The sequence below is a fragment of the Rattus norvegicus genome, chromosome 4 (genome assembly GCF_021556685.1).
Source record: "Rattus norvegicus strain SHRSP/BbbUtx chromosome 4, alternate assembly SHRSP_T2T, whole genome shotgun sequence".
Classification (NCBI taxonomy): domain Eukaryota; kingdom Metazoa; phylum Chordata; class Mammalia; order Rodentia; family Muridae; genus Rattus; species Rattus norvegicus.
Window position 1 is genome coordinate 54,033,750 of NC_141537.1, and position 67,141 is coordinate 54,100,890.

Genomic DNA, 67,141 nt, shown 5'->3' on the forward strand with positions numbered 1-67,141 from the left:
GACACAGGCCCACAGGAACAGCTGAAGACCTGTAGAGAGGAAAAACTACATGCCCGAAAGCAGAACACTCTGTCCCCATAACTGGCTGAAAGAAAACAGGAAAACAGGTCTACAGCACTCCTGACACACAGGCTTATAGGACAGTCTAGCCACGGTCAGAAATAGCAGAACAAAGTAACACTAGAGATAATCTGATGGCGAGAGGCAAGCGCAGGAACCCAAGCAACAGAAACCAAGACTACATGGCATCATCGGAGCCCAATTCTCCCACCAAAACAAACACGGAATATCCAAACACACCAGAAAAGCAAGATCTAGTTTCAAAATCATATTTGATCATGATGCTGGAGGACTTCAAGAAAGACATAAAGAACTCCCTTAGAGAACAAGTAGAAGCTTACAGAGAGGAATCGCAAAAATCCCTGAAAGAATTCCAGGAAAACACAATCAAACAGTTGAAGGAATTAAAAATGGAAATAGAAGCAATCAAGAAAGAACACATGGAAACAACCCTGGACATAGAAAATCAGAAGAAAAGACAAGGAGCTGTAGATACAAGCTTCACCAACAGAATACAAGAGATGGAAGAGAGACTCTCGGGAGCAGAAGATTTCATAGAAATCATTGACTCAACTGTCAAAGATAATGTAAAGCAGAAAAAGCTACTGGTCCAAAATATACAGGAAATCCAGGACTCAATGAGAAGATCAAACCTAAGGATAATAGGTATAGAAGAGAGTGAAGACTCCCAGCTCAAAGGACCAGTAAATATCTTCAACAAAATCATAGAAGAAAACTTCCCTAACCTAAAAAAAGAGATACCCATAGGCAGACAAGAAGCCTACAGAACTCCAAATAGATTGGACCAGAAAAGAAACACCTCACGTCACATAATAGTCAAAACACCAAACGCACAAAATAAAGAAAGAATATTAAAAGCAGTAAGGGAAAAAGGTCAAGTAACATATAAAGGCAGACCTATCAGAATTACACAAGACTTTTCGGCAGAAACAATGAAAGCCAGAAGATCCTGGACAGATGTCATACAGACCCTAAGAGAACACAAATGCCAGCCCAGGTCACTGTATCCTGCAAAACTCTCAATTAACATAGATGGAGAAACCAAGATATTCCATGACAAAACCAAATTTACACAATATCTTTCTACAAATCCAGCACTACAAAGGATAATAAAGGGTAAAGCCCAACATAAGGAGGCAAGCTATACCCCAGAAGAAGCAAGAAACTAATCATCTTGGCAACAAAACAAAGAGAAGAAAAGCACACAAACATAACCTCATATCCAAATATGAATATAACAGGAAGCAATAATCACTATTCCTTAATATCTCTCAACATCAATGGCCTCAACTCCCCAATAAAAAGACATAGATTAACAAACTGGATACGCAATGAGGACCCTGCATTCTGCTGCCTACAGGAAACACACCTCAGAGACAAAGACAGACACTACCTCAGAGTGAAAGGCTGGAAAACAACTTTCCAAGCAAATGGTCAGAAGAAGCAAGCTGGAGTAGCCATTCTAATATCAAATAAAATCAATTTTCAATTAAAAGTCATCAAAAAAGATAAGGAAGGACACTTCATATTCATCAAAGGAAAAATCCACCAAGATGAACTCTCAATCCTCATCTTCGGTTGGTTTATATACAAGTGTGCAATTTGTAGGCTTGAAAGTAAAATGATGCTATCTGGTGCTGGATAGAGGAGCCTTATATTTTATTATGGCAGCTTGCTATTTTTGTAACATGGTGATTTGGTTGAACACAATAAAGTACAGTAGTAACTGATCTCCCCTTCTTCCTGGATGAGTGAGGAGATGATTAAATGTTGATGTCAGCATCCTTGAGCATATTCAGATGAGCTTCTGCTTCTGTTGAAAAGGATGCTGTGTTTGATTGTGGTCCGAAGCTTTGAAGCACTACTTGGCATCTCCTTCCTTGGAGGTCTCACTGTTTAAACATAACAAATTTGATAGCTTGTTGGTAAGGTGAGGTCCAGCTTGTCTCCACTAGGTCATCTTCATGTGAATCCGGTGGTTATACGGTTTTGTTCTAGGGATATTTCATTTTTTTAATAATGGTTTTAGCTGACATTCATGGAGAGAATGAATCCTTAGAACTGTGCCACTAGTGAAAGGAAATCCTGTCTAGAGTATGTTTCTTTACAAAGCTGTGTCACACCATCCTTTGGGCCCTCTGCTGGAAAAGTAGAATCAAGTCTCAAATAATGCCTTTTAAATTGTATCCTCTAGTATTATAGATGTAGGACAGTACTGTATCATACCTCTGTGTATGTAAAATAGCTTGTACCTGCTTTATGATACGTAGTAGTGACCGTGCTTTATCAGAGCTGTTTTTAATGATGTTGCTCAGAATGTTTTCTTTCCAGATGATGATTGAGAAGCTAATTTAAAAAAAAATGGTGCCAGGTACCACAAGAGTAACAGAACTGTGCTGTTTTCTCGGGTTTTGTTTTTTTACTTTTTTTTTTTAATGGAGTGTGCTGGATGTCTCTACAGTTTTGTTCAGATGACTGCAGAACCTGGAAAAGCTGTTGCTGCTGTTGATGCATAACACACTGCTATTATTGGTCTTTTTATATAAATATAAATATATATACAGATATATAATTTGAATTTTTTGAAACTTTAGCTGTGCTGTCAACTTTGGAAAAAAGTATCCCCGTTTACTGTGTTGAGTTGGCACTGTACAGAAATTAACAGCCATATTGGTCTAGAAATGTTGAACTTAAGTTTTTTCCATTTGTACAGGGGTAACACACTGTATTAAATATGTAAGGTCTTATCTACGTGGGTTTGATTACAAAAACTAATAAAGTATTCTCTAAACTTAAAAAAAAAAAAGAAGCAGTCTGGGACCAGACCCTTCCGGTTTTCATCTGAGCCCAGAGCTGACCCTGTGCCACAACTCTTGGTACCCAAATCTGGCCGGGAGAGAGCTGTTCTGCCAGGAGTGCTGACACACAGACTTACACGAAGGTCCAGCCACTGTCAGTGACAGCAAGGCTAGATAACACCTGAGACAACCGGATGGCAAGAGTCAAGTGCATGAACCACTTTGCATCTTCAGAACCCAGTTCTGCTACCACAGCAAGTCCTGGATGCTCAACACACTGGAAAAGCAAGATTCAGATTTAACATCATGATGATGTTAGAGGAAATTAAGAAGGACATAAATAACTCCCTCAAAGAAATACAGGACAGCATAGGTAAACAGAAAGAAGCCCTTCGAGAAGAAACACAAAAATCCCTTAAAGAATTACAGGAAAACACAACCAAACAGGTGAAGGAACTGAACAAATCCAGGATTTAAAAATGGAAATAGAAATAATAAAGAAATCACAAAAGGAGACAACCCTGGAGATAGAAAACCTAAGAAAGAGATCAGGGGTCATAGACACAAGCATCAACAACAGAATACAAGAGATAGAAGAATCTCAGGGGCAGAAGAAACCATGGAAAACATTTACACAGCAGTCAAAGAAAATGCAAAATGATAAAAAAAAACTCCTAACCCAAAACATCCAGAAAATCTAGGACACAACGAGAAGACCAAACTTAAGGATAATAGATATAGAAGAAAGCGAAGATCCCCAACTTAAAGGGCCAGTAAATATCTTCAACAAAATTATAGAAGAAAACTTCCCTAACCTAAAGAAAGAGATGACCATAAAAATGCAAGAAACCTACAGAACTCCAAATAGATTGGACCAGAAAAGAAATTCTTCCCATCACATAATAGTCAAAACACCAAATGCATTAAATAAAGAAAAACATTAAAAGCAGTAAGGGAAAAAGGTCAAGTAACATATAAAGGCTGACCTATTAGAATTACACCTGACTTCTCACCAGAGACTAGGAAAGCCAGAAGAGCCTAGGCAGATGTCATACAGATCCTAAGGGAACAAAAATGTCAGTCCATGCTACTATGTGCAGCAAAACTTTCAATTAACATAGATGGAGAAACCAAGATACTCCAGGACAAAACCCAATTTATGCAATAAATTTCCACAAGTCCATCCCTACAGAGAATAATAGATGGAAAATTCCAACAGCAGGAGGGAAACTACAGCCTAGAAAAAGCAAAAAAGTAATCTTCTTACAATGAACCCAAAAGAAGATAGTCACACAATCATAATTCCACTTCTAACAACAAAAATAACAGGAAGCAATAGTCATTGGTCCCTAATATCTGTCAATGTCAATGGACTTAATTCCCATAAAAAGACATAGACGAAGTCTGAATACGTAAACAGGACCCAGAATTTTGCTGCATATAGGAAATGCACCTCAGTGACAAAGAAAGACATTTCCTCAGAGAAAAAGGCTGGTAAAAAATTTTCCAAGCAAATGGTCCCAAGAAACAAGCTGGAGTAGTCATGCTAGTATTTAGTAAAATCGAATTTCAACCAAATGTTATCAAAAAAGATAAGGAAGGACCCTTTAAAATCAAAGGAAAAATCCACCAAGATGAACTCTGAATTCTGAATGTCTATGTTTCAAATGCACCTACATTCATAAAAGAAATCTTGCTAAAGCTCAAAGCACACATCGCACCTCACATAATAATAGTGGAAGGCACCCCACTCTAATCACTGGACAGATCATGTAAACAGAAATTAACAGAGACACAGAAAAACTAATAGAAGTTATTAACCAAATGGATTTACCAGATATCCATAGAACATTTCATCCTAAAACAAAAGAATATACCTTCTTCTCAGCACCTCATAATATCTTCTCCAGAATTGACCATATAACCAGTTACAAAACAGGCCTCAACAGATACAGGAAGATAGAAATAATCTCATGCACCTAACTGATCACCATAGACTGGCTGGTCTTCATTAACAACAAAAACATCAGAAAGCCCACTTACACCTGGAAGTTGAGCAACTTACTACTTGATGATAACTTGGTCAAAGAAGAAATAAAGAAAGAAATTAAAGATTTTTTTAGAATTTATTGGCAATGAAGGTACAACATACCCAAACTTAATGGGACACAGTTTGGGAAAGCAGTGCTAAGAGGAAAACTCATAGTCTGAGTGCCTTCAAAAAGAAACTGGAGAGAACATACACTAGTACCTTGACAGCACACCCGAAAGCCCTAGAACAAAAAGAAGAAAATACACTCAAAAGGAGTAGATGGCAGGAAATAATCAAGGTCAGGGATGAAATCAACCAAGTAGAAACAAAAAGGACTATACAAAGAATCAACAGAACCAGGAGCTGGTTTTTGAAAAAATCAAAAAGATAGATAAACCCTTACTCAGATTAACCAGAAGGCACAAAATCAAAAAAGAAAAGTGAGTCATAATAATAGAAACTGAGGAAATTCTAAAACATCATCAGCTCCTATTACAAAAGCCTATACTCAATAAAACTGGAAAGTCTGGATGAAATGGACATTTTTCTAGATAGATATCACATACCAAATTTAAATCAGGATCAGATAAACCATCTAAACAGTCCCACAACCCCTAAAGAAATAGAAGCAGTCATTAAGTTTCCCAACCGAAAAAACCTCAGGACTAGATGGGTTTAATGCTGAAATCTATTGGACCTTCATAGAAGACCTAATACCAATACTCTCCAAATTATTCCAGAAAATAGAAACAGAAAGAACACTATTCGATTTGTTCTATGAAGTCATAATTACATTTATACCTAAACCACACAGACCCAATAAATAAAATGTACTTCAGACCAATTTTTAAAGAATGTTGATGCCAAAATATTCAATAAGATTCTCTCAGACTGAATCAAAGAACACATCAAAATGATCATCCATCATGATCAGGTAGGCTTCATCCCAGGGATGCTGGGATGGTTCAAAATATGGAAATCTACCAACAAACTCCTCTATATAAACAAACTCAAAATAAAAAACAACATGATCATTGCATTAGATGCTGAGAAAGCATTTGACAAAATTCAACACCCTTTCATGTTGAAAGTCTTGGGAAGATCAGAAATTCAAGGCCCATACATAAACATAATGAAAACAATATACAGCAAACCAGTAGCCAATATCAAGCTAAATGGAGAGAAACTTGCAATCCCATTAAAATCAGGTACTAGACAAGGCTACCCAGTCTCTCTCCCTACCTACACAATATAGTACTTGAAGTCCTAGCCAGAGCGATTAGACAACAAAAAGAGGTCAAAGGGATACAGATTGGAAAAAAAGAAGTCAAAATATCACTATTAGCAGATGATATGATAGTATACTTAAGCGACATCAAAAGTTTCACCAGAGATCTCCTACAGCTGATAAACAATTTCAGCAAAGTGTCGGGGTATAAAATTAACTCAAACAAATCAGTAACTTTCTTCTACTCAAAGGATAAACAGTCTGAAAAAGAAATTAGGGTAATGATACCCTTTCCAATAGTCACAAATAACATAAAATACATGGTGTGACTCTAACCAAGTAAACGAAAGATCTGTACAACAAGAACTTCAAGTCTCTGAAGAAAGAAATTGAAGAATTTCTTAGAAGATGGAAAGATCTCTCATGCTCATGGATTGGCAGGACCAATATAAAAATGGCCTTCTTGTTGAAAGCAAACTACGGATTCAGTGCAAACCACCATCAAAATCCCAAGTCAATTCTTCACAGAGTTAGAAAGAGCAATTTTCAAATTCATTTGGAAGAACAAAAAACCCAAGATAGTGAAAACTATCCTCAACAATAAAAGAAATACTGGGGGGGAAAAGACAGAATTTTAAACAAATGGTGCTGGTTCAACTGGCTATCAGCATGTAGAAGAATGCAAATTGATCCATTCTTATAGTCTTGTGCAAAGCTCAAGTCCAATTGGATGAAGGACCTCCACATAAAACCAGATATACTGAAACGAATAGAAGAGAAAATAGTTAAGAGCCTGGAACACATGGGCACAGGGCTATTATTCAATGTATACAAAGAACTCAAGAAGTTATGCTTAAGAGAATCAAATAACCCTATTCAAATATGGGGTACAAGCTAAACAAAGAATTCTCAACTGAGGAATATTGATTGAATGACTGAGAAGTACCTAAAGAAATGTTCAACATCTTTAGTCATCAAGGAAATGCAAATCAAAACAACCTTGAGATTCCACCTCACACCAGTCAAAAAGGCTAAGTTCAAAAACTCAGGTGACAACAGATGCTGTCTAGGATGTGGGGAAAGAGGAACAGTCCTCCATTGTTGATCAGACTGCAAGCTGGTACAATCACTGTGGAAATTAATGTGGAGGTTCTTCAAAAAATTGGACATAGTATTACTTGATGACCCAGCTGTACCTCTCCTGGGCATATACACAAATGATGCTCCAAAATATAACAAGGACACATGCTCCACTATGTTCATAGCAGCTTTATTTATAATAGCCAGAATCTGGAAAGAACCCAGATGTCCTTCAATGGAGGAATGGATACAGAAAATGTGGTACATTTACACAATGAAGTACTACTTAGCTATCAAAACATCATGAAATTCATAGGCAAATGATGGAACTTGAAAATATCATCCTGAGTGAGGTAACTCAATCACAAAAAGCACGCATGGTACACACTCACTGATAAGTGTATATTAGCCCAACAGCTTGAATTACCCAAGATACAATCCACAAACCCCATGAAGCTCAAGAAGAAGGATGACCAAAGTGTGAGATGTTTCAGTCCTTCTTAGAAGGGGGAACAAAAATATGTATAGGAGAATATGGAGATAAAGTTTGGAGCAGAGACTGAAGGAATGTCCATTCAGAGACTGCCCCTCCTGGGTATCCAGTCAATATACATACAGCCAGCATACCCAGACAATATTGCTGATGCCAAAATGAGCATGCTGACAGGAGCCTGATATAGCTGTCTCTTGAGAGGCTCTACCAGCAAATACAGAGGGGAATGTTCACAGCCAAGCATTGAAATGAGAATGGGATCCCCATTGGAGGAGTTAGAGAAAGGATTGAAGGAGCTAAAGAGGTTTTCAGTCCTATAAGAACAACAATACCAACCAACCAGAGCTTCCAGGGACTAAACCATCATCCAAAGAGTACACATGGACGATCCCATGGCTCCAGCTGTATATGCAGCAGAAGATAGTCTTGTTGGGTACCAAAGGGAGGAGAAGCCCTTGGTCCTGCCAAGGCTGGACCCCTAGTGTAGGGAAATTTCAGGGCTAGGAGGCAGGAAAGGGTGGGTTGTTAGGTGGGGGAAAGAGGATAACATTTGAAATGTAAATTAAAATATCCAATAAAAATTGTGGAAAAAAACCCCTGTATGGTATTGGTACAGAGACAGGCAGGTAGATCAGTGGCATAGAATTGAAGACCCAGAAATGTACCCATACATATATGGTCACTTGATCTTTGACAAAGGTGCTAAAACCATCCAGTTGGAAGAAGATAGCATTTTCAACAAATGGTGCTGGTTCAACTGGTGGTTAGCTTGTAGAAGAATGCAAGCTTATTGCCCTGTACAAAGCTCAAGTTCAATTGCATCAAGGGCCTCTCTATAAAACCGTATAATCTCAAACTAATAGAAGATAAACTGGGGGAAGAACCTTGAACACATGGGCACTGGGGAAAATTTCCTGAACACAACACCAATGGCTTATGCTCTAAGATCAACAATCGACAAATGGGACTTTATAAAATTGCAAAGCTTCTGTAAGGCAAAGGACACTGTCATTAAGACAAACCAGCAACCAACAGATTGGGAAAAGATCTTTACCAATCCCACATCTGATAGAGGGCTAATATTCAATATATACAAAGAACTCAAGAAGTTATACTCCAGAGAATCAAATAACCAGGTTAAAAAAATGTGCTACAGTGCTATACAAACAATTCTCAGTTGAGGAATATCGAATGGCCAAAAAGCACCTAAAGAAATGTTCAACATCCTTAGTCAACAAGGAAATGCAAACAAAAACAAAAACAAAACAAAACAAACAAACAAACAAACAAACAAAAATCCCCCTGAGATTCCACCTCACACCAGTCAGTATGGCTAAGACCAAAAACTCAGGTGACAACAGATGCTGCCTAGCATGTGAAGAAAGAGGACCACTCCTTCATTGTTGGTGGGATTGCAAGCTCATACAACCACTGTGGAAATCAGTCTGGACGTTCCTCAGATAATTGGACATAGTACTTCGTGATGACCCAGCAATATCACTCCTGGGCATATACCCATAAGATTCTTTAACATATAACAAGGACACATGCTCCACTATGTCATAGCAGCCTTATTTATAATAGCCAGAAGCTGGAAAGAACCCAGATTTCCTTCAACAGAGGAATGGATACAGAAAATGTGGTACATCTACACAATGGAATATTACTCAGCTATCAAAAACAATGACTTTATGAAATTCATAGGCAAATGGATGGAACTGGAAAATATAATCCTGAGTAAGGTAACCCAATCACAAAGAACACACATAGTCTGATAAGTGGATATTAGCCCAAAAGCTTGAATTACCCAAGATACAATTCACAAACCATATGAAGATCACGAAGAAGGAAGATCATAGTGTGAATGCTTCAGACATTCTTAGAATGGGGAACAAAAATACTCACAGAAGGAAATATGGAAACAAAGCATGGGTCAGACACTGAAGGAAAGGCTATCCAGAGACTGACCCACCTGGGGATCCAGCTCATATACAGCCACCAAAACCAGACAATATTGTGGATACCAAGAAGTGCATGCTGGCAGGAGCCTGTTATAGCTGTGTCCTGAGAGACTCTGCCAGAGCCTGACAAATATAGAAGCAGATGCTTACAGCCAACCATTGAACTGAGAACAGGGTCTCCAGTGGAGGAGTTAGAGAAAGGACTGAAGGGGCTGAAGGGGTTTGTAAACCCCATAAGAAAAACAACAATATCAATCAACCAGACACCCCAGAACTTCCAGGGACTAAACCACCATCCCTAGAGTACACAGAGATGTACCTATGGCTCCATCCGCATATGTAGCCTTGTCTGTCATCAGAGTGAGGAGAGGCCCTTGGTTCTGTCAAGGTTAGATGCCTCAGTGTAGGGGAATATCAGGGTAGGTAGGTGGAAGGGAGTTGGTGGGTGAGTGAGGGAGCAGCCTCATAGAAGCAGCGGGAGTAGTGATAGTGGCTTTCTGGAGGGGAAATCAGGAAATAGGAAAACATTTAAAATGTAAATAAAAATTATCCAATAAGTGAAAAAAATGTCTATGATATAAATACATAGAGAAAAAAGATCAGCTTAAAATTATATGAGCGAAGCTCCTTATCAATGACTATTTTCATGCATTGTATCTTTGATATTGTATCATAGAGAGCCATTTCTTTGCCAAGGTGATAAATATTTTTCTCTCTGTTTTATAATTTTGTGTTTTATCTTTAAAGATTTGTAACGTTTTTGCAATATGTGGAGTTAATGTTGTTTTTGTCATCACATTCCTTGACTCAGTTCACTGTCGAAAACATATCAGAGCCAACACATTCAAGTGCAGGCATGTGCTATAAATGGGAAAAAACAAACTGTGTTTCACACTATAAATAATAAAAATAGCTTGTAAGAAAATCATAGAGATTTTTTTCATTGAATAAAAAAGAAAAGAATCTCATGGAATTAATAATACATAATTTTGTTAGTATACTAGACCTTTGTTAGAAAAATGTTTGTTGCCAATCAACAGAGGGCCAAAATAATAAATTAGCTCTAGGCTAGTGACAAAGATAGGGTCCATACTACTTTATATATACAGAAAACAAGATTAAAATTCCCTACAAAAGAAGCTTGAAATTGGATTTTACTAAGGCCTATCTTTTATTTATTTATTTATTTATTTATTTATTTATTTATTTATTTATTTATTTATTTTCCGGAGCTGGGGACCGAACCTAGGGTCTTGCGCATGCTAGGCAAGCACGCTACCACTGAGCTAAATCCCCAACCCCAGGCCTATCTTTTATATTTTTGCCACCTTTTCTCTAACATGTTTTATGCAAGGCGACATGCAACGAAATTTAATTCCAAGGGTGTTTAAGCACACACTGGTATGGAGATAGGACATAAGGAAAGAGAAGCACTCTATCTATGTAGAGTGAGTATACTTACTTCCCCTGAACAGTAAAGATGGAGAACGTTGACTCCTCCCTCTTCTATAGGGCGGACCCATTCACATTCACATTAAGATCCTATAGATGGAGTAGAGTGATGGGTAAGGAGCCATATGTGGCGACTTACGGTTCCATCTGGTATCACAATACAAAGTCCATGAAGTCTGTCATCTCAGTAAAATCCAGAATATTTGAGAGTAAGCTACTGATAGCCTCTGATTTGGAAAGTGACTGTTTTTCTTTCTTTCTCTTTCTTTCTTTTCTCCTCTTCCTTCTCCCCCTCTTCCTCCTCCTCCTTCTTCACAAACTTTGGGTGCTATGCTATTAGAATTTATATATGATTTTGGTTGGTGTGTTTTTCTAGCATTTGTTAGATTAAATAAGAAAAGATATATACTTAGTAATGTATAACTCCTAAAAAACAGACAAAATTTGACTACTTCAAAGAAAACCTGCAATATGTTTATGTTCTGGTTTAATTTCTGGCTATGATGAAGTATCTTGACCAAAAGCAACACGGGAAACAAAGGATTTCTTTACCTGACAATTCTAGGCCGTAGTCTGTCATTTCTGGGATGTCAATCAGGAACTAGTCCCTAGTCCCATCATATCCATAGTCAAGCACAGAGAGAAACAAATGTCTGCATTTTTAATGCTCCGTTATTTTTCTTTACTCTTGGAGAGGTCAGGGCCCGACCCATGACATGGTACGGCCTACCATGGTTTGGCTCCTCCTACACCAATAAACAAAAAAATCTTCGCAGACACATCCACTGGCCAATTTCCATGTAGATATTTTTTCAGTAGAGACTCTTTTACGAGGTGATTCTAGATTGTGTGAAGTTAACAGCCCAAACTAACCAGCAAACCTTAGTTTTTTTTTTTTTTTTAATTTCTTTTTTTTCGGAGCTGGGGACCGAACCCAGGGCCTTGCGCTTCCTAGGCGAGCGCTCTACCACTGAGCCAAATCCCCAACCCCTTAGTTTTAAGTATGTACACTACATACCAAAGAAACTTGGCTAGTTTCAGCCATATTGCTTTCAGGCTATGTTCTGATTGGCTGGGATGTGTCACTCCTTAGTCCCTATGTTCTGTCGAGATTCTTTGGCAGTTTTTGGTTTTAACTGACTGTGTGTGTGACTAAAAGGCTGAATTTTGTTTGCAATTTAGCTGCTGAGAATATGGCCCAATTCTTTCATAGAAGAATAGTGGTCTTAAGGAAATAATACTTTTTAAATGTTCATTTTTGTGCCCAAGAAAGGATGTTAGCGAACTCTACAATCAACAACAGATGATTGATGGCATCTCTAGTTTCTGTGTCACCCTATGCTATTCCTGTGGGAACTCTTCTGTGTTTGGAAACAATCAAATAAACCTTTGAGGTCAGTATACTTCAAATTCTATACACTGTACTCCTTTTTGTTAATACATGTCATTTCTTTTTGTTCTACATAATATTTGCCTAAGTGCCTATATCTGTTAATTTCCAAGTGGCCGTGTTTTTGGAATTTCTTTAATAGAAAAATGTAACAGTGTATTGAGATGCCCTTTTCTAGTTGGCCTCACACTAAAGGCTTGCTGGTGTATGATGGGTTGGGTCATTTACTCAGAATTATAGAAAGTTAAATTCAGAACAAAAAAGCAAGCTTGCATAGATGAACATAGTGTTTACATGGAAGAGGATTTGTATGAAATTTCTATTCTGTATTCATTAAGTGTCCTTCAACATTTCAAGGAGGGAACAAAAGTCTCACTCTTCTCTTGTTCAGATGACACCGTGAATAAGTATGTTAATAAACCCTGTAAGTCTTTCAAAATATTTAATTTATACTCTAAAACTTGCCAGGCATTTGAGTTCTTCATGTGATTGTTTGTTTTTGCTTTTAGTACACTTGTGTCATGCTGAAAACAACAATCCATGTGTAGCCAGTGGGTGGCGCAGCTTGGTGAACTGGTGCTCTTGGTTCTGGTGACTCAAGCCGCTCTCAAACCAGCAATGCCTCCCGTGATCAAGAACCAACCTTTCAACATTTTCTGGGCTGCCCCTACTTTGTTTTGTAAAGATAACTTCGATGTAAATATGAATCTTCAAGCGTTCAACATCATTCCCAATCCCTTTGAAACCCAGAGTGGATCCACTATTGCTGTATTTTATCCAAAGGAACTGGGATATTATCCTTATTTCTCTGAAGATGGAATATCCTTCTACGGTGGAATACCTCAGAATGTGAACCTCTCTGAGCACCTCAGGAAAAGCGCCAATGACATTGCGAATGCTGTCTCTTTGTGGCGATCAGAAGGACTTGCTGTTATTGACTGGGAAGGCTGGAGGCCCCAGTGGGATAGGAATTGGGGCGGCAGAATAATATATAAAAACCACTCGCTAGCCTTCACTCGCCACCATCATCCTGACTGGGCCGAAACGAAAGTGAGAACAGTTGCTCAGCAAGAATTTGAAAATGCTGGAAAAAGTTTAATGAACGTCACTCTCACGTTGGCGTTAGAAATGAGACCAAAGCGTTTATGGGGCTTCTATCTCTATCCAGATTGCTACAATTATGATTACCGGATAAATCCAGAGTTCTACACAGGTAGCTGCCCAGACGATGAAATTTTCCGCAATGACCAGCTCATGTGGTTGTGGGAAAAGAGTGCAGCACTTTATCCTTCCATATATTTGAGTAAAATATTAAAATCAGACATAAATGCACTGAAATTTGTTCATTTTCGAGTGAGAGAAGCCCTGAGAATTGCTGAAAAGGCTAGGAAGGACTATGCTTTGCCAGTTTTTATTTTTTCCAGACCATTTTATTTGCAAAGTATTGAAGCTTTGTCAGAGGTAAGAAAAAAAAGTCACATTAAAAACAATGTAGGGTTAATAGAATATATGTAAAATTTAGAAAGAAACCTTTGGGTGATATTTATTTCTCATTAAAATGTTATTCTAATATTAAAGGAGTATGTTTATTCAACTTAATTTTGAAATTCCATACAACTGATTAGACATGCCATCTAGAGTTTTAGAAGATAAAAGAAACTAATTTAGATCGCCAGTGTTACAACAGAGAAACCCAGTCTCACAAACAAAGAAACAAAGAAACGAAGAAACTCATTTAGAACTCAAGAGTTTATTGTAAAGGTTCTGGTTGTTTTCCAGACTGGAAGTGTATAAACTGGGGATTTGGGATTAAGGTATTAATCAAACGAACTTTTCATTATACAGTATTATATTTGCTGAAAGGATGGCATGGATTCTATTGAATGTTTCTTAGGAGTCCATCGTATAGGCTACCAGTGTCAACGGAGTGAGTAGTTTATATAAATAGGTATTTTGATAATTGGTTGTAACTGTCAACTTGACACAATCCCCTGGGAATCCCCTGGGAAGAGATTCTCAGTGAGGAATTGTTTAAATTGGGTTGCCCTGTGGTCATGTCTGTTGGGAAATGCCTTAAATCTGCTAATAGATGTGGGAAGAACAAACATGGGATGTAGCATTTCCTGGATTTGGATCCTGGATGGAATAAAACAGGAAGAAGTGAACTGACGAGTGGGAAGCAGGCAGACATCCGACATTTGTCTGTTCGTGACCGAATGTGACTAGCTGCTTGCAGTCCTTGCTATCTTGACTTTTTTGTAAATGCTGGGCTGTAACCTAACATTGTGAATGACAATAACCACATTGTTTCATGAGTTATTCTCCTCAGAATATCTTATCACAGCAATGGGAAATGAAGCCAGGACAGGGGTATCTTCAGCTTTAGCACCGACTATGAAGTTTAGAACTCTTTGGTGAACTCGTTTGGGACATAATGAATTTGCAGATTCTAGAAGTGCTCAACCATCAACTGGATTGTCACTTGGGGCGTTGCTGTATGGATGTAACCATTAGGCAGATAGATTCATGAGAAAATTACTGGGGCTGGAGAGATGGCTCAGCGGTTAAGAGCACCCGACTGCTCTTCCAGAGGTCCTGAGTTCAATTCCCAGCAACCACATGGTGGCTCACAACCATCTGTAAAGAGATTCAATGCCCTCTTCTGGTGTATCTGAAGACAGCTACAGTGTACTTATATATAATAAATGAATAAATAAATCTTTAAAAAAAAATTACTAACCCTACCTGAGTGCCAACAGCTCCATTATTACAATGACTAACACAAACATAAGACTGTTAGAGTTCATTTCCTTAGAACACTATGTTACAGTAAGGGTACTTAAGTGCAGAAGCAACTATTCCTATAAGATTTCAGAATAAAACCTGTTAACCTAATATTTATTATACGTTATTGATTAGACTACCTAGTTTTAGCATCACAAGATTACTAATGTTATTCAAAATGGTAGGTTCATTCAATAAAGGACAAAAAGAATTATAGCACTATGGTAAAAAAAAATTCCACTTTGACTCAAACATGAATTCACTTTTACCTTGATTTTGCTTTAGTATTTTTGATGGACTACTTTCTGTACCAGAAAGAAACCTACATTTTCAGGCAATATTAATTCTTAAGAAGTTCATGCATGTAGAGTTACTTTGCCTCTGGATAACTTTACACCATTAATTCTAATACTATTTCAAGTACAACGTAGACTAAGTTTTTATTTCAGAAGCCAGTCTGGGCCAGAGGTGGGAGGTTCAACAGGTAAAATTACTTCCTTGCTTTGCAGACGTGACAACCTATAACCCACAAGAGAAGTAGAGAAACAACTCCTGAAAGTTGTTCTGTAATCTGCACACATGCATGATTGCAGTGTATCTACACACACACACACACACACACACACACACACACTTAATAATAATAATAATAATAATAATAATAATAATGATAATATTGTTTTAAAAGCCACCTCTCTGAATACTTTAAGGCACAGCTCTTGCTTTCCAAAGTCTTTTCACAGAATGATCCTTCAACTGACAGATTTCTCAAATATCACCTTTTCAAATTCTTTTGGCAAAAAGACTATTTGAGCTACAATAACTACCAGCCTGGCAAGGAAGCCCATTGGTGTAATATTAACACCAACATCATGGGCAACTGACCACTTAATGGTCAGACTTAAGGCCTATTTCACAAGATGAAAGCTATTCTTGACACCATTATTGGGATCAAGAACCTTCAACTAGATGGATCATAAGACTTAGTGAAGAACTATTACTATTATTTAGTAGAACTATTACTATTCTACTAAATAAACAAAAAGAGAATGAGCTTCTTTTTGCACTGGATGGTGATTAATACAGAGACTCACACCTAGCTAAGGTATAGAGAATAATAAGAGACCATGGAATGTTCAACCTAAGTGGTATATATTACTTCTACTTCTCCTAAGGCTCAGGGATCATTGCAGAAGAGGAAGCAGGAAAATAGTAGGAACTATCTTATGGGTTTGCACTTATGGACTCAGAGTGGTTGTGACAGCATGCACAAGACCAACATAAACTAAAGCCAAACAGAATTCTAGAGAGGAGGTGGACACAAAGTTTCAGCCCCAGATGAGGAGCTGAGTAACTTACAGCTCCTAGGAGAGAGGGAGGGTTGGTTTTTGTTAGAGTCTAACACCTGGGAGGCTAACCATGATCCAGTTGATTGCCACACATCTCAGAGTATATGGGGAGCACAAATTGTACTTGATGGGTTAAAAAAGAAAAGGAGGACACAACATTGAACAAGGGGGATCCAATAGTTGGGGAAGGAGCATGGTTAAAACACATTGCGTGTAATAGGGTGGGCATTTCAAAGAACTAATTTTAGAGGTTATAATTATCCATTCAAAATTATTTAATGACTATGAAGGGTCAATAATACTGTTATTAATACTAACAGCAGCACTAATAATCCAAGAAGCTAAAGGATTCACTTAAAAATAAATGGTGAATTAAGAATGTTTTAATGTGTCTATGTTTTCACTGTAACCAGACACCTGAGGTCTGATGCAGAATATTTCTCTTGTTGCAGCAGATCTGTTCAGTTTCAGAGTTTAGAGCATTTCAGGTTTGGGGATTTCTGCTTAGGGATCCTTTTACTAGTCTTTGTGATCTGCAATTTTTAAGGTAATACAAGGGATGAACTTCTTCTACTATGTAAATGGTAACGCATTACTTAAATCTAAGACCAGACTTTTGCCAGGGCACATTTGAAAGAATCAACAAAAACTTCTTTGAAAGAAAGCTCCCATTGAAAAGTTATGCTTCTTAGACAACAGGTAAAAATAATCTATACTGTTGGTTGATAAATAATGCATGCACATCAGGAAAGCATTAAATTTATTAATAGCTTTAATCTACTGTATACTTTTTGATGGATAGAGTATATGGTTTATGAAGCAGAGTTCAGAGGGGATAGCCTATAGTTGACATTTTAAGTATGAGAGTAGGATTGGGAGAGATGCTTCAGCAGTTAGAGCTCATATAGCCCTTGCAGAAGACTAGAGTTTAATTCCCAGCATCTATATCAGGCAGTTTACAACTGACTGTCACCATAACTCCACAGGCCCCAACACCCTCTTCTGGAATTCCCCATGTGCACACACCCCACCCACATACACACAAAACTAAAGATAAAATCTGAGAAAGTCAGAAACTTGAAGTAGTTCAGGTTCCAAGCCTTTCAAATAAGAGACACTTATTTTTGCTAAGTGCTTACATAATTGGAGCTTTTCCAGAGTGTAGGAAAGCTTGGTCGTGGCATGAAGATTTACTCATCTGGTCCTTGAGTGCCCAGATTTTCAAAGAATCTCTAGTACATCATGGGAGAGGAAAACATTTAGACCATTTCCTCTGTTGTTCACCTTACTTTCCCTATCATTCTGCTTCTAGTTTTTGGCCTACAACCCTGAACACAACCTCCTCCTCAATTTCTAATCTACTCAGTCACTCAACTTAAAAGTCATTTGAATGCCTTCTTTCTTCTCTTTCTATTATTTGTCAACAGGTAGATAAGAATTATATGTCCAAATTAGAAATGACTCTAATATCTTCCCTCCTTTTTTTTTTTGGATGATCATTGCATTTGTTGGGCCTTCTAATTTTTCACAAAACAACTCCCATCACCCCTAGTTATTATCTTTGATCTCTACCATAGTGATACCCCTACCCAATGTTTTTTTTTTAATGACTGCAAAAATATATCTTACTAAAGTTGCAAATTTGTACTATTCTAGTAATAAATGCTTATAAGTAAGTCTTTTTCTATTGATAGTATTTGTTCTTTGACAATTTTATACATTATATAATACATTTTGATTACCCTCATACCTTCCCTACCCTCTCATACTTCCTTCCTTTTCTTGTGACTGTTGTTCCCTTCTACAGATCTCTTTTCCACATTCAGGTCCTTTTGTTCTGTTCTGTGATCTTGATTTTTTAACAAGGGCTGTCAATGGGACTGTGGGTTTGGAACTATCCATTGGTACCTGGTGGACTCATCTCTGGGTTACAACTGGAGACAATGAATGACTAACTCACCTAGACTTTCTTAATAGTTAAATGGTTAGGAGGGTAGAGTCCATGAGCTCTTCCCATTCATGATTCACTGTTGACAGGTCCAGTCTTGTGCTTGTTCAGTAAACTCAACTGTAGCTGCTTAGATAACGTGTTTGGAATGACTATATCTCACTTTAAAGGTAGAACTTTGCAGCCTTCATCCATATTTGTATTGAGAACCTTAGAGGGGTGGTGAAACAGTTATGTTTAGGGCTGAGTACTCTCAGCACCTCGGGCAGCTTGAATCACTGGATTCACAAAGCCTTTCAGTGAAAATAAAGCTTCTCTGGTAAGCTTGGGAGTAGCATTTGTCTATGAGTATAAGTATAAATATTTAGAAGGAAGTTCTACATTATATAAAGAATACTATTCAGTTTCCTCATGGAGTCTGACTTTCCTTATCACGGGTTTAAAACTTTTTGATTATAAAATATTAAAATATTTTTATATAAAATATTATTTATAATTTGATTACATTTTCCTTTTTTTCACCTCCAAACACTTCCACATACTTTTATTTAACCCTCCCCACTCTCCTTCAAATTTGCAGCCTTTTTTACTAATTATTATTATATGTATATATTATGTATGTATGTATATATACATATATTCCTAAGTATAACCTCTTCAGCCCGTATAATGCTACCTATATGTTTGTTTTCAGGGTTGGTGTTTGGCACTGGACAAGCAATTGTTGTGTTCTTCCGTGGGGAAGGTCCCCTCACCTTTTCCCAGGTTTCTTCAGTTGCCTTGTCCTTTGGGTAGTTCTTTGTGTAGAGTTGAGGCCTCATGGGCTTTCCTCCATCCAGTTCAACATGTTTATTGCTGTCATCTTTGTTCAATGTTCCCTGAGCATTAGGGGTGGGGAAGTGTTGTTGATGTATATTAGGATAGGGATCCACAATTCTGCAATTCGGTTAGTTATGGTTGAAGTAAGTGTCTTTGTTACAGAGAGAAGTCATCCTTTTCAATCTACATTTGGTCAGTGAAGTTTTCATGGGTAGAGACTGCTACTGTTAGGAGATGCAATCTCACAGTAAGCTCCCTGATCCTCTGATTCCTACAGTCTTTCCACTACCTCTTCCACAATGATCCCTGAGCCTTAGGGGTGAGTTTGTGTTGTGGAGGTATCTATTAGGACAAGGATTCACAGCTCTGCATTTTGGTTGGCTGTGGTTGTAATAAAGGTCTCTGTTGCAAAGAGAGGTTTCTTGGATGAGGGGTGAAAACTACACTTAGGTATGGGTATAAAGACAAATGTGCATGGGTTGTTAAAGATTTCTAAGGTTTAGTAAATTAGTGGTGGAAGATTCTCTTCCACTAACCATGTCCTCACTATCATTTGTCACCAAGTAGTTAGCTAGTTTTTGGTACCAGACACGGTCTCCCTCTTGTTGAGCTGCTGATCAAGTCTTAATACCAATTAGAGAGATGCTGGCTTTTGGCCAGGTTTATAGCAACATGCATGGATTTTGTTTTTGTGGAACAAGCCTGAAATCCAATCAGGCAAAGCAGCTGGTAATCTCCATAAAGATAGTGGGCACATCTTGCCTGGCATGTTGGTCTTATAATTTCTAGGGTTCACCGATGGGTGAACCAGTAGCTCGTACAGCATTCTCTGGGACTAGAAAATCTAGGCAGTCAGGAGAAAACGTCTAGTTCAGTCTCACTTGATTTCTCTGTATCCTATAACTAAGATACATGCTGTTTGCATCACTAGGGTCTCCTCAAGTAGGTAAGAGAGGTGGTAAGAGCTGATTTAACAAGGCCTCTAGGGACTTCCTGACTGACAGCACATAATGAGGTATCCCACCCTGGCACTGTGGTTTATTTTCCTTCAACACACTATGGAGTTTAGGAGCAGAACTATCTTGATACTCTTAAGTAGAGAATTTATCGTCGCAGTTGGTTCTGTTTATATACAAGGATTCATATATCTTTATTTCTCTCCTAAATATGGATATTATGTCATTGTATTGTCTTTATATGTTTATATGTCTATCTTAAACAATATTTTATAGAACTCCAGATCAAAGATTAAAATCTATGTATTTTTATAGCCTCATTATTTACAGCATTTCCTGGCATACTGAAATATTATCAGATAATCTAAAATGCTCAAATCGCCTTTTCCAGTTCTTTTATACTTTTTTTTAAAAAATAACAAACAATCTTAATGAGTTAACATGACTTGACAAAAACTTCTCCTGGTCCTTCTCTTTTATAGGAGGACTTAGTGCACACAATTGGTGAAAGTGCTGCATTGGGAGCAGCAGGAATAATATTGTGGGGAGGATATGAATATTCTGATACAAAGGTCAGTGTTGATTTCTCTGTTAGTGTTACATTCTAGTCAGTGGTTCTCAACCCTTCTAATGCTGTGATCCTTTGACCCCTCCCCCCCAACCACCAAATTAGTTTCATTGCTACTCTATAACGGTAAATTTGCTACTGTTATGAATTGACATTTTTGTAGATAGAAGTTTACTAAAGGCATAGCGACTCACAGGTTGAGAACTGCTGTCTAGCTAGTGATCTTAAACATGTAAAACAATTTAAAAACATTTAAAAATGTTTTCTCACATCAGTTGGCTGCTGATTATTTGTTTCTTTGGCTTTAACAAAGTTCAAAGACTGTAGGGATGAACACTGATCACTCACCTCTATACTAAACTGTGGCTAACAGAAGGGTGGACCAGCGTAATCTTCAATTGGGCAGCCTAAAGTAAGAAGCCGATTATTATATTCTAAGGGTATAATTTGAGGTGTGTTAAGTAACTACCCTCAGTCTTACTTTCTTCATTTAAAAATCGTACTAGACTTAAACTCACAAGGCAGGAATTTTAGTCAAATAAACACTATTATGTATACCGAACACACGTTATTATAAAAAATTGAAAATAATTTTATTATTATGAAGAATAGATTTTTTTTTACAATTTTTTATTTTGATGGTAGCTTATGATAAAAGTGTACATGGAAGGAAAATTGTATTTGTACAATAGTTGTTTGATATTTTTAAAATTTTGTAGCTAGAATATTTAACCTAGAATTTATGTTATAGCAAATTTGGAAGGTCATAATCCAGTATTGTTGATTATAGATACCATGTTATACAGCAGATTTCTAACATTTGTTGGTTAAGCATGCATGCATCTTTCAGTGCATTGATTTGGCAATTTAGATAACTCAGGTATAAGTGGGCTCAGACTGCGGTGCTTTTTGCTATTTCTTTGATTACTCAGCATAATGTCTTCTGTGTTCCTTAGCTTTGTCACAAATGGCAGAATCTTCTATTTTTTTTTAAAGATTTATTTTGAGTATTTGGGTATACTGTCACTGTCCTCAGACACATCAGAAGAGGGCATCAGATCTGATTACAGATGGTTGCGAGCCACCATGTGGTTGCTGGCAACTGAACTCTGGATTTCTGGAAGAGCAGTCAGTGCTCTTAACCACTGAGCCATCTTTCCACCCCCTTACTTCTTCTATTTTTAAAGACTGAATTACATTCAATTGTATATATATCAATCACATGATCACTATCTATTTATCTCTCGATGGCTCTTAACTGCTGAGCCATCTTTCCACTCCCCCTTAGTTCTATTTTTTAAAGACTGAATTATATTCGATTGTATATGTATCACATGATCATTACCCATTTATCTCTTGATGGACACTCGGGTTAGTTACAGTTCTTGACTACACAAAGAAGCCCTGTTTTGCATCTAGAAGTGTAGGTGCTACTTCTAGATCATAATTTAACCTTTCTAAATATGTATGCCCATAACTGTGTATATGAGCACATATGTATGTGCATGTATATGCATGCATATGGTAGCTCTATTTTTAACTTTGAAAGAGCTTCCATACTATTTTCCATAGGTCTTGTATCTTTCCATTTGAATCAGCAGGCTAAAAGGGTTTCAAACAACGCAATTGATACATGTAATCTCTACATTTGTCTTGATAGTAGCCAACCTTATGGGTACATGGTAACGTCTCATCATACTTTTGATTTGCATTTTTTCCCTGAGATTTACAAATATGTATTTATGTCTTTTCTATTTCTTTGTACAGGTGAGTTAGCCAGCTTTTATTCCCCTTGAGACAAAAATCTCTTTATATAACTGACCTAGAACGTTCTATATAAACTAGTCTGGCATTGAACTCAAAGAAATCCACCTGCCTCTGCCTTCCAATTAAGTGTTGGGATTAAAGATGTGTGCCACCACGTCCCTGTCTGTTTATTATCCATATTTTCTATGTTAGGGACTGAACCTGAGGCTTCAATATGTTTGGCAAGGGCTGTCCCAGTGAGCTATATCCCTGGCTTTCATTTTATCTCATGTTTTTAGATGAGATCTTATTACATTGTCTGGGAGGGCCTTGAACTCAACTCTGTGGGTCACGCAAGCCTCAGACTTGTGATTCTCTTCCACAGCCTCCCAAGAAGCTGGTTATAGGTCTATACCATCAAACTTGGCTGTGCTGGTGTTTGTTTTGTTCCTTTCAGTTATCGTGCATGTTTTTTTGAGTCACTTCTAGATGTGTAACTAGTTACTGTGGGAAATAGGGGTTTTACACATCTTTTCTTTTACTTTGTAGAATATCTTCTCATTCCACTGACAATTCTGCTTTTTCTTTGTTTGTAGAGTGTTAAGTCTGACATAATTCCTCTTGTTCCTTTAGTCTTCTGCAAAAAAGCTGTCACAGTTGACAGGAATTAGGAAGAAAAGCACTTTCTGCTTAAAGTTTTATCAGTTTTTTTTTTGTGTGTGTGTGTTTAAGTTTAAGCAACTTTTTGTTGTTTTGTATGTTATATAAGTGAGTTTGTATGTTATATAAGTGAGTGGTTCTACTTTGTTTAGATCATCCCCCTCCCCCAACACTATTTGTTAACAAGTTGATCTTTTCCATGTTGTGTATTCTAGATACCCTTGTCAAAGTTCACTTGATTGTATACATGTGAATTTATTTCTCTGGACTCTGTTCTGTTCTATAAGCATCTCTTATATTTTTTTCTTACAGGAGACTTGCTTATCTTTGCAACAAACTGTTCATGGGCTATTGGGCCCCTATGCTCTCAATGTAACATCAGCAGCAAAGCTCTGTAGTCAAAGTCTATGTAACAGCCATGGAAGATGTATTCGGAAGACCCCCGACTCCTCCTTTTATCTGCATATGCCTGAAGATAGCCAAAAGAATTCTGTCACGAGCAAAGGTGTCAATTTTGTCATTTCTCCAAAAAGTAAACTGAAGGCAATAGTGAATATGAAGAATGGATTTGTGTGTCACTGTTACTATGGCTGGCACGGAGAGTCCTGCAGATCTCACTCTCCAAATCTCCAAAAGAACAAGGTTCCTGCAACTGGATTTAATTTAGCAGTTTCTGTTGGCATGGCCTTATTTGTGATTCTGATGAATTTTTTCCTATTCCCTACTACAATGGTAATTTTTCTGTAAAACACCGAAGAGAAGAAAACATTATCTTTCTCTGATTGCAAGCCTTTTCTAAAGAACTTTTAGTTTTAAGTTTCATACACATTGTTGGTTGCTCAGTTCATGGTGGGTAATTGGAATTCTAATCTCATGGAGATTAGAAGTTAAGGATAAACAGACACGTATGATGGTGATAGTAGTCTATAGAATTAAGAGGAAACAGGTTTAAGGCATTAGGAGGTATTAGAAAGCACTGGAAATTTTATAAAAGATTATCACATAAGGCCTTTGTAGTGAGAAATCAGGGAGCAGATGAATTAAGTCAACACTATCAGGGAGACAGATATTAGAGTTTTCTCCTATAATATGAGCACCTGGAAGGCAGAGATAGATGACAAGTTCAAGGCCAGCTTAGCTGACAAAGTGAGCTCAAGTCAGTCAAGACAACATAGTGAGAGTTTGTCTGGGGGGCATGGTTGGGGGGATAAGGAACTAGAAACAAAATAGGAAAGATCCAAAAGAATGTATCTGGGAAATAAAAAAAAAAAGAGCAAATCCAGAGGAAAGGACTCTGCATTCCAGGGATTGTGAACTTTTAAATCACAACAATAACAAAAACAACAGCACCAACAAGAAGGACACCAATAGGATCGTCACCTATGGAGATGAAAATGACTCTTTAAATGGTCTCATCAAGGATTAACTTTATCCAGAGTTCATTTGTCTCATCAATATCAAAAGATAAACTTTACTAGCTTTCTACACAATTGAATTTGTGTCAGAAATTCTTTTGTTCAGTACTTTTTGGTTTATTGAAATACACTCTAACCAAACAGCCTCTTAATTGTCACTGGATGGTAATTCATTTGAAAATTTCGTTATGGTGACCTGACATAACCTAGCTGTCATCCAAATAATTTTATTTCACAAAGACCCAATGTTTCCACAAAGGCTCAATAGAGTGTGGTGTCCTATTATTAGTTTTCTAAGGCTAGGACAGGTATTTTCCTCTCTAATATGTCTTAAATTTTGCATTATTAGGTAGATATCATCCTGGAACACACATAGAACTTTATGAAAAGTCATAAAGTCAGATTCTCACAGTCACATTAATTGCTTCATTAATTAGTTATTCCATTATGTGTTCTGGGAAAAAGTAAAAAGTAAAGAAAGCAGTATGGGAACCTAGATTGATGGGCATGTATAAATTCTCCTGTTGTGTTGGTCTCCTGTAGCACAAAACCCATATTTACAGGAACTAAAGCCTTTGGCACAAGCATGCAATGTCTTTCATAAGCATTCAGTTGCCTACTAAGACACACAAGGAGCAACGACTCTTCCTAGTCTTCCAGTGATGAAAAAGTATTTAACAGCTATTACATCAGGGCTCAGACACCTAACTCCTTCTGGTAAAGCAGGAAAGGCAAATGTTGAGTAATAATACCATTTTGAAGATGAAGGTAATAAAACAGGTAAAGAATAATAGAGACATGCTCAGTTGTATCCAGCTACCAATGAATGCATTAGAGGCAGAATCCACTGTTTAAAATGCCCCTGAACTAAACCACTACCCAAAGACTATACATGGACAGACCCATGGCTCCAGCCGCATATGTAGCAGAGGATGGCCTTGTTGGGCACTAATGGGAGAAGTCCTGCTAAGGCTGGGTCCCCTAGTGTAGGCAAATGTTGGGAGTGGGTGGGAAGGGGGGGTGGTTGGAGAAGGGGAACACTGTTATAGAAAAAGAAGAGGGGGATGGGATAGGAAGCTTATGGCCAGGGAAATCAGGAAAGGGAATGACATTTGAAATGTAAATAAGAAATATCCAATAAAAAAATAAAATGCTCCTGAAATCATTAGGGAATATGAAAGGATTGGTATATTAGGAGAAAGGGGAAAACAATTAGTAGAAGAAATGCTAGCAACCCTAGATAGTCATTTACAGTTTTCTAAGTAAGAACACTAATGGATTTGATTTCACTAGTATTATAAAATACAAACAATGCCACATTTTGGTTCTTTAAAATATTTTTGTGTATGACTTGCATTGCTTATATCTAGGTATCTACATCACGTGCATGCAGTGCCCTCAGAGGCTAGAAGAGGGTTTCAGGTCCCCTAGAATTGGAATCCTGGACAGTAGTGAGGTGCCATGTGGGTGCTGGGAACCCTACCCAGGTCCGCTTCCAGAACAGTTCGTGCTCCTCAGTGTAGAGCCATCTCAGGAGCCCCAACGGTCACATTTCTAACAGGAGATTTTTACAACTGTCCTTTGCAAATCTGAAGTCAAATTCAGGCCTTGTTGTCTCTTCCGTTAGCTGGCATATGCTTGCACTCTGTGCTTCATTAGCCACCTCGTGAAAATGAGAAGTAGTCGTGTTTAACTCAAAGACAAAGACATTTGTGTCTTTCATATCTATTTCAGATATGCTTCCTAAGGCAACCAGCAAAGGAATCCTCTGTTGGCCCAATGTCTAACAAAGTATGTGACTTCAGTAGAGGGAGCATCTTACAAGATGATAAAGATTATGTTAGAAACTTGTGGGAGGGGCTACCAATTACATTTTTTCCCCACTAATTTATTAACTCACTTTACATCTGGGTCTCTCGGGCTCCACCACCTCCTAATCTCCCAACCCATTGTTATAAATCCATCTCCCCATTACCCCATCTCCCTCACCTTTGACCTGAGTGAGCCTAGCAGAAGGAACAAGTTAGTGTTGGGTTAGCACTCTCTACCTCCCATTCATTGTTGAACAAACAAGCATAGCAGTCTTTGTTTAGACACAACCCTTTCCTTTAGTCACTTATATTTCTCCCTCACCATTCCACACTGCTCCTTCTTTCCAATCAGAAGGGATGCACATCTTCATCTCACAAACAGAATGTTATAATCACACCCCTCGGCTCTCAGCGAATTTGTGGCGTGTTTATTTTTATAGGAATGGCTTTCTTCACCATGTCTTTTGAAGTTCTCTTCAAATACAGACTACTGCCTTCAGCTCAGGGGGACTTTACTATTTAAAGTTAATTCTGTTCCCTCTTTCCCTCTGTTCATTTGCAACATTTCTATTGGATTGAGTCCTGGCTCTTCTGTATCAGTCTTGTGTTGCTTTTCTCTCTAGTGTTCTAAGCTTTTATGAAATTCTTGCTTTGTATTGTGTTTTTTTTTCCTCACTTTTTTTTCTATAGCACCCAGTTTAATCCTCTGATTTTAAAGAGTTCTTTTGGGGTGGGGGGCTGGATACATGTCATTCTTCCTTTCTCATGGTAGCAGATTTAGCACCAATCTAAATCTCTGTAAAAATATCAGGTTTTGTTACTGCTTTATTATTTTCTGACACAGGATCACCGGGTCTTCTAATGCTGTGCATGCTGGCCTTGAACTCAGAATTCTTCTTCTGTGGACTTGATACTTGTAGTGGTTTGAATATGCTTGGCCCAGGAAGTGGTACTATTAGGAGGTATGGCCTTGTTGGAGGAAGTGTATCATTGTGGGCAAGGGCTTTAAGACCCTCATCCTATATGGAGAAAGAGGAACACTCCTCCATCGTTGGTGGGATTGCATACTGGTACAACCATTCTGGAAATCAGTCTGGAGGATCCTCAGAAAATTGGACATTGAACTGCCTGAGGATCCAGCTATACCTCTCTTGGGCATAAACCCAAAAGATGCCCCAACATATAAAAAAGACACGTGCTCCACCATGTTCATCGCAGCCTTATTTATAATAGCCAGAAGCTGGAAAGAACCCAGATGCCCTTCAACAGAGGAATGGATACAGAAAATGTGGTACATCTACACAATGGAATATTACTCAGCTATCAAAAACAATGACTTTATGAAATTCGTAGGCAAATGGTTGGAACTGGAAAATATCATCCTGAGTGAGCTAACCCAATCACAGAAAGACATACATGGTATGCACTCATTGATAAGTGGCTATTAGCCCAAATGCTTGAATTACCCTAGATGCCTAGAACACATGAAACTCAAGACGGATGATCAAAATGTGAATGTTTCACTCCTTCTTTAAAAGGGGAACAAGAATACCCTTGGCAGGGAAGAGAGAGGCAAAGATTAAAACAGAGACTGAAGGAACACCCATTCAGAGCCTGCCCCACATGTGGCCCATACATATACAGCCATCCAATTAGACAAGATGGATGAAGCAAAGAAGTGCAGGCCGACAGGAGCCGGATGTAGATCGCTCCTGAGAGACACAGCCAGAATACAGCAAATACAGAGGCGAATGCCAGCAGCAAACCAGTGAACTGAGAATAGGACCCCCGTTGAAGGAATCAGAGAAAGAACTGGAAGAGCTTGAAGGGGCTCGAGACCCCATATGTACAACAATGCCAAGCAACCAGAGCTTCCAGGGACTAAGCCACTACCTAAAGACTATACATGGACTGACCCTGGACTCTGAGCTCATAGGTAGCAATGAATATCTTAGTAAGAGCACCAGTGGAAGGGGAAGCCCTGGGTCCTGCTAAGACTGAACCCCCAGTGAACTAGACTGTTGGGGGGAGGGCGGCAATGGGGGGAGGGTTGGGAGGGGAACACCCATAAGGAAGGGGAGGGGGGAGGGGGATGTTTGCCCGGATACCGGGAAAGGGAATAACACTGGAAATGTATATAAGAAATACTCAAGTTAATAAAAAAAAAAAAAGACCCTCATCCTACTTGCCTTGTCCCAGGCTGGCTTTGAACTCAGAGATCTGCTTGCCTCAGTCTTCTGGGATTAAAGGCGTGTACTACCTTGCCTGGACCTAAGCTTTTCATAACCACTATGCCTCAGGATCTCCATGCCAAGATCTGGGTTAGAACCTTGTGTCTTCCAGCCTCAAGATCTGGACCACAGGTGTGCCCTCCATTTCTGGTTGTCGTTCATTTCAGATGTAATCAAATTGACAGTTAGGAATAGCCATCACTACACTTCATTTTTTTTTTTAAATGTTGTCAGTGTTATGTATTTTATCTCCACTTCCCCATTCTCTAGTACCAGTTTTCACTTTCTTAATTTCTTCTCCTTCACACTGTTGGTTAGTATTATATGTCTGGTAGTCCTTGGTCATCATATCCTTGAAGGACTCAAGTTGTTGAAAAAAATCTACCATAGGGATTTAACTCCCGAGCTTGAGCCACTTACGAAACAGAATTCTGTACTGCATGGGAGATGATCTTTGTGATAAAGACTGGGGCATGTCCACAAGTAGCATTCCATCTGATGCACGTGAGTGGAAGGCACACAGGTTGGTAGGAACTCCCATAATTACCAAAGGAAGGAGGGAATTATCCTGAGAGAAGAGTGTTAATTCCCAGAGAGCTGAACAGCCTGCTTTCTATGCGCACTAGGGAGACCACCTTTCTGCATTTAAACTACACTTTTGCATTTGATCCAAATCACAAGTGGAGCCCTTATAGAGGAAGAGCTGTTTAAATATTCTGATGGGTATCAGTCCTGCTTGACAATGTACATATTTGGGGAATGGCAAAGACGACTGGCTGTTCTGAGATCTATAAACAATATTCCAACAGATAACTCTGAGAATTGCCTTCCATCCACGCCATGTGTTTTCCTTTTCTACTGCGGAAGCGTCTTTTAAGGAAGGAATAGCTGAGGACTCCACAGTGCTGTTTTTCTATGGACCTTGTTTATTTCTGTTTCATTTTTCGCATTTCCTCATCGCATCTGTTTTCAGTGTGTAAGTCTTATCAACCCTTCTTGTATCCAGCTTTATATTTATTTTGTCTAATCCCGGGAGCAGAGAATGGCACATCATTACAAATACCCGCTCAACTCATCACCTTGAGTCGCCAGTTCTGGTTGATTCGGTCATTTTCTCAGGATGATATGGAATGACCCGCTGAGGTCAGTGATTCTGTTGTTGAGGCCGGCACATGAGGGTCTGTTTGTTAAAATAACATAGGGCGCACAAAGCCTTTGACCCCCTTTTGCTCTTCCTTCTGGAAATCTTACCCACGCAGTCCTCTTGACTGCTTCCCATTGGAATCCCAATCAGTTGTCTTTTCTCCCTGCTCGGGTCAGCGAATCTAAATTGGATATTTTAAGGAAGCAGTGCTCATTTATACCAAGATAGTTTGAAGGGAGCCTGACTTTGATTATAAAGAGATTTAATGGAAGCCTCTTGTTTAGCTTGGAGGACTGAGTCAGCCCTGTAATGACAGGCTTCCGGGAGTGCTGGGACATCCTGGCCGCTCCAGCCACTGCTCTGGAGCAGGTGAATAAAGGACCAGCAGGCAAACAAAAGCAAAGGTAAACTATACTTTATGCTCCGTCTGAAAAAAATTTTTAAAGATTGTTTTTCAAAATGTCTTCTTACAACAACTAGAAGGAAACTAATCTTCACTTCCTTGAATATTCCACTTTCTTCTTTTAGCTAACTTTTATTGTTCAACTGAAGTACCTTCTTAAATATGAACTACTTTTGGGAATCCAGGATCTTAGAAAATGTGTTTGTCCCTGGTAGTTGTAAATTAAATTTAGTAATTTTTATCCACTACATATTTATATTTGAAAATATTCTCGCTTTTGTGTTTAGTCAAGCTGGGTTACTTCTCTTTTATGTTTAGAGTTTCTCTGAAAAGCAGGATTTTGTAGCATGTGTCACGGCCGTAAGTTCTGAGGTGGTAAATGGTATTTCGCAAAGCAGGCCTGGTAAACAGCTGCAACGCAGGTTTATTGGAGTGCTACACACTTGAATCATTTTGTAATAATTAGTGGTAAAAAATTCCTCATGCTAACAATTTCCATTACAGTAGCAGTGCATTTATTCAATAAAATAGTTTTCATAATCTTTAGTAATGTCTTGTAATCTATTCTGTAATTATTGATCTATCACAATGATTAATACTGGAGGGCTGCTGTTTATAGAAAATGTTACAGTTCTTAGGAAACATGTATTATTGAAAGGCTTCAGAAAATAGATTCTATCACAAAATAGTTTCTATAGTTCTATAGTTTCTATCACAAAAATAGGTTTAAATTTTACCCAACCACTCCGAAAGCAACTGAGTAGAGAATAATCTCTGACTGTCTTTCTCGAACCAGTTTGTACTTTTGTACTTTTGTCTCATCTTTTTTAGAAAAAATATGTGTATGTGAGCATGTTTATGTGACCCCTCTTCCTAGTTGGTAAGATAGTTTCTAAGATTCTTTCACGAAATAGAATGACAAGAACACATGAGGCAATGTTTCTTTGGTAGAGTATGTCAGGTGTGTCAGGAACTGGCTACTCCAGTCTGGACACTTCCTTTCTTTGCATAGGTATTTCAAAACCTGTCATGGTCATGTCAGTGCAGCCCAGAACTGGTGCTTGGTACATTTCTCTATTGCTTCCCCATGTGAGAAGATCCTCTTACATTGCATGGGGGAATTATAATTCCAAATCACTTTACTATTTTTGTTTTGTTTTGTTTCGAGATAGGGTTTCTCTGTGTAACGTTGGCTGTCCTGAAACTCACTCTGTAGACTCGGCTGGCCTTGAACCAATTCACTGAGATCATCTGTCTCCTAAGTGCTGGGATTAAAGGTGTGCACCACCCACCCACCTGGCAGTTGATTTGTTTTCAAGTTGCAAGGCTTGTAACTATCCAGGGTGCAATTTGTAATCTTGGGGAAGTAAAAACCTATTGTAAAAAGTCAAAACTCATTTGTTTGAAAGGACATTTCCTTTGCATTGATGATTAATGTATGATTCTACAACTAATATAGAAACTCATTTTCTTTACTATTGTACATGTACCAAGCCTAAGGTAGAGATCCAGTTATCCGATGACCTTTAAAAAATGGACACAAATTAATACTTAGTTAACTGTTTGCTATTTGGTCAGGAGTTTAATTCCCTGGTTATAAGATAGCATACACTGCTTGCCACATTTACTTGCCACATTGGGGTTTCTCATTAATCCAGAAAGGATGCTGAAAGTCTATGTCCAGGACCTTAGACAAAGATGAAATACTATGTAACTAATCCCTCAAGATATAAACCTTTAAAAAAAATGAACTAAGAAAAGGACTTAGTACACGGATTATTTCATTAACCCTTTGTTTAGGTACCAAAGCCTTTTCAGATTAGGTAGCTTTAATGAACTTGATAACTTACCATCTGAAGGCTGACGGAGATATTTCAGTTAGAAGGTGGTTATAAAGTCAGAGAACGCTGTACGGTCAGGCATACATCGGTGGCATGTGGGAGAGCAGAGCATAGCTGTAAGATGCCCAGAGTCTGTTCAATTCAGTGACATGGCTGTGCAGGGTAAGAAAGTTGTCCCTGAGGAAACTCAAGCAGCGAGTGTGACACGGGATTTCAGGGAGGCAATGAACGAGTGAGCAGGACTCCATATATTTGTGCTAAAGAATTAGAGTTTATATCCTCTCTTAGATGGCATTTCTTTAAAAAAAAAACAAAATGGTTCTGCTTCACAAAGAAGTATGACTTATATTGAAAAACAGTGAAGTTTCCATTTACTAGTATTATGTGAATTTTCCTGAGAAGATGCATAGAAACGTTGTTATTTATTCCAAATAGAGAACACCGACATAGCAAAGACAGGTTCCCACCCAAATCTGGCTTTCATCACCAGTGAGTTTATCAGGGATGCTTGTGAGAACATAGGCACGGAGTGACTTTCTGGACCGTGAATGGCTCTTGGGTGGCTGCCCATCACTGAGAAGCTTCCTTCCCACTTCACAGGAAATGCTCGCCATGGAGGCTCAGCCTCCAGATGATAGGTGATTACTCAAAAGAGCTGTACAACCAGTTCCTCTTGTAAGTTGTATGAATGCTCACCACCAAGAGGTGTCCTCCGCCGCAGCTATTTGGGAATTACAGAGCTTTGTGGAGTGGCTTGGCACTTCTTACGAATTTCCTGTGAATGTTTGGAGCCCTGTGAGTACCAACACTCCCTCTATGAGGGAAGGTTTCCATCCAGAGGAAATAGCTTTGTAACAGGAGACCCGGAAATGGTTAATATTATATACTTACAAAGTTAAAGCTTATTTTGAGAAGAATAGAAAGGAACCCAGATATCACAGTAGTTCTAAAATTTGTTTAAAACGAAGGCATACTGGTGTTCCTTGATTATGTTGTGAAACAGACTTATAGAAAATTCTGGACACACTTATAAATTACAGGCCTTCAAGAGATATGATAATAAAATGGATTGTATTGCAATACAATTGGTGCTAAATTTTTAATTAAACATTATGAGAAAAACCCATTGAGAATCTATCTATCTATCTATCTATCTATCTATCTATCTATCTATCTATCTATCAATCTATCTATCATCTATCTATCTACCTACCTTTTTTTTTTTTCCAAGCAGGCAGAAACCCAGCTCATTGAGTTATGACATTTAAAAGGGAAGGAATTCATAAGGAAAAAGCATGCTTCTTATAGGCTGTTGCTCCAGTGACTGTTACTGGATTGTAACCTAGCAATTACTACTACAGAATTGCCAATGCAGCTTTGAGATCACCAGCTTCAACCTGCTTTTCAGCTTGATAAATATTTATGTATTTTATAATGTTTAGGAAAACACCACAGTGAACTATACTTTCTTTGAGAGTTTGAAAGTAAAATCACATCTGTTGGATCTCCAAGGGACTGAGAACTCTAGGATATCTCTGTCAACCTTTATTAATTTCCCTTGACATCTTAAAAAGGTGTTGAAAAATTAAATCCCAACATCAGGTAAAAGAAAAAGAAGGGTTATAAATTAGAGCATTAGATTTCTTCTGCAATGTATTATGATGATGTCAGGAGAGTATGAGTTTTAAAATTTTTGCTGGGTAATTTCTTTAATCTTAATATGCACTGTCCTTGATGCATGAATAAAAAAAGGAAAAAATTGAGCTATCGTCAAGACTAAGGAATAATTTAATTCCAGCACTTGGAAGATGATGACAGGAAGATTACAGGTCAAGGTCAGCCTTAGTGCAAAGAAAGATCTAGTCTCCCAAACAAAAATAATACAAAATTTAAACACAACCAAGAAAAAGTAAACAAAGGTAGAGATATAGTTCAGGGATAGAGTGCTGTTTTCCATGGACATGTACAAGGTGCTGGATTTGTTTCTCATCAGAACCAAAGAAGAAAATACATATATTCAGGTTGGAGGGGTTAGGGGGATGCTGGCCCGGAAACCGGGAAAGGGAATAACATTCGAAATGTAAATAAGAAATACTCAAGTTAATAAAGAAAAAACGGAAAAAAAAAGAACTTCAAGCCTCTGAAGAAAGAAATTGAAGAAGATCTCAGAAGATGGAAAGATCTCCCAAGCTCATGGATTGACAGGATTAATTTAGTAAAGATTAGTTTGCCTTTAAAGTGAAGCTATAGGTGACAACTAGTGGTATACTTTGTCCAAACTGCAAACAACTTACTTTTACTGATTATTAAATTTTATATGTTCTACGTATTTTTCAAAAATTAGAAACATAAAAAGAAAATGTTTTGCTATATACAGATGATTAACTAATAACACTATGTACTAGATACTTATATGTTTTTCCTAATTCTCAGTATTACTAGCAATGCTGAGCTAAACAAAAATATATTGAATTGTTCTGTGCAAGAATATCTACTTCCTCTGAACAAAATTTTTGAGAGTAAAATTAACTTTAAAGGTTAGAATTTATGAGCAGTGAAAATATGTTCTACCTGAAGCCATATCGTAAACTAAAATGAACAAAAGTTATCTGGATATGTAAATATCTTTATTCATTAAAACACATCCTTTTCCCCCCCAAAAAAGTGGCGATTGTTAAAAACACCATAATACTGTTACTCATAACACTTTGAATCAACAGTCTTTTGGGGTCATCACAGGAAGTACTTTATAGTCATCCTGATCCTTCCAGAACTAGGCTCAGTTTGTTTTACTGAAATATTGCTTGCATGAATGCTAAGGGTCCAGAGATTCGAAGACCATCAGGGCATACTAGTACTCAATTAAGGGGGCTTATTGCTTATGGAAGAAACAGAATGTTTATATCTCCAGGCACCACAGGCAAAAGGATGTCAGAGAGAGCTATCTGTAGGACTTCAACTTTGGTTGGGTGACTTGAGAGAGTCTAAGAGTGGGGAGGGGGAATGTACCCAGAGGGAGTCAATGTGTGAGTAATGAAGAGTGGTTATGCGCAAGACTTCGGATTTCATTCCTAAGACTGCAAACAAGCAAATAAACAGAAAACCACAAGAGCAGAACCATCTCTGTAGTCATTTGTTCCTCTGAGACAGATGTGTTTGGAATTCGTGCATTGCAACCCTGACACCAACACCTCCCTTGCTTGAACACGATTTAAAGGGGCCCTTACACTGACTCACTTTTATCGTGGCTTGACAGTGAACTAGCCTATCTTTGCTAGCCTGTGAAATTACCCCATCTAAAGTCAGGCTCCATGGTTTCAACAGCTTCTGAGTGTTGGTTTACTCATTTTAGGTTTTAAACATAGTTTATCACAACTGTTCTGCTGAGAGGAATAGAGGAGAGTGGCTTCTTCGCTGACCCCTGTCTGTATGTGGCAGACTCCACCCAAGGGCCACGTACTCGCCGTCTTCACTATCTGGAAGAGTAAACCAAAGAGGTAAGATCGTAGGGGCTGGAGGGGTTCCTGGAAACACATTTCACCTTTCTGTGGCCTTTGTAGTGTTCATCTTTCAGTGGGCAACATTGGAACTGTGAAGCCCAAAATCACAGTATAGTAGTAAAGAAGCCTTCATGAGCATGCCTTTCTCTATGGGGTGAAGAGAGCTGACAAGAAACCTACTTCCGGTTGGGGATTTAGCTCAGTGGTAGAGCGCTTGCCTAGCAAACGCAAGGCCCTGGGTTCGGTCCCCAGCTCCGAAAAATAGAAAAAAAAAAGAAACCTACTTCCTTTTTCTTTTGTTTAAAGGCCTCCAAAATGTCTTCAGAGATGGTTTTATGTTCCCCCGTAAACCCGGCTCCTGAGCAGAGAGAAACAGATGATAGAATTTAGGGGCAAACCCAGGTTAAACTCCTCACCCATCCATTCTGTCAATATGTTATCAAATCTCTCTCAATTCCGCCAATTAAAGACGCATTTAAAGAAATAGACTTTCATGAGAGGAGCATGGGGAGGCCAGGAAGCAAAGGCAGGTTGCTATGGGATGATTATGATTAGGTGCGGAAGTCAGGCAGTGATCTGCACTTCCACCGGTTGAGGTACAGCAGGGCTCAGAAGCAGGGGCTGTGGATGCATGGATGGGGTGAGGGGAAGGGGACCTGAGGAAGCTTGAAGCAAAATTCAGTTGTATGCTAGTAGGTAGAGTAGTGTTATTCATCTTCAGGCTGTAGAGATCTATCCAATGAAAGAAAATACTTAATTAAAAATGACATTTGAATGTTTCACTTTACTTTAGGACTTCTTAAATATCGTTTCACCAAGTAAGCCCCAAAGTCCAAATGCTTCCCCAGCTTTCAGTAGAGCTTTGATGCTGATTTGGACCTCGATAGAACTGCCTAGATACATCCTACTCAAGCTTTTGAGTTGAGATCTTGGGATTCAATGAGTCTAAGCGGTGGTGTTGATAATGGTGATAAAATTCCAGCACTGAGGACGGGAGTTGAGGGAGATGGTCCCATGAGAAAAGTGCTTGTTGCAGAAGTATGAGAACCTGAGTTTGGATCCCCAGCAATTACATAAAAGCAGATGCCGTGGAACTCACCTGTAACCCCAGCACTGGGGCAATGTAGATGGGTGGAATCCTAAAGGTCACTAGCCAGCAACCTAGATGAATAAATGGGTTTAAGGTTCAGAAAGAAGTGCTTACTGTCTTAAAAAACTGAGAGAGTAATAAAGCAAGATACTGGGCATTGACCTCTGGTCTTCACACATTCATGAGCAGGCAAGAGCACTTGCATACACATACACATTCACACACACACACACACACACACATACACACACACACACACACACACACACACACACACACACAAACACCTTTCTTTGTTTAGAACTGGATCTGATGAGCGTTTTGGTGAGCGTTTAATGTCCATGATTCTGCTGTTTTATGCCTACATTGTTCTCTTGGTGCAGAACTTTTCTGTTCACATATGGTAGATTTTACTTCAAACCAGAAACTCTGATAGAGGATCTTCCTATGAAACCTCTTCTGACTTAGGAGAATTTCAGTTATTGTATGCAATTATCATTTTAACCACCAGAGGTCACCAACCAAAACTCATAGCATTTTTCAGGTCTAGCATACTAATGTGAATAAAAATTCTAGGTAACCCATGAAGCTACCCAATATTTATTTCACTCCACATTTCACTACAGAATTTACCACAAAGGAACTGGAAAGGAATCTTTTTCCTCAGCTCTTAATCAGCAAATGTCTGCTACAAGTCTTAACATCATGATGGCATACTTAAAGCATAAGGCATACCATTTCCCTGGTACAACAGAACACTTCACACCAATAAGGTCTTTGCTGTAGCCACCTAAAAGTAGTTCTTCTGCAGTTTCTCCCAGAAGACTGAAAGGGAAACATGACAACTCTCCATCTGGTACTCATTCATCCTGAGTGCACCTCCACTGATGTGTTCCTTGTCACCGACCTCAGTTTTCTTCTTACATCCCTCACAGCCAGGGTAGTCACTCCTCTAACCTATCCAAGCATTCCCTATAGCATTTTCTTGTATGGCCTCATCTTTCACGTGATGGGACATCAATCAGAGCTCTCCATTTCTGTCTTAGTTTCCTCTTTTGGGAAATCAAAGTGCAATCACAGATTGTTATATAATTGTTATAAGAAAGCAATTAAAGCGTTTTAAGTTGTAATGCCTCATATTGGCAAGTTTTCCAATGTGATTGTAAGTATTATTTCACATCTGTTTTTCATCACGGACCTCACATCTTCTTCATATTTTATTATGGATATAAAGGTTTTGTAGCTGCTAGGCACGTTTTGAATTCTTTTCCTTATCCCTGAGTAGAAACTTGATCATGACACTTGATTTTACATCTCAGTTCATTCATCCAAATTGTTATAATTTTAAAATAAATCGTTCTTTGAAAATATAAATAAGCAGTCACAGCATCCCTGCTCTTAGGAGTAACCACTAATGGAAAACTAAATTTCTCCACAGGCCTTTTGGATTACGTTGAAGAAGAGGTAGTGTAAGTTTCTATCTTATCATGCAACTATTGTCTGAAGGACAATTAAGACGCTGTGTTGTTCAACCAGTACATCTTACATCAGGGCTGCTCATATTTTTTATCCTGAAGTCTATCTCATCCCTAAAACCTGCTCGACTTCCAGTTTATCAAAGGAAACCTTTTATAGCTGCTTGGAATGCTCCAACAGACCTGTGTTTGATAAAATATAATTTGGCAGTGAACTTAAAAGTGTTTCAGATGGTTGGAAGCCCTCGGCTCAAAGACAGGAGGCAAAATGTTGTTATATTTTATGCCAACAAATTGGGATCTTACCCATGGTATACATCAGAAGGGGTACCCATCAATGGTGGTCTTCCCCAAAACACAAGCTTACAGGTACACCTGGAAAAGGCTTACCAGGATATTAATTATTACATCCCTTCTGAAAATTTCAGTGGACTTGCTGTTATAGACTGGGAATATTGGCGCCCACAGTGGGCCCGGAACTGGAACACCAAGGATATCTACAGACAGAAGTCAAGAACTCTTATTTCTGATATGAAGGAGAACATATCCACTGCTGATATTGAATATTTAGCCAAAGCAACTTTTGAGAAAAGTGCAAAAGCTTTCATGGAGGAAACTATCAAATTGGGAATTAAGAGCAGACCCAAGGGCTTTTGGGGTTATTACTTGTATCCTGACTGCCACAATTACAATTTTTATGCTACAAACTATACCGGGTCATGCCCAGAAGAGGAAGTTTTGAGGAACAATGACCTCTCTTGGCTCTGGAACAGCAGTACTGCCCTGTATCCTGCTGTTAGTATTAGGAAATCCTTTGCAGACAGTGAAAATACTTTGCACTTCTCACAATTTCGGGTGCGTGAATCACTGAGGATCTCTACTATGACATCACATGATTATGCTCTGCCCGTATTTGTCTACACACGGCTGGGCTACAAAGAGGAACCTTTGCTTTTCCTTTCTAAGGTAAGACTGTCCTTGCCCCTTAGTGCAGGACTTCTTCTGTATCTAAAACAAAGCATTTCTTTGTTAATTTTGTCCTTTGAAGAACACTATTAGTGTAAAGCTAGCATCTTTCTAAACTACTGATCTGTTTAGACTCTCCCTTTGTGGAAAGTAAATGTTTTATGTTTCTTATTAGCATTCCTTTTTATAGGACACACCGAGGTAGAAGAAACTAGCCTATGGTGCTAGCAGCTATTGAATTCCCTATGACTGGTTATTGTGGGAGATTATTAAAATAATTTGTAGTGAGCAGGTTAAAAAGTTAGAGAGGATGTTTTAATATGGGACCATTTGGCCATACATGTAAAAGTAGAATGAAAGACATTCTAAATATAAAGAACATATGTAAGCTTGTAGACTGAACCATCTTAGATACAGTTACTTCTCCGATCTGCTAATGAAAATCTGGTAAAGCAGTGTGGGCTTAGAAATTTGATGTTAACCATGAATAGTTTCACAACTCAGGTAAAACTCTGAGTGGATTGTCTTTGTGACTGATTATTTTCATTCAAATTATATATGTTGCCAGAGACCTCATACTTTTCGGAAGAGCAGTCTTTAAACCAAGTGACTTTCACCCTGATTGTCTCTCCATTTGCTGGTCTAGTCACTTAAATAGTAACTTCTAGGAAAAAGAGTAGATTTACTACTAAGGTATATATATTTCCAAACTGAGAAAACTTGAAACCTGTTTCGGCCATCCCATTTATGATGTAATAGTATTTCTCCATTTTACTCTACACCAAAGGGTTTGAGATAGTTCAACAGAGGCATTTCTTTTTTCTCCTTATTATAAATTTCAGTTGACCAGCCTGTGCTACAAGACAAAAGGTGTTTTGAGTGCTTGACAACCTCAGGTGGATGCTTAGGAAACACTTATGTATGGGCTTTATGTGCATGCCCATTAAAAGCAGAGGCTGCACATCAGTGGGAAGTAGAGAAAATGCTATCTATGCCTTTAACACTATCCAAAAGGTGACAGTCTTCCGTTTTGTCTGAAACTCACACTAACCTCCAAAATGAGCTGTGAAAATTGAATCAAGAATGGCAAGAGATCACTTCTGGGAGGTTTGGAAATGATATCTCAATTTTTACAGAACCACCATGGCTCTGGAACTGGAAAACATACTTACATATGCTTATTTATTATTCTATACATGTTATATATACCAGAAAGTATATTTTTTACATATACACACATATATACATACATACATATATTCATATATTTAGGTCAATAATGTCTCTTTAGTGAGAATTCATTTATTTTTGAAAAAAGAACTCTAAAATTGAAAGGCACAGTGTGCATTCTGCACATTGCACAAGGCAAGATAACCTTTTTTTAATAGTGACAGCTCAGAAATCGTACTCTTCCTTCCCAGGAAAGCGTCATCAGAATTTGGGCCTCATCTCATTCTGAAAGGGGAGCTATGTTCCAGCATTTAAAAACATTAGCATGCACACCACTGTACTCAACCAATCATAAAAAATAATCTACTCATAGTTTTTAAAAATATCTGATGCTCATTTGTTCCAAACTCTGAACGACTATGAAGGGTTTCCATTTTTTTTCTGCAATATGTCTGCCTTTCAGAATGCATGCACCCAGTGAGGATTGGGTAGCACATCTTTTAACCTTCCCAGAACTCAGCTTCTTGGTTATCAACAACAACAAAACAAATGAAAACAAAAAACAAACCACCTGGACCAACAAAACAAAACAAAACAACTACAGAGTAAGGGTTGGGACCATCTACCCCACTGATCTAACAGAAGAATGATAAAAATCAAATAAGGAAAGGTATGTGAAAATTTGAATCCCTTCAGAAATACAGGTGGAATAGCTATCATTTTAAAACAAGCATCAAAGCCTTGAACTTGACCATGGGCTATCTAAGAATCTCAGGCAGCAGTCAAAGCTTTGGCGAACAGTACAGAGGCAGTGATACCTCATTTCACTGGGAAGATGGCCCATACTGCCAACATATAAATTCAGTCTAGACAGAACGTGATGTCATGCTCTATAAAAACGATGAAAATTATTTCTGTGGCTGAAGATTTAAATGTTTTTCCGTAAGCAATTAATTTCTCTGTTATCATATAAAGTAAGTTCCATATTGACTCTGTTTCTTCATTATATATCCCACTAGTACAGTACTTTCTAATATAAGCTCTGGTAAACACCAGGGACCAAAAACCAAGTATGAAAAACGATTCCTCTAAGGCATCCTCCTACCCTTTACTTCCTTTTGCCCCCTTACATATACACAATGTAAATTGATTATATCCACCCTGCACTTTGCCCCTCAAACTCTCCCTGGTCTTCCTTTCAATACATGCCCTTCTCATTTCAAGTTTCCTTTTTAATAGCACACTCAGTCCAGTTAGTGTTATGGTAGAGCCCGTTTGCGAGCCCCAAAAGACCACCAAGGAGTCAATCCCAATGCAATCGCACTAGCTTGAGCTTAGGCCACGCCTCCATCTGTGACGCTGCAGGACCTGAGGACGAAGCCCTGAGCTCTCAGTAGGACAAGGTGTTACAGGAAATGGCAAGCAAGCGAGGGGGTTTCTAGCCTGGCACATATCTGATTGGGTGTGTGTGTGGGGCTCTTATGGAGTTGTCTTGCCCTTTAAAATAATTGGCTGGTGCTGGGAGCCAAACCATAAACTTAACTTCTGCTTTCCTCTTGATTGGTGGTGGTTAGGAAGTAAAATGCCAGGGGCAGGGTTGTAACCTGGAGACACAAGTTTGTTGGGGAGTAACCTGGAAACTGGTGCTAGAGAGTTCAACCTTAGGTCAGGTTCTCTACAATGGAGTATGAAACCAAGAACTGGTCTCTCGCTATCTGCTTGTATATGAGTATGGAACCATCTAAGGGATCATTAGCCACTTTCTAGTAGCTACAGCCTCAAAGACAAATGATTCCCTATCTCTCCAACAACCACCAATAGTTTCTCAAGTAGGAGTGGGGCCACATGGGTTCTCTACCCCCTGTAAGACTAGAATTTTAAATAGCTTGATCTTGTTCAAGAAACCATAGCTTCTGTGAGTTCACGAGTGCAGTAGCCATACTGTATAGAGAAGGCAGCGTTTCAAAGCACTCCTCCTCACCTACTAGCTCTGGCTTCCTTTATGCCCCCATATCCATGATGTTTCCTAAACCTTAGAACGGTAGAGTGTGCGGAGGATCGACATAATGTCCTACACTCATAAACTCTTATTCTTTACATTGAAACAATTGTGAATTGTTTGAATCATTGTTCACTGCCTAAAGAAGGTCCCTTGACTGGAGTTAAGAATAGGATATAATAAATACAAGTGATTACAGACAGCTTGGCAATATGACCGCTCAGCAAAAGTGCAGTCGTAGGCTTCTCTCTAAGGCCTATGGCCTCACCAGTCCTAGGCCTCTGTCCAGGATCTCATTCCTAGATATGAATTCCCTCCTGTGGAGTGGGCTGCAAATCTAAGCGCAAAGTGGTTGGTTACCTGTCTAACAGATAAGACATTATCGTACCACTGGGTGGATCTTGCTTTGGTGGGTGGTATTGCAACAGTATTACCTACCACTGTGATAGGCGAGGCCATTGATGTCTTTTTTTTCTACCAGTAGCCTGCTTGGCATCTCGGCACTATTTGAAACTAGCTAGCATGGATGGAGGAAGTTTTCTGATTAATGCCAGAATGGTTTTGTTCTCTTTGGTTCTACAACCGAAGTACTTATCCACTTCTGAAACAGTGATTTGAATCTGAGGATCGTGAGCAGTAAAGCCCAGAGGCCAGAGGCCATACTGGGACCCAGGGGTCCATTTTGGCTACAACCACTTTGTTCCTTTCTTCTTGCTATCCATGAGGTTCTAACTCTTAGGTGGTCCTTTTAGACTCCCAAAGGCATTTCTCTAGTGTCTTTGCTGTTCTGATCCCCAGACTATACCTGGTCTGTTATCAACTTGATCTCTGCCAGATTACAGTAAATCAATATGACAATCAGTCTTTCAAAAAAATTACTGCCTCATGTTTGGTGAAAATGTGCTTGAAAACTGGCTATGTCTTCGATCTGTCCTAGTAAACCCCTTCTCATAATGGCACTAAAGGACTGTCATACTTAAACTAATGTAACCTTAGAAAGTATGACTATCATCACATAAATCTGTAACTTCCATATCTAGTGAATGTAAATCAATGACATAAGTACAAGATGTAAATGCTATGGCCGGTCTCTCCTTTGATAATGTCTCCTTAATCCCAGGAAGACTGGGAGACTTCCTTCTGATCACAGTGTGTAACTATCATCTTGCTAGTCTCAAGGCTGTATCGTGTCAGTGGTCTGCATTTTTCTTACATCTTTGAGTCAACAGATGTACTTGCAGTCTGCAATCTGGGCACTATGGGTGATTCCTCTTCTGCTTGTATTTACCAGACTGTTGACAATTTTCAAAGCCTTTTAATGTACATTATCTCAATTGAGCCCCAAAGAACCTCCCCTTCCTGTTCTGTGTGCTGTCAGATGATATGGGTCATGGAGAATAGAAGTGGATATGAACCACAAAGGTAAATTAGTTTCAACTTAACTCCCTCTTCACGTTTCACAAATCTCCAGGAAAAAATGTCTGTAAATATCTGTGTGAAGATGAACATTGTAAATTGTTCATTTGTTTGATATACTGGAGAAGTGTCAGGGGCCAAAGTAAAAGAGTTTGCTCTCTTTGCTTGTATTTCTCTCTAACTAATTTCTATACCCAACTCTCTTATATTTCATAGGTCCACAATCGTGTTTAGGCACTAAGGTAGTCTTTAAATGATAAAACACAAATTCCTCCTACTGAAAACTCGAAATCCTTTATCTTAACCATATTTGGAGAAACCCTTGTAAGTTTGTCATTGCCAGATGAGTATTAGATAAGCCCCATTATATCCAGTACTTTAAAATAAAATATAGTGTCAGGGGCCAAATATAAAGGTTGAAAAAGTCAGAGCACAGAGACATTAAGCACTGTACATTTGCCTGGCTTGGATTCAAAAGGACAAGAAGCCACCTGAGTGACTGTGCTCATGATACCCCGCAGAGGTAAGTGACAGAAGGAAGCTAAAGACTTCTTTCTGGAAGAGAAAAGTCTTTAGATTCTGTGTAGGCATTTATATATTTGCTTGTGAGCAACTGTCCCCAATCAAGTTTAAAGAAAAAACTTTTGGTGACTATTTCTATATCCTGCCTATTAAATTAAAAACAATAGCCTGCCTATTAAAGTGTAATATTTTTTCTTTAAAAATATTCATATTAGCCAGGCATGCATTCTTAATCCAGGTACTCAGAGGCAAGCAAAGGCAGGATGATCGCTTATAAGTCTGAGTTTAGCCTTATTTATATAGTGAGTTCCAGAGCAGCCAAGGCTACTACACACACACACACACACACACACACACACACACACACACACACACACTGTTGTGGTCTGAGAATATGATTCTGAGCATCAGTCTATTTGACATTTATGTTCCTCTAAGAAAGCAGGGGGTGATATCTAGGGAGCATTTTATCTCAGCCTATAATTGTAATTACTAGTGATTTATCTTCCAATGACTGATCAACTCTGTTCTCTCCCATCCAGCAAGATCTAATTAGTACCATAGGAGAAAGTGCTGCGTTGGGAGCTGCAGGCATTGTTGTTTGGGGAGACATGAATTTAACTTCATCTGCGGTAAGTCAGTACCTTAGGGTAGATTGTTCTGTTTTCTGTAGACATTACTCTAATCAAAGCTCTCATTATTCCCAGAGGAAGCCAGATTTGGGATAAAACTTAAAACCTGTGCCTAGTACCTAGATCTGTCTAAAAATATTAACTTTGAAAAGATAGAGATCATAACACAATTATTTCTTTACTATTTATCATATGCTAAGAGAGTAACGTTTTCTGTTTTGTTTGCTTTGGATCCGCTCACAACATGGTCATGAAAGCTAATGACTACTCATTCATAGACAAGGAGACAAGGGGAAATCAAGCAGGGTGACAGCTAACCAGACTAGTTAGTAGTAGAACTGTTATTGATCACCACAGATTTTTCTGATACAAGATCTATTGCATTGGACCACTACATGAAATAGGTTGTATCCTATCTGGAGAAGCAGAAACAGAAAACTTTTAAACGGTCCCATTGAAAGTATTTTTTTTCCCTATAGAGAAGCCAGCTGGGCTCTCTAGATCTCTAGACTCTAGAGCAACAGAACTTATTAAAATCAATGTATGGTCATATAATATACTAATTAATATATACATATATTCATAGAATATATATATGTATACACACATATATAGGCATATATACATATGTATGTCCATACACTGGGATTCACCAAAGGCTGTCTACCAACAGAAGGTTCAAGAATCTAGTAGTTGATCAGTTCAGGAGACTGAATGCCTCAGCTTGTCTTCAGTATGTGTCAGAATCCTGAAGAAGCAGGGCCTAAGGTCAGGAACAGAATGGACTTGCTAGTGAGAGTGAGACCAAGCAGGCAAAGTGACAGCTTGCTCCCTTCTTTCATGTCCTTTATTTAAGCTGCCAGCAGATGTGGTCTGGATGAGAGGTGGACCTTCCCATTTCAAAGATTCAGGTTAGAAGTGGGTTCCCAATTCAAATGATCTAATTAGAAATACAAACACAAAACAAAAACAAAAAAAAACCCCAAAAAACCCTCCCATAGGTGTAGGCCCAGTCACCTGGGTTTTATTTAATTCCAGATGTAGTCAAGTTGACAATGAAGAATAGCTACCGCACACATCTGTGGGGATTTATACGGAGAGCCAGAGGTTCAACTGCAGACTTGTGGAGCTTTGTCAGGAAATAACATGTAATCAAGGCAACCTCTATGTAGAACATATACTAGAACACACACACACACACACACACACACACACACACACACACACACACACGAATGATCTAGTGTTATTAGCTTTCCTGGGTCTAGTAGTATGTAGGAATGTAGAACCTACAACAGGTTATGTTTGATTATACTTAACAGAGAAGTCCAGAATGCTATAGGTGGGAGGTCTACAATAAATCAGCAAATGTGACAGCTCAGATTCTAACATGACCAGAAAAACAAAACAAAGCAAAAAACAAAACAAAGCAAAAAACAAAACAAAACAAGACCAACAACAACTAATTTCTTTCTTTCTTTTTTTTTCCTTTTTTTTTTTCGGAGCTTGGGACTGAACCCAGGGCCTTGCGCTTGCTAGGCAAGCGCTCCACCACTGAGCTAAATCCCCAACCCAGCAACTAATTTCTAAGAAACAGCCTGGAGCATCTGCTCTGATGTGGATTCTGCTTTGTGTCTGTTCCTTTCTATCTCACACTACTCATTACCTTGACAGCTAGGAAAAGAAAGGAAGGAAGGAAGGAAGGAAGGAAGGAAGGAAGGAAGGAAGGAAGGCGGGCGGGAGGGAGGGAGGGAGGGGGGAGGGAGGGAGGGAAGGAAACAATGTATGACTTGAAGAAAGGCAAGGACCTACGTGTTGATCAGTCTAGCTTGCTGCTTCAGCTACTTTGACTGTAACCTCTGCCTCTAGGGCCTTTCTCATTTCCGCTCTGAGACCTTTGGGTTACTGCAGAATTCAAGAGTTTACCTACTTTTGGTAGGACAAAGCCATCCTTTCAGTTCATTCTAAAGAGCTGCCTCTGGTTCTAAAACCTCTAATACAGCTTTTTTTTTTTTTTTTTTAACCTTTCCAGGAGAACTGTACAAAGGTGAACCGCTTTGTGAACTCTGATTTTGGTAGCTACGTAATCAATGTGACCACAGCAGCTGAAGTGTGCAGTCGTCATCTTTGCAAGAACAATGGGAGGTGTGCACGGAAGACATGGAAAGCAGCTCATTACCTCCACTTGAACCCTGCGAGTTACCACATAGAGGCCTCTGCAGATAGAGAATTCGTAGTGAAGGGAAGAGCGTCAGATGCTGACCTAGCCGCCATGGCAGAGAATTTTCTATGTCACTGTTATGAGGGCTATGAGGGGGCTGACTGTAGAGATATGACAGAGGCCAGTGGCCCCTCGGGGGTTTCCGTTTCCTCTAGTTCAGTAATAACACTGTGTCTGATAGCTCTAGCAGGTCATCAAAGCATTCAGCTGTGACATAATTGACTTTAAAGGGAATTGTGTCCTTTTAAGTAGGGTATTATGGAGCAGATGGATTTCACATGCTCCTCTGAGTTCCTCTGAGAGCCATTATAAATCAACATTATGTCACAACATGAATAGGAACCTCTTACCTTCTTTGCTACACTTTGGTTGGAAGCCAGGTCTAAGAGAATAAAGCAGTGCACTCTGTTCTCTTACTTGAATGTTTCAATGGCATTTAAATCAAAGTTTATTCTTTTTCTAATTATATAGGCACAAGTGTGCAAATGAATAGTAAGCTTATTATTTCAAGCACATTTTCTAGGAAAGCAGTTCATTTACGGGCAGGTTACAACGTAAGCACCTGGTTCAACAGTCGTGACCCGGTCAACTAATTCATCACCGCCGTGCTACTGTGCCAGCCTCCGCCTCACTTGCGTCTGTTTCCCTGATGAACTCATGGAGGACAGGATTACTACTGGTGTGGTTTCTCAAGAGAAAGAATTCAGGTTGCTGACTCCAACTCATCACAACCATCAACCTCTTCCTTCTCAGACCTTACCAGTCTGCAAAACAAAAAGGTCCAGGATCCACTGAACTATAGATCCAAAAGCTGAAGTCCTGTTGACGTTTGAAAGTGGAACCTTTCTTTCTTTCTTTTCTTTTTTATGAAAAGAAAGTGTATAAGGAAAATCAGCTACTTTGTCTTCCTCTGTTCCCCATATAAATTTTGAGTAGTAGATTTGGGTTTAGAATCACTTTGAACCTGATTTGAATTACGCTGTTCACTCTTTATGTGGGGTTATAAATCTTAACAAGTTCTTTACAGCCCTCTTTATCTTCTGGAATTTGGTAGTATAATTCTTGTCTCAGCGAATTAGCACAGTAATTTGCCTTGCACTCCTGGGTTCTTAGTAATGTAGCTGATCCAGGACAATCTCTTGAACACTAAAGCAACAGTCAAGCTGTTTCCTTCTGTGGACAGCGACCATTTATAATCACTTAGACATTGTGCTGTGTTCCTTGAGGGATACTCTCAGGGGATACAGTTTTCTCTCCATAAAGATAATTTAATAGGAAGAGAAACTCAAGAAAGATATGATGATACTAATAAAGAAGGGATACCACTTGATGTCTTCTCTTCTTTCTTAACTCTTTCAACTCAGGATCCCTGCTTGCCAGAGGTGACTGTGAAAGTTTAATTCTGAAATGTACACTAGAAACAAACAAAGCCTTAATTATACTGTGAATGAAAGGCATGATTATATATATGTATATATATGCTATTTAAAAATTAAATTCATTTTTATATGAAAGTTGATGTGATTAGCATTACAGAGCATTTACAAAATTTTAACAATAACCAAAGAAATCACCAATAAACACCTTACTGTAAGCTGGTAACTTTTTTTTTTTTTATTTTTTTTTTTTATTTTATTTTTTTTTTAAAAGAGATGAAGTTTATTTATTTATAAAGATTTTATTTTTTTTTTCGATTCTATTATTTTTTTTTTTTATTAACTTGAGTATTTCTTATATACATTTCGAGTGTTATTCCCTTTCCCGGTTTCCGGGCAAACATCCCCCTCCCCCCTCCCCTTCCTTATGGGTGTTCCCCTCCCAACCCTCCCACCATTGCCGCCCTCCCCCCATAGACTAGTTCACTGGGGGTTCAGTCTTAGCAGGACCCAGGGCTTCCCCTTCCACTGGTGCTCTTACTAGGATATTCATTGCTACCTATGGGGTCAGAGTCCAGGGTCAGTCCATGTATAGTCTTTAGGTAGTGGCTTAGTCCCTGGAAGCTCTGGTTGCTTGGCATTGTTGTACTTTTGGGGTCTCGAGCCCCTTCAAGCTCTTCCAGTTCTTTCTCTGATTCCTTCAATAGGGGACCTATTCTCAGTTCAGTGGTTTGCTGCTGGCATTCGCCTCTGTATTTGCTGTATTCTGGCTGTGTCTCTCAGGAGCGATCTACATCCGGCTCCTGTTGGTCTGCACTTCTTTGCTTCATCCATCTAGTCCAATTGGGTGGCTGTATATGTATGGGCCAAATGTGGGACAGGCTCTGAATGGGTGTTCCTTCAGTCTCTGTTTTAATCTTTGCCTCTCCCTTCCCTGCCAAGGGTATTCTTTTTCCTCATTTAAAGAAGGAGTGAAGCATTCACATTTTGATCATCCGTCTTGAGTTTCGTTTGTTCTAGGGATCTAGGGTAATTCAAGCATTTGGGCTAATAGCCACTTATCAATGAGTGCATACCATGTATGTCTTTCTGTGATTGGGTTAGTTCACTCAGGATGATATTTTCCAGTTCCAACCATTTGCCTACGAATTTCATAAACTCGTTGTTTTTGATAGCTGAGTAATATTCCATTGTGTAGATGTACCACATTTTCTGTATCCATTCCTCTGTTGAAGGGCATCTGGGTTCTTTCCATTTTCTGGCTATTATAAATAAGGCTGCGATGAACATAGTGGAGCACGTGTCTCTTTTATATGTTGAGGCATCTTTTGGGTATATGCCCAAGAGAGGTATAGCTGGATCCTCAGGCAGTTCAATGTCCAATTTTCTGAGGAACCTCCAGACTGATTTCCAGAATGGTTTTACCAGTCTGCAATCCCACCAACAATGGAGGAGTGTTCCTCTTTCTCCACAACCTCGCCAGCATCTGCTGTCACCTGAGTTTTTGATCTTAGCCAATCGCACTGGTGTGAGGTGAAATCTCAGGGTTGTTTTGATTTGCATTTCCCTTATGACTAAAGATGTTGAACATTTCTTTAGGTGTTTCTCAGCCATTCGGCATTCCTCAGCTGTGAATTCTTTGTTTAGCTCTGAACCCCATTTTTTAATAGGGTTATTTGTTTCCCTGCGGTCTAACTTCTTGAGTTCTTTGTATATTTTGGATATAAGGCCTCTATCTGTTGTAGGGTTGGTAAAGATCTTTTCCCAATCTGTTGGTTGCCGTTTTGTCCTAACCACAGTGTCCTTTGCCTTACAGAAGCTTTGCAGTTTTATGAGATCCCATTTGTCAATTCTTGATCTTAGAGCATAAGCCATTGGTGTTTTGTTCAGGAAATTTTTTCCAGTGCCCATGTGTTCCAGATGCTTCCCTAGTTTTTCTTCTATTAGTTTGAGTGTGTCTGGTTTGATGTGGAAGTCCTTGATCCACTTCGACTTAAGCTTTGTACAGGGTGATAAGCATGGATCGATCTGCATTCTTCTACATGTTGCCCTCCAGTTGAACCAGCACCATTTGCTGAAAATGCTATCTTTTTTCCATTGGATGGTTTTGGCTCCTTTGTCAAAAATCAAGTGACCATAGGTGTGTGGGTTCATTTCTGGGTCTTCAATTCTATTCCATTGGTCTATCTGTCTGTCTCTGTACCAATACCATGCAGTTTTTATCACTATTGCTCTGTAATACTGCTTGAGTTCAGGGATAGTGATTCCCCCTGAAGTCCTTTTATTGTTGAGGATAGCTTTAGCTATCCTGGGTTTTTTGTTATTCCAGATGAATTTGCAAATTGTTCTGTCTAACTCTTTGAAGAATTGGATTGGTATTTTGATGGGGATTGCATTGAATCTGTAGATTGCTTTTGGTAAAATGGCCATTTTTACTATATTAATCCTGCCAATCCATGAGCATGGGAGATCTTTCCATCTTCTGAGGTCTTCTTCAATTTCTTTCTTCAGTGACTTGAAGTTCTTATTGTACAGATCTTTTACTTGCTTGGTTAAAGTCACACCAAGGTACTTTATATTATTTGGGTCTATTATGAAGGGTGTCGTTTCCCTAATTTCTTTCTCGGCTTGTTTCTCTTTTGTATAGAGGAAGGCAACTGATTTATTTGAGTTAATTTTATACCCAGCCACTTTGCTGAAGTTGTTTATCAGCTTTAGTAGTTCTCTGGTGGAACTTTTGGGATCACTTAAATATACTATCATATCATCTGCAAATAGTGATATTTTGACCTCTTCTTTTCCGATCTGTATCCCTTTGATCTCCTTTTGTTGTCTGATTGCTCTGGCTAGAACTTCAAGAACTATATTGAATAAGTAGGGAGAGAGTGGGCAGCCTTGTCTAGTCCCTGATTTTAGTGGGATTGCTTCAAGTTTCTCTCCATTTAGTTTAATGTTAGCAACTGGTTTGCTGTATATGGCTTTTACTATGTTTAGGTATGGGCCTTGAATTCCTATTCTTTCCAGGACTTTTATCATGAAGGGGTGTTGAATTTTGTCAAATGCTTTCTCAGCATCTAATGAAATGATCATGTGGTTCTGTTCTTTCAGTTTGTTTATATAATGGATCACGTTGATGGTTTTCCGTATATTAAACCATCCCTGCATGCCTGGGATGAAGCCTACTTGATCATGGTGGATGATTGTTTTGATGTGCTCTTGAATTCGGTTTGCCAGAATTTTATTGAGTATTTTTGCGTCGATATTCATAAGGGAAATTGGTCTGAAGTTCTCTTTCTTTGTTGTGTCTTTGTGTGGTTTAGGTATAAGAGTAATTGTAGATTCGTAGAAGGAATTCGGTAGGGCTCCATCTGTTTCAATTTTGTGGAATAGTTTGGATAATATTGGTATGAGGTCTTCTATGAAGGTTTGATAGAATTCTGCACTAAACCCATCTGGACCTGGGCTCTTTTTGGTTGGGAGACCTTTAATGACTGCTTCTATTTCCTTAGGAGTTATGGGGTTGTTTAACTGGTTTATCTGTTCCTGATTTAACTTTGATACCTGGTATCTGTCTAGGAAATAGTCCATTTCCTGAAGATTTTCAAATTTTGTTGAATATAGGTTTTTATAGTAAGATCTGATGATTTTTTGAATTTCCTCTGAATCTGTAGTTATGTCTCCCTTTTCATTTCTGATTTTGTTAATTTGGACGCACTCTCTGTGTCCTCTCGTTAGTCTGGCTAAGGGTTTATCTATCTTGTTGATTTTCTCAAAGAACCAACTTTTGGTCCTGTTGATTCTTTCTATGGTCCTTTTTGTTTCTACTTGGTTGATTTCAGCTCTGAGTTTGATTATTTCCTGCCTTCTACTCCTCCTGGGTGTATTTGCTTCTTTTTGTTCTAGAGCTTTTAGGTGTGCTGTCAAGCTGCTGACATATGCTCTTTCCTGTTTCTTTCTGCAGGCACTCAGCGCTATGAGTTTTCCTCTTAGCACAGCTTTCATTGTGTCCCATAAGTTTGAGTATGTTGTATCTTCATTTTCATTAAATTCTAAGAAGTTTTTAATTTCTTTCTTTATTTCTTCCTTGACCAGGTTATCATTGAGTAGAGCATTGTTCAATTTCCACGTATATGTGGGCGTTCTTCCCTTATTGTTATTGAAGACCAGTTTTAGGCCGTGGTGGTCCGATAGCACGCATGGGATTATTTCTATCTTTCTGTACCTGTTGAGGCCCGTTTTTTGACCAATTATATGGTCAATTTTGGAGAAAGTACCATGAGGAGCTGAGAAGAAGGTATATCCTTTTGCTTTAGGATAGAATGTTCTATAAATATCCGTTAAGTCCATTTGGCTCATGACTTCTCTTAGTCTGTCGACATCACTGTTTAATTTCTGTTTCCATGATCTGTCCATTGATGAGAGTGGGGTGTTGAAATCTCCCACTATTATTGTGTGAGGTGCAATGTGTGTTTTGAGCTTGAGTAAGGTTTCTTTTACGTATGTAGGTGCCCTTGTATTTGGGGCATAGATATTTAGGATTGAGAGTTCATCTTGGTGGATTTTTCCTTTGATGAATATGAAGTGTCCTTCCTTATCTTTTTTGATGACTTTTAGTTGGAAATTGATTTTATTTGATATTAGAATGGCTACTCCAGCTTGCTTCTTCTGACCATTTGCTTGGAAAGTTGTTTTCCAGCCTTTCACTCTGAGGTAGTGTCTGTCTTTGTCTCTGAGGTGTGTTTCCTGTAGGCAGCAGAATGCAGGGTCCTCGTTGCGTATCCAGTTTGTTAATCTATGTCTTTTTATTGGGGAGTTGAGGCCATTGATATTGAGAGATATTAAGGAATAGTGATTATTGTTTCCCTTTATATTCATATTTGGATGTGAGGTTATGTTTGTGTGCTTTCATTCTCTTTGTTTTGTTGCCAAGACGATTAGTTTCTTGCTTCTTCTAGGGTATAGCTTGCCTCCTTATGTTGGGCTTTACCATTTATTATCCTTTGTAGTGCTGGATTTGTAGAAAGATATTGTGTAAATTTGGTTTTGTCATGGAATATCTTGGTTTCTCCATCAATGTTAATTGAGAGTTTTGCTGGATACAGTAACCTGGGCTGGCATTTGTGTTCTCTTAGGGTCTGTATGACATCAGTCCAGGATCTTCTGGCCTTCATAGTTTCTGGCGAGAAGTCTGGTGTGATTCTGATAGGTCTCCCTTTATATGTTACTTGACCTTTTTCCCTTACTGCTTTTAATATTCTTTCTTTATTTTGTGCGTTTGGTGTTTTGACAATTATGTGACGGGAGGTGTTTCTTTTCTGGTCCAATCTATTTGGAGTTCTGTAGGCTTCTTGTATGCCTATGGGTATCTCTTTTTTTAGGTTAGGGAAGTTTTCTTCTATGATTTTGTTGAAGATATTTACTGGTCCTTTGAGCTGGGAGTCTTCACTCTCTTCTATACCTATTATCCTTAGGTTTGATCTTCTCATTGAGTCCTGGATTTCCTGTATGTTTTGGACCAGTAGCTTTTTCCGCTTTACATTATCTTTGACAGTTGAGTCAATGATTTCTATGGAATCTTCCGCTCCTGAGATTCTCTCTTCCATCTCTTGTATTCTGTTGGTGAAGCTTGTATCTACAGCTCCTTGTCTCTTCTTTTGGTTTTCTATATCCAGGGTTGTTTCCATGTGTTCTTTCTTGATTGCTTCTATTTCCATTTTTAATTCCTTCATCTGTTTGATTGTGTTTTCCTGGAATTCTTTCAGGGATTTTTGCCATTCCTCTCTGTAGGCTTTTACTTGTTTATTAATGTTTTCCTGTGCTTCCCTAAGTGTGTTCATGTCTTTCTTGAAGTCCTCCAGCATCATGATCAAATATGATTTTGAAACTAGATCTTGCTTTTCTGGTGTGTTTGGATATTCCATGTTTGTTTTGGCGGGAGAATTGGGCTCCGATGATGGCATGCAGTCTTGGTTTCTGTTGCTTGGGTTCCTGCGCTTGCCTCTCGCCATCAGATTATCTCTAGTGTTACTTTGTTCTGCTATTTCTGACAGTGGCTAGACTGTCCTATAAGCCTGTGTGTCAGGAGTGCTGTAGACCTGTTTTCCTCTCTTTCAGTCAGTTATGGGGACAGTGTGTTCTGCTTTCCGGCGTGTAGTTTTTCCTCTCTACAGGTCTTCAGCTGTTCTTGTGGGCCTGTGTCTTGAGTTCACCAGGCAGCTTTCTTGCAGCAGAAAATTTGGTCTTACCTGTGGTCCCGAGGCTCAGGTTCGCTCGTGGGGTGCTGCCCAGGGGCTCTCTGCAGCGGCAGCAACCAGGAAGACCTGTGCCGCCCCTTCCGGGAGCTTCAGTGCACCAGGGTTCCAGATGGTCTTTGGCTTTTTCCTCTGGCGTCCGAGATGTGTGTGCAGGGAGCAGTCTCTTCTGGTTTCCCAGGCTTGTCTGCCTCTCTGAAGGTTTAGCTCTCCCTCCCACGGGATTTGGGTGCAGAGAACTGTTTATCTGGTCTGTTTCTTTCAGGTTCCGGCGGTGTCTCAGGTGCAGAAGTCCTGCCGCTCCTGGGCCCTCCCCCACGGGAGCCCAGAGGCCTTATACAGTTTCCTCTTGGGCCAGGGATGTGGGCAGGGGTGAGCAGTGTTGGTGGTCTCTTCCGCTCTGCAGCCTCAGGAGTGCCCACCTGACCAGGCGGTTGGGTCTCTCTCTCACCGGGTCTGGGAGCAGAGAGCTGCTGCGGGCCGGGATCCGCGGGTGTGGGCAGCTGGTAACTTTTTATGTAGTTTTTACTAATATTTCTTATAAAATGATTTTTGTATGGCTATAATTATATTTTATATTCTGTTTCAATTAATGATGTGTTTTCATAGCATTTTGTAATCTTCACACATGTTTTTAAAAATCTTTTTCTCTTCCAGTAGAGGGATTAAAGGTTAGGATTAATGCAAACTAAGCAAGTGCTTTAACAGTGATTTTATTTTGAGTTAGAGTTTAAGTTAGGTAGGCTGGCCTGAAACTTGTTATGTGGCTACAGACTGTGGCCAGAAGAAGCCACATCTATGTCAGAGATTACTACTATGACTACTACTATTACTACTACCACTGCCCACTCCTACCACTACTACTACTACCACTATTACCACTACTCCTACTACTACCACGACCACTACTACTACTACCGCTACCACTCTTCCTCTTCCTCCTACCACTACTACTACTACCATGACCACTACTACTACTACTGCTACCACTCTTCCTCCTACCACTACTACTACTACTACCACGACCACTACTACTACTACCGCTACCACTCTTCCTCCTACCACTACTACTACCAGGACCACTACTACTACTACCGCTACCACTCTTCCTCCTACCACTACTACTACTACCACGACCACTACTACTACTACCGCTACCACTCCTCCTCCTACCATTACTACTACTACTACCATGACCACTACTACTACTACTGCTACCACTCTTCCTCCTACCACTACTACTACTACCACGACCACCACTACTACTACCGCTACCACTCTTCCTCCTACCACTACTACTACTACCATGACCCTACTACTACTACCGCTACCACTCCTCTTCCTACTACACCACCACTACTACTACCACTACCACTCCTCCTACCACCACTACTACTACTACTACTACTACTACTACTACTACTACCACCACCACTACCACTCCACCTCTTACCTGTACTACTACTACTACTATGACGATGATGACCACGATGTTGTCTTTTTGAGACAGGATTTTTTTCTGTGTTGCCTGGCTGTCCTGGAACTTACCCTGCAGACCAGGCTGGCCTCACTGGAGATTCATCTGCCTCTGCCTCCCGAGTGCAGGGATTAAATGTGTGGAACACCACCGAAAGATTCTTACAAGGCTCACTGACTGATAGAACTTCTGCAATTGTGGTTATCTGGAATGTGGCAGGTCCAGGACCATAATATATTGGGTGATTTTTAGCAGTCTTAGTAGCCATTCATTGACTACTTGTTCATTTCACCTAAAATCCCTGTGACCATCAGACAAATCTTCCTGGAAGTGATCTATGATGCAAAATAGTGGTAGAACCTACGTAAGACACAAAGAAGTATTGCAGCCTTGAGCCTTTTCTTTTGAGGCACAGAGAGTTATCTTTTCATGCCACCTCAACAGAAATTACTAAGGCATCTGAACATCATTTATTATTGTTAGTCAAATCATACAGAAATGTAACTTACAGTACTATTTTGTCATCGTGCATGCAGAAATTATTATTATTATTTTTATTATTTGTTATCCCCCTCCCTGTCTGCCCTCCAACAGTTCTTGTATAAAAGCAAAATTTTGAAAAGGTAGTGTGAGGCTGAAGTGATGGCTCATGGGATAAAGGTGCTTGCTAATCATCAATGCATTCAATGGATGAATTGCATCCCAGCAATCCACATGGTAGAAGGAAAGAACCCCTTTCGAGTGCTATTCTTTGATGTCCATATATTATACGTAATGGTCAGGCCCTCATACCAAAATGAACAAGTAGATAGATTTATGTAATAAAATATTTAAAAGAGAAAAGATTGATATCTTCTTAAAAATATCACAAGTTAACAATTTATAATTGTCTAATTTATGGTATACACAGTGATGTTAAGATCCTTGAAACAACCTCGACAATTAGATCGACATATACTTATTTTCATGTGATAACGTTTGAAATTTACACTTAATCATTTTGAACTTCAAGACACACTTGTCTATTATACCACTACCTATCATGCTGTAAAATAGATTTCAAAATAAAAACTTCTGTGTTCTAAGACTTCGTGTTAGCTATTATTTCTTTACTTTTCAGGTCTTCCCTATAGCTTATTTTTTATTGGTTATTTGTTTATTTACTCTTCAAATATTATCCCCCTTCCCAGTTTCCCCTCCAAAACCCCCCATCCCACTCCCCCTGCCTCCATGACCCCCACCCATCCACCCACTCCTGCCCCACTGTTTTATCATTCCACTATGCTGGGGCATCAAGTCTTCACAGGACCCAGGGCTTTCCTTTCCTTTGATGCCTGACAAGGCCATCCTCTGTTACATATGCAACTGGAACCATGGGTCCCTCTGTGTGTATTCTTTGGTTGGTGGTTTAGTCCCTGGGAGCTCTGGGGGGGGGTGTTGTCTCCTTGGTTGATATTGTTGTTGTTCTTATGGTTTGCAAACCCCTTCAGCTCCTTCAGTCCTTTTCCCAACTCCTTCATTGGGGTTGCCATGCTCAGTCCAATAGTTGACTGCAATCATCCTCATCTGTATCAGTAGGGCTCTAACAGAGTCTCCCAGGAGACATCCATATCAGGCTCCTGTCAGTAAGCACTTCTTGGCATCAGCAAGTGCCTGGGTTTGGTGGCTGCATATGGGATGGATCCCCATGTAGGACAGTCTCTGGATGGCCTTTCCTTCAGTCTCTGTTCCACTCTTTTTCACTGTATTTCCTTTAGACAAGAGCAATTCTGGGTTAAAATTTTGTGGAGGGTGGGTGACCCCATCCCTCAACGGGGAGGGGGAGCATGCCTAACCTCTGAATATGGTCTCTTCAGATTCTGTTTCCCCTTTGTTGGTTATTTCAGTTAATGTCATCCCTGATAACCAAGTCTCTCTCTAATTTTGGCTTCTATGAACTAAATCGTTTTGCCTCCCCACTATAACTAAGAGCTTGTGATAGTTGGTCTTTGCTCATACCAACCTGTATACTTTTATTCAATTCTATACAATAACACACACACAGACACACATACACCAATGAACAATAACAGCATTTCTTAACATCATGTGCACACACACACCATATTTCCCTCTTTGTTTACCTGTCTCTTGGTTGACACTGTGATTGATTTTATATCTTTGACATTATGAATTGGACTTCCGTGAATAGAGTTAAGACTGCAGATAACTGTTTAATGAACTGATTTCTATTGTCTCGGAAAATAAGTGTGGGATTGCTACATTGTGGCAGTTAGCATTTCAAGTGTTGTAGGAAATACCATAGAGTTTTCCATAATTAATCAGTAATGTATATTCTCACCAAAAGTGCACCTTTCATTTTCTCCATATCGTTAGAAAATATTTGTCTTTTGTCTTTAACAATAGCCTCTGTGCAGGCATCATAGTTCGCTAGTTGAGTTGTTTTCTTATTACTTTGTTGTTTCAGCTCTTTATATATATATTAGTTCTTCATGTTGTATTTATGAGTTATGCATATGTATGTATATTTGTGTATGTGCATGTATGTATCACGTATGCATGTATGAACATATGTGTCTATATATGTAACAGCAATTAATGAAAAGCAAGGCCAAGAATTGAAACAAAAACAAGAAGGGATATTTAGGGCGGTTTGCATGAAGGTAATTTAAACATTTTCTTCCAACATTTACAGTGTATTTTTTTTACACTGTTGCTTCCCTTGCTTTGCATACACTTTTTAATTTGATGTTAACTAGTGTGTTTCCGTTGTTAGAAGGGTAATTAAAAATAAGATTATGAAGAATGAACATCTATAAGATGAAGGAAATTATTAAGTGAATAAAAACTAGGTTTCATGGAAAGGGATAGCAAGCATAATTAAATGATTGGTAAATTTTTCCAAGGAGAAGTTACAGAGTTGTGAACCATCACGTATGTGCTGGGAATTGAACCTCAGTGAGGAACATCTGGTGTTTTTAACTGTTGAGCCATTTGTCCATCCCCCAAAGGTAAAATTTTTAACGTTAACCTCTCCAAACAAACAAACAAACAAACAAACAAACAAAGAAACAAAACAAATTATATACTTCCAATATACAGTGATACAGAATAAATATTCCAATTTGAAAATGAAGGAATTGTTATCACACTGTACAAAGCTTAAGTCCAAGTGGATCAAGGACCTCCACAGCAAACCAGATACACTCAAACTAATAGAAGAAAAACTAGGGAAGCATCTCGAACACATGGGCACTGGAAAAAATTTCCTGAACAAAACACCAATGGCTTATGCTCTAAGATCAAGAATCGACAAATGGGATCTCATAAAACTGCAAAGCTTCTGTAAGGCAAAGGACACTGTGGTTAGGACAAAACGGCAACCAACAGATTGGGAAAAGATCTTTACCAATCCTACAACAGATAGAGGGCTTATATCCAAAATATACAAAGAACTCAAGAAGTTAGACCGCAGGGAAACAAATAACCCTATTAAAAAATGGGGTTCAGAGCTAAACAAAGAATTCACAGCTGAGGAATGCCGAATGGCTGAGAAACACCTAAAGAAATGTTCAACATCTTTAGTCATAAGGGAAATGCAAATCAAAACAACCCTGAGATTTCACCTCACACCAGTGAGAATGGCTAAGATCAAAAACTCAGGTGACAGCAGATGCTGGCGAGGATGTGGAGAAAGAGGAACACTCCTCCATTGTTGGTGGGATTGCAGACTGGTAAAACCATTCTGGAAATCAGTCTGGAGGATCCTCAGAAAATTGGACATTGAACTGCCTGAGGATCCAGCTATACCTCTCTTGGGCATATACCCAAAAGATGCCTCAACATATAAAAGAGACACGTGCTCCACTATGTTCATCGCAGCCTTATTTATAATAGCCAGAAAATGGAAAGAACCCAGATGCCCTTCAACAGAGGAATGGATACAGAAAATGTGGTACATCTACACAATGGAATATTACTCAGCTATCAAAAACAACGACTTTATGAAATTTGTAGGCAAATGGTTGGAACTGGAAAATATCATCCTGAGTGAGCTAACCCAATCACAGAAAGACATACATGGTATGCACTCATTGATAAGTGGCTATTAGCCCAAATGCTTGAATTACCCTAGATCCCTATAACAAACGAAACTCAAGACGGATGATCAAAATGTGAATGCTTCACTCCTTCTTTAAATGAGGAAAAAGAATACCCTTGGCAGGGAAGGGAGAGGCAAAGATTAAAACAGAGACTGAAGGAACACCCATTCAGAGCCTGCCCCACATGTGGCCCATACATATACAGCCACCCAATTAGACAAGATGGATGAAGCAAAGAAGTGCAGACCGACAGGAGCCGGATGTAGATCGCTCCTGAGAGACACAGCCAGAATACAGCAAATACAGAGGCGAATGCCAGCAGCAAACCACTGAACTGAGAATAGGTCCCCTGTTGAAGGAATCAGAGAAAGAACTGGAAGAGCTTGAAGGGGCTCGAGACCCCAAAAGTACAACAATGCCAAGCAACCAGAGCTTCCAGGGACTAAGCCACTACCTAAAGACTATACATGGACTGACCCTGGACTCTGACCTCATAGGTAGCAATGAATATCCTAGTAAGAGCACCAGTGGAAGGGGAAGCCCTGGGTCCTGCTAAGACTGAACCCCCAGTGAACTAGACTATGGGGGGAGGGCGGCAATGGGGGGAGGGTTGGGAGGGGAACACCCATAAGGAAGGGGAGGGGGAGGGGGATGTTTGCCCGGAAACCGGGAAAGGGAATAACACTTGAAATGTATATAAGAAATACTCAAGTTAATAAAAAAATGTAAAAAAAAAAAAGAAAGTAAGTATTGCTTTGTATGTCTGACTATTCTTGTAAAAAAAAAAAAGAAAATGAAGGAATTGGGGACATAGCAGGGAGCAAGTCAGGGAACATAAGGCCTTATGCTAGGGCCTTCAGGATGCTTTTCCTTTGATCCTTGGGTAAATCACAATGTTCCCATTTGACTGGGTAAATCCCTAACAGCTACTACCACTTTATTTTCAGTCACCTTAGCTGAAGCTTTAAATTTTCTTACATTACCTTTTCCGTGAGCATTTTCATGTCTTTATGTTCCATTTATGTCTCAAAACTCACAGGAAACACGGCTAAGAGCAATGAGCCATAACCATTTCACACCCTAAAGGTTATGCTGTTTTGAAATTTTCTCTGCCAAATAACTTAGCCCATTATTTTTTATTTCAATCTCCCTCTAATGTTTAGAATATGGGCCGTATGTGGCCATATTATTTGCCATAACACAAATTTCTTCTAGCCCAGCCCCTGATACCTCCCTTGTTTCCCTATAAAACCTCTTGAGCTAGGCCTTCATTAATCACATTTTTAAAATTGTTAACATGGAGTCTGAGTTCCCACCAGAATGTTCCATTAGTTACCATTTACCGAGTTCTAAGGCTTCACTGTCCCACTATCCAAATTTCTTCCATATTTCTCCTGAAGTTCAGAAAGCCTTTCAACCACATGGTCAGGTGTACCGTGACAACCCCAAATCTTGGTATCTTTTTTTCTGTGTGTGTTACTTTTCTTATCAAGTAGAAGGATGGAAGAATTTGTTTTGACTCATGGTTGAAGGGACAGTGTCTATCATGGTGAGTACTTCCATGGAAGTTTTTCTTCCCATTTTAACATTAGCTGTTTTATTTGTTTGTTCCTGAGGTAGATCTTCCCTCCCTCCCTCCCTCCCTCCTTCCCTCCCTCCTTCCCTCCCCCCTCTCTCTCTCTCTCTCTTTTTTTCTTCCTTTCATTTTTCAAGGCAGAGTTTCTCTGTGTAGCCCTGGTTGTCCTAGAAACTGCTCTGCAGACCAGGCTGGCCTCAAATTCAGATTTTATCTGCTTGCCTCTGCTTCCCAAATGCTAGAATTAAAGATATGCACCACCACTGTCTGGTGAGTAGAAAGCATCTCATGGAGCGTGCGCTTGAAAGGAATGTGCATTCTTTTCCTGTCAGATGGGTTCTTCTGTGGTGTCCTCTACTGCATCTCTCTGACCTAGTAGGTTCAAGTACAATGTTTCTTCAATGTTTTTTTTCTGCATGATCTATTTTGAAAAGTGTTATGTTGACACTTTCCGCAATATCCCTGTAATAACATCATTATTAACTCTTAAATAATTTAATATTTGTTTAAGATACTTCTGACTCAGATGTTTGGACTGTATAAGTATACAACTGTTATTTCTTCATGATAAATCTCTCCCCCTTTATCATTCCTGATTATATTCTTTATCCTTTTTGATAGTTTTTTTTTAAAGGTCGGTTCTCTCTTATTAGATTCATTCACGCTTTCTTGGGTTTCCACTTGTGTGTTTTCTTGCTCTAGAAATTCTATTTTTGAGTATTTCATCATGAATCCAGTGAAATATCATATCTACTCTATAGTTCCCCTGCCCAACTCTATTTACTTCCCTCCTAACACACACTCGTCTTTACTTCATAGTATTTATTTTATAAAAAATATAAATATCCCAATAAGCTCAGTTAGTGCTGACCATATATACACATGGTGTTCATTGGAGTACGAGAAGCCTACAAGTAGTAGCCACACCCTGGAGGGAGAATGATTCTCTCTTCTATACCAACTGTTAGCTTTCAATAGCTCCCCAGTAAGGAGTAAGGTCTGGCGATCATCTACTTGAACTATGCTAGGATTTTGGCTGGCTAGATCTTGTATAGGTCTTGTTCAAGTAGCTACACTTTCTATGAGTTCACGTTGATAGCCATGTCACTTCCAGAAGGCAGCACCCCACAATACCCTTTTCCTTCCTCCATTTTTATACTCTCTCTGCGTCCTCTTATTTGGCCAGTAGAGAAAAAAAAACCCTGAATCGCAAAAGAAAAAGGAATAATTAAAAAAAAGACAAGGTTCAAATAGATGGTAATGTAATATTAGTGATAAATAAATCAGTTTTGTATTCAAGCAATGTGAAAGTATGTATATGTGTATTTATGCCTCAAGTGAGGGAAACCCTAAATTGGGTATCATTCTGCTGGAAATTGTCAATAAAAAGTCATTTTTTTCCCAAATTCACCATTTCTCTTTTCTAAGAAACCCAATTTAAGTTAGTAAGGATGGAATTGTATACAAAGGTTGGGGAAACTGGTTCCCTAGTTATGTTTATTACTGATCACTTTATCCATTTAAATGAGATAATTTGGTCAACATGATGTGGTTTTTAAAAGTGTAAAATAGTAACTACTGGCATCATATCAGTAGAGAACTGCTTGTTTATAAGACATAAACTTATTTATGATAGCTGACAACTTTTTAACTAAAAAGAGAACTCAGATTCATATGTAATTAAAAAGAATGAAACAAAAGTACCCCAAGACCTGGTTTTCTTGGTCTCCACAATAAAAAAATCAAAATGTTAGGTGTGTGTGTGTGTGTGTGTGTGTGTGTGTGTGTGTGTGTGTTTCTGTGAAACCTGGATGATTTGTTAACAATGGTTTCCGTTTCAAAGGACATTTTGGTGTTTTAGTGAAAAAAGAATTTAACTCCTTCTCCACCAAGCGATTAAGTAAGAAAACAAGGAAAAGTACTCATTTAAAGCAAGATAAGAGCATTAGCTTTTGTTAAACCTTCATATGCTGGAGCCCTCAAGACTCACTTGTTTCTAAAAAACAATGTTTTCAGGATTGGCGAGGTGACTTACCGGGTAAAACTCTTGCCTACCAGGTGTGAGGACCCGAGGACTTGGATCCTAGTACTCATTTAGAATTTCTGCAACATCAGTCACATCTGAAAGTATATAACTTTTGTTTTGTTTGTTGCTTTTTTCTGGAAGTAAGTGAATGAAAAATTGAATAAAAAGGAAAGGACACGACTGGTTCCAGATTTCAGCACCAAATGGATAAAGAAAGAAAGAAAAGAAAAAAGGAACATGACTGCCCCTAGGTACAGTGGAGAACATTTACCCTGCATTTCTGGAAGAGCATAGCCATCGTGCATTTATGGGAGAGCATAGCCAGAGCCCAGGACATCTAAGAGAGTCCAGAGTGGACATGGTGAGACAGAGCTCTGCACGCCGAGGGCAAGGGGGGAGAGAGAGCAGAGGAACCAGGTGGAGCAGCCAGGAGGCCCAAAAGTACAAATAAAGCAGGTAACCAAAATGGTTGGATTATATAGGGAAGAGCAGCCCAGCCCCCCTGGGCTGGAGAGTTCAGGGTAGGAGATAGGGATGGGGAAGGGGGTTTGCCTGTCATATCCTGTAATGGGTAAAGCACTAAGAGATTGCAGAGAGAACCTAGCAGGCAGGTCCACTTTGGATGTTAAATAGTTACATCACTCATTAGTCTCAGGGTTTGACTGATACCTAACAATGAGGAGTTCTATTTTGTTTGTTTGTTTGAGATAGTGTTCGTAGTCTAGGTTGGACTTGAAATTACTACGTAACAGAGAATAGTTATGAACTGACTTTCTTGCCTCCACCTCCTAAATATTCAGATTATAGGTATGTACCACCACATCAGCAGTCCTGTCCATGGTTTCATTCAGTCCTTTCGTAAATCGATACAACTTTTAACAGAATTGATAGAGATTATCCTTCTCAAACTGCCAAGAATCATAAAAAGATTTAATAATTTTCCACTGGTCAGAAACATATTTAACATATCTTCTTTTCTTTTTGTTTCTCTTCCTTTCTTCTTTTCTTTCTTGTCTTTCTTTCTTCCTTCCTTCCTTTCTCTCTCTCTCTCTCTCTCTCTCTCTCTCTCTCTCTCTCTCTCTCTCTCTCTCAATAGGAATTACCAGATTTATTGAGCAGAATGACTTTCTTTTCTTAAAAAAATTCAAATATCCAGAAAATTAGAGTAAATGGAAGGCTCAGCATGGGGAAAAGGAATAAGAGTGACAATAAGTCTCCAGTCTCCTGAGACCTTCCTGGTATCCACGTAACCCTCCTTGATGGAAATCAGAGAGACTTGGAAATTCATCTAGGTCAAGTTCAGTTTCTTTTTTTGTTTTAGTTTTGTTTTTTGTTTGTTTGTTTTTGTGATTTTGTTTGTTTGAGGCAGGTTTTCTCTATGTAGCCCTAACTGGTATTCATTCTATAACCAGATTGGCCTCAAATTCAGAGATCTGCCTGCCTCTGCCTCTCGAGTACTGGGACTGAAGGTGTGCATCAACACTGACCTGTCTACAGTTCAATTTCAATGGTGTTGTTGGTCAGGGATAGGGGCGGTGGCAATATCTAACATAGTATCTGGAGACTTCTTGGCACGTCTCTCTCTCTCTTTCTTAAGATAGAATTTAACAGTATAGTCAAATCTGCACTGGAATTCACTTTGTAGCCCAGGCTGGGCTCAAACTCATGGTAATATTCTTGACTTAGTTCCACTGGATCACAATTAGTACACCCAAGAGAAGTTCTCTTACCATGTTGCTTTCTACCCTTACAGCCATTGATGTGACTGATCTGTCCAGCTGGATTCGCAGTTCATAAGTCAAATCTACTTCTTTTCTTTGGAACCAGAAGAAAAGAATTCATGTTCCAGGAGATCCTGTTTTCTAGGAATTGTGGCAAATCCATGGAGGACTTCAAAGATGACTTTCAGACACAGAGAAGTGATTCTGTTACTGAATAATCTCTTCTGAGAACCTAAATGGGCATTCATTCATGGCCTCTGTCTCTTGGGCTTCTCAAGTCTGCTCCTCACATGTCTGCTTCATGAGTAGACAGAGACTATCTGCCCATAATGCTCAGTGTTTGGCTTGTGCTGTGACAGCTACCAGGTCTCCTGGAAACCAATCACCTGATCCCCTCAAAATAAACAAAACTGAAAATTTAACAGGCCAGTCTTAGTGATGAATATACCCTCCATGAATGACATAAAAGATGATGTTCTTGGGATTTCTGCCATTTTGTTTATGTGAGAACACCCAGTTATCTAATTCAGCCAATCAGAACTTAGGATGACTGTGAGTCTTTTGACACCAGCAGAGTAAACCCTAGCTTATGGAAGGACAGTAATCAGAACCAGACAATCTTACCCATTCCCAAACACAGCTGGCATTGCAATGTCTCAGTTGCAAATGTCCCCATACTCACAGTTCCTCTCTGAGAAGTTCCATTCCTCTAGGAACTGATGGTTGGTTTTCAGTGCCTGAGACCCTTCCATAGTCACTAAGTTTTCCCTTTAGCCACACATGAGGCTACAGAGATGTAGAGGAGAGAAAAAAGTATTTATTGGAGAATGGACTGGATGATGTTCGTCAGGAAGGAAGAAGGTCTGGCTAAGCCTGGCTGTTCAGGAAGCTGAGTGCTCTGTGGCGGGTTCTCCTTCCAGGTGATTATGTTATGGATTTGATGGTCCAACCCTCCTCAGAGAACCCCTGATCTGACCTCTTTCTTCTTCCCTCAGTTGGACAGTATGCATCCAAAAAAGGGGAGCAGGGATTAAGGGATTGCATTAATTTTGCCATCTTGCTTATAGATAACCCAATTTTAGCTCATAGCTTGGAATACAGGTTTCTGGAGAGGGAGGAAGAGAGAGAGAGAGAGAGAGAGAGAGAGAGAGAGAGAGAGAGAGAGAGAACATGCATGCACGTAGTGAGATGTGGGATTGTTTGCAGGGATCACACCATCAAAACACCACATCCAAAAGCTCTCCTTGTGCTAGGTGTGAAGGTTTACCTATAATCCTAGCACTCATAAGGATAAGGCAGGAGGATCACCTTAAGTTTAAGTCATGGATTTCAGAGCCGCTTAGACTACAGAGTGAGTAACAAACTCCTAGATGTGGCAGACACCTAGAACCTTACTGTGGCCTCATCAGAGCAGTGGCAAGTACTGGATT

At 39.1% G+C, this 67,141-nt stretch overlaps 2 protein-coding genes across 7 annotated transcripts; both read left to right on the forward strand.

The window, feature by feature from the left end:
• Positions 1-12,232: 12,232 nt before the first annotated feature.
• Positions 12,233-24,906, forward strand: Hyal6 (hyaluronoglucosaminidase 6). The gene is given in 4 exon segments (NM_001024320.1): positions 12,233-12,519; positions 13,025-13,976; positions 20,854-20,943; positions 23,658-24,906. Coding segments are annotated over 3 exon segments (1,446 nt in total). The 5' UTR covers positions 12,233-12,519; positions 13,025-13,055; the 3' UTR covers positions 24,093-24,906.
• A 5,364-nt stretch (positions 24,907-30,270) lies between these two features.
• Hyal4 (hyaluronidase 4) lies at positions 30,271-55,498 on the forward strand. 6 transcript variants are annotated; one of them, XR_015685714.1, is made up of 6 exons: positions 30,271-30,350; positions 35,543-35,687; positions 38,219-39,221; positions 44,871-44,960; positions 46,993-48,779; positions 55,312-55,498. XR_015685714.1 is itself a non-coding variant. In NM_001100780.1 (6 exon segments), coding segments are annotated over 3 exon segments (1,446 nt in total). In that variant the 5' UTR covers positions 30,303-30,350; positions 35,543-35,687; positions 38,219-38,267; the 3' UTR covers positions 47,395-48,779; positions 55,315-55,497.
• Positions 55,499-67,141: the final 11,643 nt, after the last annotated feature.

Excerpts from the sequence above, each read along its gene's own strand:
- Hyal4 (XM_087658393.1), top strand. The coding sequence starts at position 38,268 with ATGCAACTATTGTCTGAAGGACAATTAAGACGCTGTGTTGTTCAACCA. Across the intron at positions 39,222-44,870 it reads CTTTGCTTTTCCTTTCTAAG|CAAGATCTAATTAGTACCAT; the intron begins GTAAGACTGTCC and ends TCTCCCATCCAG. Across the intron at positions 44,961-46,992 it reads TGAATTTAACTTCATCTGCG|GAGAACTGTACAAAGGTGAA; the intron begins GTAAGTCAGTAC and ends TAACCTTTCCAG.